Source organism: Haemaphysalis longicornis, unplaced genomic scaffold, assembly GCF_048455015.1.
Source record: "Haemaphysalis longicornis isolate Haplotype H1 unplaced genomic scaffold, Haemaphysalis longicornis Haplotype H1 scaffold_3, whole genome shotgun sequence".
Classification (NCBI taxonomy): Eukaryota; Metazoa; Arthropoda; class Arachnida; order Ixodida; family Ixodidae; genus Haemaphysalis; species Haemaphysalis longicornis.
This window is the reverse complement of record NW_027526335.1, coordinates 173200530-173261477: the sequence shown is the minus strand read 5'-3', so window position 1 is coordinate 173261477 and position 60948 is coordinate 173200530. Positions and strand designations below refer to the sequence as shown.

At 45.5% G+C, this 60948-nt stretch overlaps 1 protein-coding gene across 1 annotated transcript; it reads left to right on the top strand.

Annotated features, from left to right (window-relative positions):
- Nucleotides 1-799: 799 nt before the first annotated feature.
- Nucleotides 800-60367, top strand: LOC144175799 (cytochrome P450 4V2-like). Its single transcript, XM_077704802.1, has 11 exons — nt 800-1216; nt 26884-26996; nt 30469-30554; nt 33992-34179; nt 40242-40308; nt 40398-40524; nt 42528-42680; nt 46584-46757; nt 50782-50848; nt 58100-58273; nt 60092-60367. Exons 1-11 carry the CDS (start codon nt 964-966, stop codon nt 60265-60267), a joined length of 1578 nt encoding a protein of 525 aa, XP_077560928.1. The 5' UTR covers nt 800-963; the 3' UTR covers nt 60268-60367.
- Nucleotides 60368-60948: the final 581 nt, after the last annotated feature.

Here is a 60948-nt window from a genome sequence, read left to right as displayed (position 1 = left end):
TTTACAACGAGGTTCGACTGTATTGTGAAATAGGTGAACAATACCAATTGGAAAACTTTATATTCGTACACATTTTTCCAACAACAATGTAAGCTCCTTACCTATGTAATATCCTCTTTAGGGGTACTTTTGCGTTATTTTGAAATAAATGAACAATCGTGTTGGGGAAACAGAGTCTGCTTCGGCCTGCCGGGGACCGCATGAAATAAAAATAATAGAAAAATCAATGAACGAAAATATGTTTCAGTGGAAGCAATAACTATAAAAGACAGTGGGCCTGAGTTTGTGTGTAAGAAAAGCGCGACTCGACAACAAGCCTAGCAGTGAAGCCTCCACGAAGCACCGACAATGACGATATACTCTGTACGACGCAAAGGCTAAGTGCTGTCAGAAGGCTGGCAGGAAAGTGCTTGGTTTAGTACCAACGGCTGTGCCTAATAGGCTCCAAATCGGCCACCCCCCGTTATGTTAGTTTGTAACGACTCTTGGTAGACGGAAGTACGGGATAAGGAAGCCTCGTGCGAAAACAGCGGAGTAGCCGGAAGCTATTTTCGGCCTTTCTGTGCACCCCTGTTTTCCTTTAATCGTGAAAGGAACCTACGCAAATCCTATGCTGTGTGAGAGTGTGACATAAACGCTATCCGCTTACCCAACGCCCCTTGGCTGCACTCACAGCGCAGCTAAAGCAGCCAGCCCGAGGAAGTGGCAATCACTCTCTGAAAAGGTTACCGGGCTCCCCTCCTCCGTTCTGCCGCTCCGTGCCAGGGCTGTCTTATCCTGCACCTCTGTTTACGGCACGTGCGGATCGAAGCGTACTGAGCCCACATGCCCTCGGTCACGCTCTCCCAAAACAGGTGCGCGCGTGCCGCTACCGACCCTCTCTGGCCGGCGGCCCAAAAAGGATCGGAAGCTTATCCACCACCGTCAAATTGCTCCGGGAGGCGCGAGAGGCAGGCGTAAGAGATGATTTGTGCGTCGGCAGCGTTTGCGCATCTCGAGCGGACCACGGTCCTTTCTTACTGGACGTTGGTCGCCATCGCGTCGGCAATCACCGCGGTCATTGTGGTTCACGTAGCGCAGACTTTGTACGAATGGCTGCGCATGTGGTGGTACCTGCGCGACGTCCCCAAGGTCAAGCCCAAGAAATCGTTCTCGCTGATCATCGACATGTACAAGCAGATAGCAGCTATGGACCCGAGTCTCGACATGAAAGTCAGTGAGTACACCTCCAGCCCAAATTCAGTCAATGCTTTTGGAGAATGCCATTTAAGAATACTTCAGCTCGGTACCTGCGTTTGGCACTGGCGCACTGCAATCTCATAACAGCTCATCTGCCATTTAAAGAAATGTAAAAATTACAGGCAGCCGAACCCAACAAAACTTCCCACATGTGCAGCCTGCCTATGCGAGATCGCGTTTCAACGTTGGCTCTGTCATTTCTTTTCACTAGTAGGCTGGTATGTTCAAATGTTCGCTGAGGGAGGATAACTGCTAATGCCCTGAAATTCTATTCTTGGGTCAAAAACGAATGGACCAAGTCGGCCACATGACAGGCTGAGAACTTTCTATTTCACGCGCCTGGGTGACTCAGTGGCTATGTCATTTGCCGTTGATGACGAGGTAGCGCGTTCTATTTCGGCTGGGGCGACCGTCTTATGCAGACAAGAAGCAAAGACGCCATTGGTCAAGATTTAGGCGAAAATTAGAGATCTCGAGCTGGTACAATATCCCGTACACGTCCACTACACGGAGCACCACAGCGCATCTCAGGTACAACTTCGGTCAGTACATTCTCAGTTACCGAATCAGAAATTATCGTTTTACATCATTACTTTTCTGGCTCCCCCCTCGATCTTACATGGCGTGTAAATGCCAAACGAGGTGTCTACCCGCCAACTCGTTGTGGGTCATATCAATTAGCTATGTAGAACACAAACGCGTGTGATATAATCTGATGATATGCGTGTGGTGTGTTATCATGCTACACCCCACAGACTTACAACGTGCCCCAGCATGATACACATCTGCGGGACACTAACTGCCAGAGTTACAGCAGTCCTTTAGGGAGAGAGAGATAGACTGTTTATTAAAGAGGAAAACGCAGAGAGGTTTGCCGACATGAGTTAGCCGACATGCTACTCTCAAGTGAAAGGAGAAGGGGGAAAAAGGCAGAATGTGTAGTAAAGAACAGTAGCAAAAGAACAAAAAAATGAAAACAAAAACAGACCTCCTTCTTTATTCCTTAGGATGAAGCGAGAGAATATGTTCGTAATGCGCGACGTTCTGCTGCATTTATCTGATTAAACGCGATGGATGTAACAGGCAAAATTTATGCACCCCTCCTTCCAACGACGACGATGCTTGAACGCGAAGGTTTCTCGTGAGGGATTCACGGGTTACCGTCTGGTTTTGGAGTTCGACTCGCAGACGGTTTGGACTTTGACTCACTGACTTGGACTTTGACTTGCACACAGTTTGAATTTCTGATCACAGCGGCTTTGCTTTTGACCCTTCGCCACTTGATTTCGCGGGAAGAAAGGTTCACGTTCAACCATCGTCGTCGTTGGAAGGAGGGGTGCATATTTTTTTTAATTTTCCAGGTCCATGCCCCCAAATCCAAACTGCTTCAACCGCTTCTTTCATTCGTACACAGTAATATATCGTGCAAAGCATTGGCTCACAGTAAGGGTGTGCGACTCAGCGTGGCGCACCGTCATCCTCCATCTCCAAATGGCGCGCAATCCTAGAGTCATGGTGATGTCATATGACACAGTGTTTTCGCATGGTACGTAAATAAATCGTCCGCCCTGCGGTGAAACTGGAGGGTATATAAGTTTTTTTGTAACACGTACAAAAAAAAAACGCGGCGTCCTAACAATCCATGAAAAAGTGCTAAACAGGTTCCGATGTGTTGCAGAAAATGCAAGTTGTAGGAGCGGCAATAAACTCTATCCTGCACCTACGTCTTAACCAGCAGTGTACCGGTGTGTAGATTAAATAAAAAGGTTTTAACGTATAGTGGCATGACGATCTTCTTAGCAAGAGATAACTTGTCCTCGCCAGGAACAGGTCTACGCAATGATCGGTAACGTAACACGGGAAAATACATCTTTCATGACACAGTTGCGACCTACGTCTATGAAAACCTCACTGCTAGAAACCTGAATGAGTCCACTACATCTCAAATATTGCCTTTCTGGCTACTACAGCTGTCACTACAGCTTCCAAAAAAAAAAATTCCAGATGACGTATCGGATAGACGTCGGCTTCATAACGCGAGGGACCGAGGTTGGATTCCAACCACAGCAATCATTTTTTTCCTTCACCCACGACCATCATCGATGATGATGATGATGATTGCTATTGGTCTCCCCTTTGAAGCGGGGTGATGACATGTCGTCTTACCAAAAATGACTAATATAATCATGTTTTACACTTTTGGTTTAATACTAGCGCTGCTTAGGGCAGGCACTAAAGCTTATTAGGCCCGAAATACTTTTTTTCCCCTGTTACAGGTGGTAACTGTCCTAGGCAATATTCCCCTCTCTGGTTTTCGTCCACCAGCATTCTAATCTTTTCGTCCCCTCGACAGCCTCGAACTTAACTTCCTCTGTGATACCCTTAAATCATAGGGCTTCTGGAAGCCCAATATTCCCTTCATGTAGATTTGGATGAATACCCTCACAGTCTAACACTATGTGCCGCATATTTTCTGTTTCTTTTCCGCAGACAACGCATACCCCATCATTTTGTGAATACTTTCCCACAAAACTCTTAGTTCGCAGGCAACCTGCTCTATCCTCAAAAAGCAAAGCACTGCCCTGGGAATTATCGTAGAAATTTTCCTTTCTGATGTTCAATTTCTCAGCCCTGTACATCTCTAACGACGTTTTAGCTTCCATTTTTTCCCTCCATTTATTCGTTCCAATCTTCCTTGCCTCTTTTTTGGTTACCTTGGCTGTTTTGGATTCTCCACTGTTCTTTCCGTATTTCATCCTTAGCCTTCTAGTCTTTCTTAACCACTGCGTGTCCGCGCTTTTCAAGTATAGGTACCTAAAAACCTTAGCTGCCCACCTTCGTTGGTCCATTGCCCTCAACCTCATCTCAAAGCATATTTTACTCTCAGCTTCTCTAACTTCAAACGACGCCCAGCCCATATCTCCCTGAACTGCTTCGTTAGTTGTTTTTCCATGCGCGCCTAAGGCCAAACGTCCTACCGTTCTCTGGTTTACTTCAAGGCCTGATAGAACGTCTGATTTTAAGCAGAGTACAGCATTCGCAAATGTGAGACCCGGAACCATTACTCCTTTCCACATTCTTCTTACTACTTCATATTTGTTATACCCCACAGAGCTCTATGCTTCATTATAGCTGCGCTTCGCTTTCCCTTAACCTTAAGTTGCTCCTCGTGAGTTCTTAAGTAGTTATCCCCTTCGTTTATCCACACTCCCAAATTTTTATATTCCTTCACTCTAGGTAATTCGCCTTCCTGGATAGACACTACCTCAGTGGTAGCGTCATTGAAAAACATTATTCCTGATTTTTCTGCACTGAAATCTAACCCGAGGTCGGTGGCTTCCTGGCCGCTAATATTTATTAGCCGCTGCATATCGGTTTGGTTATCAGCTAAAAGAACAGTGTCGTCTGCGTATAACATACCCAGAATATGCTGTTGTACCACTTCGCCTTGCAGCATATGGGTTAGGCTAAACCCTACTTGACTTTCTTCCAGTTTCTTTTCTAACCCTGCCATGTAAAGCATAAACAGTATTGGGCTCAAATGGCATCCCTGTTTCAGTCCCCGATGGATGTTGACCTGCTGGGCGCATTTCTGTCCTTCCAAAGTAAGGTGCACTTTATTGTCTTTATAGATTGCTATAAGGAACTGTACTAACTCGTCATCTAATCCCTGGAGTTTCAGCGTTCTCCACAGCCGTTCTCTGTTTACGTTGTCATATGCCCCTTTAATGTCCAAGAACGTAATCCATAGTGGTCTATTCTGTGCTTTCGCAATTTCAATGTATTGCGTTATCACGAACAAATTGTCATCCAGTCGCCTGTCTTGTCTAAATCCATTCTGCAGTTCCCCAAGTATTTCATTTTCTTCTATCCATGATTGAATTTCTGATTTTATCGCCTGCATTACGAATCTATACACCACTGACGTTACTGTGAGTGGTCTGTATGAATCAATACTGGCTTTGTCTCCTCTTCCTTTATATATTAAATTCATCCTACTTTCTAACCAGTCCTCTGGTATTTGTTTGGTTTCTATCACCTTATCTCTTGCCCTCATAAACGATTCCTTACTTTTAGGTTCAAGCAGGTTTATCAGTTGCATTGGTATTCCGTCCGGGCCCACTGCTGCCTGGGGGGAAACATTTTGCTCTGCTTTTTTCCAATCAAGGTTGCTCAAACTTATTTCCCTTTCCGCGGTCTTCTGTGGCGCTGATATTATCGGTGCTGGTTTCCCTACCACTATTGTCCTAAACTTCTCACTAATCACTCGATGAATATGCGCCAACATGTGCTCTCCTTCTAAATGTTCCCCCTTTTCATGAATCAGGAATTTTTGATGGTTATCGTTTTTTGAGCTTAGTGATTTTACATGTACATCATCGTCAGAGAAAGTTGGCTTTCCTGCAGTGCGTTTCCGAAGCGACATACGCCATCAATGAGACATAGAAAGCTTAGCTATAAAAACTCTGACAATTGACTCCGGTGGCTGGGCTTTGACTCTCCCCTAGGATGTAAGCCGACCTAGGATCGAAATGACACGCTGCTCGGAAGCGAAGTGGCCATGACGTTTACGTCCACTGCAGCCTTCCGCAACTGACCCCCATAGAAAATTGCCTGCCTTGCATTAGCCGCTATATGGACAGGAAAGTGATCCGATGCTCCCCGATCTCGTCCAACGGTGGCCGATGCCCGGTCCGCCGTGGTTAGCGGTACCCATCGCTGCGAAGTAGGTGAAGGACTTCCCGGTCACGCAGGGAAGATTTGCACATGAAGCACGGCCGATTGCTTGTGACGTCTCGGTCAGCGAATGCTTGACGTGGCGTGTCGACGGTGGTACGAGGGAAATTTTAGACGCCGGAACCAAAGAACCCCCTGTATAAGGCGTCACACGAGGTTCCAAGTTCCTCGTCCGCGTGAGCGTTTCGCTCCCGATGATGGCCGATATCAGGGGGCTGTTCCAAATTGCGGATTTCCAAGCAGGCTATGCACCTTCGGCGGACGTGGAGTCAGTGCCCTCCCTGGTAATGTAGACGGTACCCTGGTAATGTAGTTAGGTATGGTTCCGCTCAACACGGCCTAGGGGCGACGGCTGGGTCTTAAGACACCTTGACCAAATTTGGCGCCTAGTGCGATGCCCTAGCAACAATGATGAGGTCGTAGGCAGTTTCTACGAGGACATTGAATCAGCAGTGAAGAAGGGAACCTACAAAGCTCACGATTGCAGACTTTACTGTGAAATTAGATGTGAAGAAAATACGAGAAAGGTCAGTGGGAAACCTTGGAATCGCCGATCGCCACACTCCAGGAGATACACTGGTAGGATTTGCGGAGATAAGCAACCTGAGAATAATCAACACATTCTCCTGCAAACGAAGGAGTAGGAAATTGACATTGACAGGCCGAAATGATGGAACACAAAAAAACGAACTACACTTCATTTTGTGTAAAAACCCTGGTATTGTGCAGGACGTAGAGCTGCTAAGCAAGGTTCGGATCAGTAATCATAGGATGGTTAGGTGCAAAGTCTGAATCTCAAAAGAGAAAGAAAGAACTTTGTGAAATAAACCCAGAATGGAGTCAGTCGGGGCCAAGAAGATGGATTGTAAAATAACCTTTCACAAGAAATTCCCGCTTTTAACAAAGAAAGAGGAGAATGGTGTACACATGCTAAATGACAACCTAACAACAGCAATCATAGAATCAGCAGCAGCTGAGGGAGAAGTATCCTGTGGGAAACAAACTGTAAAACTAACTCAGGAAACGAAGAAGCAAATTGCGAAGCAGAAAACGTGACACTCTCGAATGTCACGTTTTCTCCCGAGTGTCAACCCGGATCAGATTGAGTTAGCCGATCTGTCTAAATCGATTAACAGAAGTTAAACGAACGACTTTGGTGAGTAGAACATGGCAGTGATAGAACAAATACTCAGAATAATAAGAAGCTTAAGTGCAACTAAAAAGAATCTAGTTACAGAAACTAAAAAGCAGGATGCACGCACTCAGAGACCGGGAGAGTAACACTACGCACAACTTGGGCGAAATAATATTGGTAGCAGAACGATTTTACACGAGGCTGTAGGCAAGCGATGTTAGACCAGGCGAAAATACTAAGCGCACAGGCTTAGCTCGCGAAGTCCCACTACAAACCAATGACGAATTTGAGAAGGCTCTCAAAGGGGTCGAACGAGGAAACGCTACAAGTGACGGAAGCTAACTGGGGATTTCGTAAATGAGTGAGGCGATATTGCGCCAGAAAAGCTTGGTGGACTATTTTCGGAATGCTCTCAAGGGCATGAAACGAGGAAAAGCTGCAAGTGACGATGGGATAAGCGTGGATCTTTTGAAAGATGGAGGCGATATTGCACTGGAAGGCTTGCTGCACAATTAAAGGATTGCTTACAGAGTGTAAAAATACCCGTAGCCTGGAAAAATGCCAACATATATCTGATTTAAGAAGGGGGTCACGAAAGACCTTACGAACTACAGACCAGTGTTGCGGAGTTACAACTCCGGATTTGGAATCATTCCGGATTCATTCCACCTTTTTGAGGTGGCGGAATGGAATGGGAATGGAATGAGGACAATGGCTGAAGGAATGGAATGGTAATGGAATTAAGCGCTTTTCCCCCGGAATGGAATGGGAATGGAATAGGGATTTTTAGACGACGACGTCAACTTCGTTGGCGCCGTCCGGCAACTTAATTAGTTTGTGGCGACGACTGCGTCGGTATATCTCAAATGGAGCGCCGGCGACGAAAACGAGAACGTATACCCGGCATCTCGAGTAACCTAATCCGCGCAGCCTGTGGCAGCCCTGGTGTAACTGAACTTTGAGCAGCGCAAGCGCGTTTGGCCGCCGGGCCGGTGGCAGTGTTAGGTCGGCTGTTCGTGCGGAGGCAGGATTTTTGAGGCATAGCTTTCTCGGTACAACTAACTGCCCATGGCGCCGATGGCAGACCGGCGTGTCAGTTGCAGGCGTCATGTGCCCAGGCCAGCAGGCGGAGAATATCATCGAGAAGCAGGAGGTGGGGAACACGAACGGCCCGCATAAGAAGCCGCGGTATTTCTCACAGCAAGCTGATGCTGCGAAACCTTGCATGGAACTAGCGACATAAAGCATTCGCGCATGAAACATGGAACAACGAGTCTGCTTGGCGTTCTCAACCCAACCTCCGTGCCCGGCGCGGGATGAATAGCCTTGTAGCTTGTAATCCGACCTGGTAGGCATCTCCCGGGAATGGGGGGCCAACCTGTGGACCCGCATGTCCGTCTGTTCCAGTGGTGCACCGGGGCTCCAGCCACTCAAAAACAAGGCAGTAAAAATAAAATTGTGGGTGTGGGCCCTGCGTGCCCGGCACCCGCCATAGGCATAAGAAGCGAGCTTCGCATGTGTTACTGAGATTTCTACCTCCATACTGTGGTACGGTTGTGGGCAGGTGTGATATACAATTGCATAAGATAGATAATAAATACGACATTGCAAAATACTTAGCTGCCAAAGGGCGTTTGTTTCTAACAGTTCCGGCTCCAGCAGCGCCTTTGTTTGCGAGTGCTTTGACAGCTCTCTGCAGTGCGACACCGTGCTTTGCTTCCATCCGAAAGGGCGGCCTTCCTCTCCACTTGTTTCAAACTGGTTCCTGGTTTGGTTGCTGTGTTTCTGTGCATGGGGCCTTTGCGCCCGGAGTACAAACGTACCTGATTACTGAAGCCTTAGTCGTCGGCGTGAAATTTGTAGCATCGCCACTATTCCGGAAGGGAGGCCTCATTTCAAAGTTTTGTTCAGGTCCTCGTGCATATTGGAGGCGCCTTCACGAAAATAAACTGCCTGATCATTCTTCTTTATTTTTCCAGGGCTCTCGTCACGATATGGTTTTGTCACTTTAAATTAGGGGGTCATAAATATTGCCCTGTATTGAACGGATTGGGCTGAAGTAGTGCCAGGACAATAAACAAGTGAAATGCTGGTCAACGTGGAAGCGGTCGTGACTTTCCTACGGCGAATGCTAAACTGGTAACGGTGTTCCGTGACGCTGCCTTCTAGTCTCTCTTTGGTACAGTAGCATTAGTGCTCAATGCTGTAAATTCACTTAAAATCATTCAAGTAAGCATTTAAAATCCCTGTAAATGGGAGAAATCTCCGCGTTACATTCGTGCGAGTTATCCACAGCATACTAATTACGCTGGTATCACGGTACGTAAAGCAGATAGCACGACCGAACGCGACAGGCTGTGCAACGAAGCAGACATCAACGTAATAGATGCTTCACCTCGCATCGCGCAGAAACAAACCGTTAAAACAAGCTAACGTGCAAACACCAAAATGAGTAGTGCGATCCAGCTACTTATTATGTAAAAATTGGCAGTGTGACACTGCCCCCTTTCAGAGCGAAAGCCTTCTTAGTGGGACCAATCGCATTCTGTCAAAAGAAATTATTACATTTCGATATATACCGGTTGCGATACCGAAAAGCTCTGCTGACTGATATCTGTGGACGCACGGTGCGTGCGTGAAACCGGAGACCGCAAACAAGTCTTCCTATCTCGCTCTCTGAAACCGGGCTTTCATTGTGTCAAAAACGTTACTTGAAAATAGCGAAAAAGAACAGTTCTAAACAAAACTTCACACGCGTCGACCCTGACTACGAAGTGCAATAGTATATCTTTATCTCATAAACCACGTAATCGTGTACGTTTAGATCGTTCGTAGATGCGTTACTTGTGCGGGAGAAATCGTCGCATGGGTCTGTTGTTCGCTTGCGATTTGGGAGTTTGAATGTTTGGCGATCGGTTCGATGCACCTTCAGCGAAATTTGGACGACCTTTTAGCTTTCGCACTTCTCTCTACTTTCGTTAGGAAGGGATGGTAAATGTTTGCATTAGAAAGGTAGTTCTGCAAGAGATTTGCAACCAAGCTGCTACTGTCTCCCATATCGGTGACACGTGGCACATATTGCATACTTTTGCAGTCTTCAACGCGTATGATAACGTCAGATTCATGTTGCGTTCCTCGATAGCTCGATAGAGCGCCTGAGGCAGTTTTTAAGTTGAGGAATTGAACGAATGGAATTGACCTGCCCGTCCATTCCAGGAATGGGAATGGGCTAAATTCTGTAATTCCGAGGAATTGAAAGGAATGGAATCACCACAAGTTCTAATTCCTCGGAATGGAATTGGAATGGAATGGGCATGCCCATTCCGCAACACTGCTACAGACACATCAGCCTACTCTCAGTTGTATACAAGCTGTTGATCAAAGTAATAGTAAACGGAATAAGTAACACCTTGGATACACGTCAACCCAGTCAGTATGTCTTGTTTAGGAAAGAAATATTTATTTATTTATTTATTTATTTATTTATTTATTTATTTATTTATGGAAAACTAATAAAAAATGCTAAAGAAGTAAGGGGCCGAGAACACTGCTAATTTAACAAATCTTGTTGAGGGGCTAGTGGGTTCATGATTTTTAAAAATGTTTAGCGCAAAAAACCAAAAACGGTACACAAGAAAGGAGACAGGACAAGCGCTAAACATTTTTGTCTTTCCTGTCGTGTGCTGTCTCCCTTCTCGTGTACCGTCTTTGCTTTTTGGGCTAAACATTTTTAAGAAGCCGAAAACACTGCCTTATGGCACACCCGAAGTGGCGGAGGAAAGCGGCGAAGTATATCCGTTTCCTACCGTGAACTGTTCACGCAGAAAAAGAAAGTTGCGCAGCAAAGATAAGGCAAAAGAATCTAGTCCGAGGGCGGATAATTTTGAGATTGAATGGAAATGGGCTACACGATCGAAAGCTTTAAAAAACTCGGGAGAGATACAGTAAGTTTGCAAACTACTGTTCATGTTACTCTGCAAATTTATGGTAAATTCGAATAGCTACGCATCCCAAGAAAACCCTTTCACAAAGCCGTGCTGGTTAGCAAAGAAAAAGTTTTTGAGTTCGAGGTGAGAGTTATGTTGTAAAGCTTAATATCTTCAAGCATATTGCAGCGTATGTACGTGAACAAAACGTCGCAGCGGTAGTCGGGTGATTGCTTATTTCTAGATTTATATATTGACACAAATTTAGCTATTTTTCAGTCGCTAGGCAACTGTCCAGAGAATAAAGACTCTAAGAAGATGTGATATAAAAACTTGCTTCAAATTGATTTGGAATTTTTTAGTATTTTGGAATAAATATTATCTATTCATACGGAGGTGGACAGTTTAAGGTTATTTATCAGACTTTCAATGCCTTCGGCAGTTATGTAAATCGGCTGCATGTGTGGACAATCAAGGTCATCAGAACTATGAATGGTGGAAGAATCTTTCTTAGTGTATACTGACGAAAAATGCATTAAATACGGTGCGGCAGTCACTCTCAGTAATGAGAAGCTGATCTTTATCTCTTAATACAATCGTGTTAGTATCACGCCAGGGATTATTGCTTGTCATAACTCTCTCGTGTTAGTTTTCACGATGGGAAGCAGGTCTTGTGATAAGTACTTATTCTTAACACCACTTAAAGGTGACGTGTAATTTTCGGACACGCTTTGTACTTCGGCCATGCCTCCATATTACCCGAGCGCCTGGTGTTTTTGTACAAGCGTTTCTTCTTGTTTCTGTGTGTATGGAGAACCTGTTGAACCATAGGCTTGCTTTATTATTTGAGATGGAGGTGAGGGTTAAGTAGTTCTTGACCAAAGCAAATATTTTGTTTCTCAAAACCGAACAGTTAGCAGCAATAAAGCGACTTTCGAATGAGGGCATTAGCATTGAATTATAAAATATCTCCAGTTATTTGTTATTTTCATCATAGTTAGCCTTATAGTAGTCGCTCATTTTTTTTACATTCACACCGGCAGATGGTAATGGTAGGTTAGCTGTTATGATGAGCACATTATGATCACTCAGTCCATCCCGTTTGAAGGCATACTGAACAGTTTGGTAGCGTTCGTAAATATTAAATCCAAGATGAGAGAACCTCGGGTAGGTTCATCAACTGCTTGGAAGTGATTGAAATCTAATGTTGTGTTTATTAATTCTAAGGAAGCGTTACAAGCGATGATTAGTGATACGGAAAATTGAAATCTCCAAAGAGGGAAGTTTTATCTGCAGCATATAACTGGGTGACTTTGTAAACATGGTGCGCAAATTTGTCATACAAGAAAACGGCGAATTCGGAGGACGGTAACAAACACCTATTAGTATTTTATTGGGGCCCGTTGAGCGAGCACCATGTATACCTTCGACAGCAGGGCCCGATGCTATAAGGTATGACGAAAGGGTTTTCCTAATGGCCAAAACACTACCGCCTCTTTTGGAAGTCCTATCCTTTTGTTAGAATAGCCCTGACACCACCTTTAACGCAAACTTCACTCGACTAAGCGGGATGAGGAGGAAAAAAGAAAATCGGCTTGCGACACTCCAGCTACTTTTCGCACTGAAGTTACGTAGTATCATGGGCAGCTCGTCGCGAATGACTGAGGCGGACAAAATCTAACCCAGATTACACATGGGATATAGATATGGTTCTTAGTTCTCGGGTAAAATTTGATTCTACCGGATTTTTACCGCCTGAAGATGCTTCAGGAGAATCGGGTTGAACCCTATTTCTCACCGAATGGAATTAGCGGTCTGCGGAACAACAGGCTGGTGGTCCGACGTTCTCAATCAGTACTTGCTGGAAGCAATCCTCGCAAGCACAGCTTTCGTACTGATTGAGTTGGCATCACTCTACCGATCGCTACCCCAGGCTGGTAAATGCGCCACTGACATTGTTGTGCCTAGCCAATGGATTATGTGATGTCAAGAGAACTCTATCGCTGCTGAGATGCGTTCAACGATCGGACCGGTCTGGAATGAAGACCGATATGTTGCGCATGCAGAGGATAACGTATCTAAGCAATAATATGTAAAAAATGCGTGACAAGTTCTGGTGTACAAAATAATTGAGTTATTAGAAGTAATCAATGCTCTTTAGTGTAATTTTTATTATTCTATTGCCAAACAAACGCCCAATTTCGGAGAGTATTTGCTAGAATACCCTCATGTTCCCCCAATCCCCAGCTTGAAAACAAAAACTAATATTTTAATGCGTAAGGTTAAGAAGCTCATGATACCTTAACAAATTAACTGAGCTTATTCCTTAGTACACCTGTAGATTTACCAAAAAAAAAACAATTTTGAGAGTTTTTCACAAAAAACCTTTTTTTCCACGGCTATTTGTTTGAAAAATAGCACCCGATTTATAGCCCGCGATTTAAAGACAATAAAACCCGAAAATGAAAAACCCTATATATAAACTTGCCGAACAAGCTATTTGCGATAACATTTACTACCTTTCTTATAGCAGTAACAATGATGAGCTAAGCAATGAAAGTTACTAAAGCACGCGTAAACGAAGAACTAGTGTGTGATGTGCGCACTATGCCGGCGTTAGCTGCACTGTCCTCCGGCGCGTTGAGCATATACGTGCCATCTGGCATTAGCGAAATTGTCTTATGTGATGCTCTTTGTCGACCATACCCAAATCTTTTACGAAATGTTTGCTACCAGCCTTACCAAAAAGTAGCCCCGTACAAATCCGGTCACAAACTACGACACTGATCGGCACCGCTTTCCGCGAGTGCGGATACCGGTGCCAAGCAGTGTCGTAACGTCATCCACGAGTTCTTTTTTTCGTTTTTCAGTGGGGCGTGCACACGAACCCATCTGGGAGTGACCTCTTCTCCACAACACTATCGTACATGGGCAAGGGCCTAAACAGTTCACCTTCCCACAAAGGTTCAACAAAGAAAGGGCGAACTGAAATACCTTTACAGAAATAGCAAAACTACACTGCACATCCATCACACACTTACACGTGGAGGAAGCAAGCAAACTCATCACGGCGAACATATTTGACGCACCGAAAAATCCATTCCACCGGCCACCGTTGCGGCACGCAACCCAAGGAGGCCTTGGTAGAACAAGGACTATAGGAGAGCGACGGGCGCCCAGAACAAGACCTGGGATATCATTCATCATCATCATTTAATTACCCTTAAAGGCCCTGCTTGGGCATTACACAAGGGTGGTGGGGTAGAAAGGAGGGCTTGCGATGGTCATGATGAAATAAGGGGAAACACAGGAGCAATATCAAAGCCATGTAAACAAGACAACAGCAAGAACAAGACTACTACACAAACATGACAACAGGAATAACAGGAGGATTGTACAAATGGGGGAAAGCGAGAAACATGAAAGCGTATACATGTTCGGAGAAACAAAAGAAAAACAAGACAGGAGGAAAAACAAATGGAACACCGAAGAGAAAAATCGGCCAACATGTAAAGCAGGGAAAGACGTTTTTGGGGAGAAACAAGAAGGGACTCATCCCAGCAGCCGTTTGACTGCATGGGGTAACAAGGGCTTAAAAAAACCGAGGGAGAAAATACAACAGGTTAACATCATCCATGAAAAGCTGAGCCAGCAGTATGGAGGGTACACAAGCAAAGTTGGCGCACAACAGGGTTGTAGTGATCCCTTCACTAGTTTGAGCACATGTAGTCACAAGAGAAAATAAGGACACGACACATCGGGCGCCAATAGTAGGAGGATGTGTCAGCAACAATTAGATTAGCGCATGGGGTAACAGCGAATAAAAAGAGCAAGGAGAACATCAGCTAAGATACGTGGAAACTATACACTGACATCTGGGTTTGGTTGGACTACACGCTGTTCGGTCATGGGGTCTAGTTGTATACGTCTACTGTTAAGGACATCTAGAATTTATTAGGGTCGTGTTCAGTTGCTATAGATACAGGCAGGTTATTCCACTTCTCTATGGCAATAGCAAGAAAAGATTTGTTGAACGTATTTGTGGAGCCATGCAGGTGCTGCTTGCTCGTTGAGTTATGTAGGCGGCGTGAGGTGCGCAATGGGATAGCAATAATGAGGTGTGTATGTCGGGAAATGTATAATATAGTTTATGAAAAAGAGAGAGCCTTGCTATTTTCCGCTTAGAAACATGTGTGGGGAGACCGAAGGACGACTTTATAGCTGAGATGCTCGAAGGAAAGCCGTATGTTGAAGAAATAAAACGGGCTGCACGATTTTGAATAGACTCAAGAGAATTTATCAATTAAGTTTGATGGGGGTTCCAAATTGCTGAAGCGTAATCAAGTTTTGCGCGTACAAAGGGGGTATATGCCAGCTGGAGGACTCTAGCAGGTGAGCTTGATAGCGATCTTCGGATGTACCCGAGGATCTTAGAGGCATCGGCTGCAAGATTTTGGATGGGGTCAGACCAGGTTAGTTTGCTGTTTAAAAGGACGCCGAGGTACCGGTAGGTCTCCAACCGTGATAAGTCAGTTGAGGTAACCGAGTATGTAAAGCAAACGGGGGAGTGTTTGCGGGTGACGTGCATAAATTTACATTTCGAAACGTTTAGTTGCATCATCTATAGCAACCACGAGTTTTCTAAGTGGGATAGGCCGTTTTGGAGAAGGAGCTGATCATTTTTACAAGACATTTTTCTGTACAGAACACAGTCGTCTGCGAAAAGCCGAATGGAGGAGGAGATGCCTGACGGTAAATGATTAATGTGGACTAAAAATAAAAGAGGGCCGAGAACTGAGCCTTGCGGTACCCCAGACGTTACCGTGGTTGTGCGTGGCTAAAAACCGGCGACGGTGGTGAACTGGAAGCGATCTATTAAAACGCATCTAATCCACGATAATATCAGCGGGTGCAGGCAAAGTCACGAGAGTTTACTAATGAGTCTTTGGTGAGGGACACGGTTGAAAGCTTTGGAAAAATCAATAAAGATGCCATGCGTTTGAGAAAAAGAATCGAGATTGAGGTTAACGTCTGTAGTGATCTGGAAAAGCTGGGTTTCACATGAAAAACACCGGCGGAACCCGTGCTGGTTGTGAAAGAAGAAATTGTTATTGTCCAGGTGAGCAGCGGTATGGGAATAAATTATGTGCTCTAGTAGCTTGCACGCGATGCAGGTTAGCGCGATGGGGCGATAGTTGGATTGGTCCGATTTATGGCCGGATTTGAGGACTGATTGCCGTGTGCACGAAGCTTCTTCCGGGGTAGTCGTGTGCGTAAAGAAAAATCCTCGCGAATAGAGAACGAAGTACCCTTAATTTTTGGTCCAGCTGAAAGAATGTTTGAGTTGTCTTTGAAGTGCGTAGGTTTAATGATAATGGGTAGATTTTTGGGTAGAACGGCCTAGCCTGTGCGCGCGTTCAATATCACGGCTATTATTGTTCAGCGAAATATTTTTGGAACAAAATGAGACATTCTTGCCATCAGATTCGTCCCACGTTTCGCCGTCGGTGTCCCGTAATCCAAAAAATATCAGGTTAGAACGACGGAGGCGGTTCTCAGAGTCGTCGCATTTTTTAGTTAGTACCTCAAGTTTAGATGTTAGGTCCTTAAATAGTGTCGTTGGTGGTGGCAGAACTAGGCGAACCGCCCAACTGGTCAGTCCACGCGGAGAGAAAGGCGGGATACAGTATGTTGCAAGTTGGCTTGCACGGAACGAATGCATGCGAGCTCGGGAAGAACAGAGGTCTGGGACTGCTCTATGCGGGAGATGGCATCCACGCGAGGATCAAGCGTAACACTTTGGGGATCGGGGTTTATTTCAGAGTCTCCTGAGAGAATTATCAAGAAATTAACATTGAAGGCATTTGCAGTGACAGAGAACCGCAAACTGGGCAAGGATTTGCGAAATAACCCTTAATCTCTCAAACGGGCAAGGGTCTTGGGGAGTGTGTGCGCCGTGAGAAAAAAAAAGGAGTATTGGAGCTCCTTCCTGACACCAATAAATTTATACATAGACTCACAAGGTATGAACACGAATACCAAAACTCAAAACACAACGGACACAGAGCCTGCCCCTGGTTGGCACAGTAGGAGACACCCTTGAAGACCAGGGTAACACACTTGCACAGCACTTCGATCAAGTGTCCCGTTCTGCAAACTACAGACTTTCATACAAGGTAAAATGTGTTGTGAAAATAGTCCCTACACGAGAACTCGTCAAACTCCACTCACAACTCTGAATTCCTACTTCATCAGGTGAGGGCTGCCCTGGGCAGATATGTGTCCAGCTTCAAAGCAGACCAAATTACATACACAACGATACAACACTTACACGAAGGCACACTTCAAACACATTTCCACTTACACAACAAAATGTGGCTTGTGGGGCGCATTCCTAGGTCTTGGAGGGACGCTATCGTGATCGCTATCCTGAAGCAGGAGAAGGACTGATCCTCTTCGGTAAGTTATCGACCTACTGCGCTGACAAGCTGCATGAGGAAGCTTCTTGAACGGATAATTAACCGGAGGCGTGTACTTTTTAGACTACAAAGACCTTTTCGAGAGCTGCCAGGGAGGCTTCCGGGTGGGACAATTCACAAATGATAAACTTGTCGCCCCACAATAACACAATAAAGACGCTTTCATCCATAAACCATTATGCATGACCACGTTTTGATATACTAAAAGCTAATGATATGGCGTGGGGCTACCGCAATCTGAGATACCTAACATATTTCGGTACATCAGGTATCATGTTGAACACCCTTTTGAGTTACATGTCTGAACGAACATTTTGATCAGAGTCAAGTCAGCACTCTCAAAGATTCACGTGGAGGAAAATGGCGTTCCTGAAGGCGTACTTACGAGCTGAGCGTTGTTTATATAGTTAAGATGAATCCGCGTCTTAAAACATCGCCACCCTCAATCTCCTCTTAAATATATGAAGATAAGATACAGATATCCCTACAAATCAAGTAACACATCCATATGTGAAAGTCAAGTGCAGCTTGTAGTGAAAACCTTGCTCGCTGGGTACACAAAAATTAATTTAAACTTAATCCGGCAAATAGCAGTGTGATATTCTCTAAAAGGCGCAGAATCCAGTCCGATCTGGACAGTAAACTCAGTAGTTACTGTATTCCTGTAGAAAAGAACCGTAATTCTGAAGGTGTAGCTTTGCGCGAAAAACCCATTTTCATCCCTTTTATCACACAACTTAAACAAAAATTCCTAAAAACAATATACGTCCTGAAGGTCCAATAGCCCTAATCGTAAGCTAAAGACAAGCCGCTCCTCCCGCTGCTCTTTACAGCCTTGGAAGGGTCCCGGAGAGACAACACTAATGTTGTCTATGGCTCGGGAAAAAAAAAATTGCTAAAAATGCTCGACGCAGTGCTGCACTTGAGGCTTCGGCTTTCGTGTGCCGCTTTCCGTACCCGCCCCGTACAAAGCCCTAACGTGAAATGCGGCAAATGGCGCTTAGCGCATCAGCAAACTTATCTTGTCCGGTTATACGCCTTCAAAATTCCATCAATGAATAACCATTCCTACGCATATGTTTTTAAATATACGTCCACATTCAAGCTCTTTCTAAATGTCCATCCATTCGTGCTCTTTTCTCACGCAGAGTGAGAGAGGAGGCGTATTAGTGTGCTGCCTTTTTTTGACACCTGTAAAGCAATCAGTAGCCATCTTTTAAAGCCGTGGCAGCACCCCCCAGTGTCTGGTGACCTGTCATTTTCTAAGGTTGGGAAAAGGCGAGTATCAAGAAATGCAATTCTGCCACACTTTTTTGGCCGGAAAAATGTTGGTATGCATAAGTTTGCAGTGACGAGTTAAAAAGTGCCTCCACCGTGCTGCACAAGGTCCCAAATTTCATACGAATAGAAGCATGCATTTGTTTACCAGTAAGATATTTCAACGTCGAAGCTGTTAAGAAAATCTGATTATTCGTGTCCGCAGTTAAAAACACCGATAAATGGCCGAGCGTGCGCACGTGAGCATGGGCCTCGCGGGGACCGCCCAAAAACCTACAGAACGAAGAAAAGGCCGAGCGCTCGTGTGTGCGTGCCTCGCAGTGATCGCCCAGCGTCCCTGGCGCACGTTCATCAAGTTACAATACCCACTTAGGAAGGTTGAACAAGATTGGCCAAAAAAAAAAACTCCAGCGTTCACCGTAATCGTGGCAAAACTTGCTCGGAACAAGAAAGACACGTAATAGCGTACGTGCTTTCTAACTGACGCCCAGTGATTATCACTTTCCGAAAAATGAAAGAACTGCACACTTATAGCAACACTTATGGAGTAAATGTCGTTGCGGCAGCGAAGAAGAAGAAAATCGGCGGCTATCGTTTACTTAAACCTTCACCGTGGTCGTGAAGGTTGTGTACAGCTTTGCCACCTCCAGGTCTTACGCGTTAGTGTGAGCTTCCTTCATTTTTTTTTTTGTTCCAAGTCAAGTTGTTAAAGAACGTAACCTAACTCCGTCATTTATACATAATTTCTTAGTGTTGTGGATGCATAATCGTTAGCACAGTTTTCAAAAAAACACGTCATCGACGTTGTTTTTGAGATGCAGCCTCTCCACATATGCCTTGACCGTCGAACTAACTGTGTTTTCGGCACCAGGACACTGAGGGATCTTCGGAAATGAGGCTGGAGACCAAATGGCCGCTGCTGCTGCACTATAAATACAGTGAACCTACCAACAATTTTCTGCACCGACATGAAGTCATATATCAAAGAACACTATCGCAGAACATGACACGCAGACTGGAGTGAACAGACGACTATAAATTGCATGTATAAAACCTCACTTGGCACGATACACAACAGGCTCACACAAGCAGCACACGGAAGTTTCCGTAGCAAGGCTGCGGATTGGGCACACTTATTTAACGCACTAAGAACTGCTCTCTGGCTCTCCAAAACCCCTACGTAGGAGGTGTGGAGAATGGCATATCCATTGTCCTCATCCTCATCCAATGCAAGGTCGTCGACACAAAACGACAAAAACACTTCCCACAACACTACAGACAACATATCCCACTACATTCATCCCACGTTTCAACCGTGGACCCCGTGCTCTCCCTCATGCGAGTTTTTAAATATCTATCAAAAATCAAAATTTTACACATGGTTTCATACCAATCATAATAACAAAGTGGCCCTCTACACCAGCCATCTTTATTGCGTTCTTTTTCGTTTTACGCATTTGCGCTGATGGATTTGGTATTTATACGTTTTTCAGTAAATGACTATCTGTGCGCGTGCTAGCCCATAGTAAGCCTCGAGCCATGAAAATCCACTCATCATCACCATCATCATCATCATCATTTGGAGCAAAGTTTTTAGGCATTATTCAACTGCTGTGCAAAATCTCCTTCATGGAGTTTCTACACCATCCTCACAGTTTTCAAGTTGTAAATCAAAGTAGTAAATCAAAGTAGTAAATCAAAGTAGTGTAAATCAAAGTAGTATAAAGTAAAACGCATTTGTTCGAAACAGTTCTCTCCATTTACGCAATTGCGACGATTACAGGGATTACTTTAACCACATCTTAGTTTTTGTGGAAATGCAGGGCGTAACACAGTTCGCTCGATCTGCAATTTTTTATTCGTATTTATAACGTTTTTTTTTCTCGAGGACATTTTTCGTTTAATCTGCGGTTTTTGGGGGCTATTTATCAGACGCATATACTTTATTTCGTCAGATCAATTTTTTTCAGAGAATATTATTTTTGCTATTGTAGGTATTTTTTGGTTTTTCGAAATTCTGTCCCACTAATTGTCTCCACTTTCGCTAATATAACGATTAAAGGTGTTACTTACACCCGATCTGCATTTTTGTGGAAACGCAGTTCGTTACACGGTTCGCTCAATTCTGCTATTCTTTATTCCTATTTTGCACGATCTCTTGCGGGCTTCTTTCGATTTATTTTACGGTTTCTTTGGGAGATATACAAGGTGCATAATTTCGATTTGTCATATCATTGTTATGAAATTGTGTCTTTTTTCTACTTTGCTTATTTTTCTAGTTTTTCAAAATTCTGTTCCAGCAGTTATCTCCCTTCACTGTATCATAACGATTAAAGCTGTTACTTCAGCCGAATTCACATTTTTGTGAAAATGCAGGGTGTTACACGATCGTGGCTGCGGTGGTACTCGGCAAAGAATGCTACGTATTAATAAAATCCCCCTATCTCCACGAACTGAATGATGATGACTGGGGCGAAGCTAAAATGCTAATCGGTAAAACCGTGAAACATTCACCCATACATCATATAAAGACTCGACACGTTGTTATAGGTCTTCTTGACGGCGCGCACCATCTGAATGAGTGAAGGACATAACGTGCGTTCGTAGCCATGCTCGCGTTTCGGTTTGTAGCGCAGTGGTAAGAGCGCTACGTACCTCCCGTCGCGGCCAGAGAGTGGTGGGGTCGAAACCGGGCGTCGCCGCGTCAATGTCACTCGACACGTTGTATAGGCCTTCTTGACGGCGCGCACACTCTGAATGAGTGAAGGACATAACACGCGTTCGTAGCCATGCTTGCGTCTCGGTTTGTAGCGCAGTGGGAAGAGCGCTGTCACCAGAGCGCGTATCCTGCACTTTTCCCCATTCTCCTCGTTGTCGACGGCGCGCGGGCGTTCCCTCCAAAGATGCGTTCCCTCCGCCGTCAACAAGTATTGCCGGTTTCACCCTCCGCTGCCTGCACGTTGTGTTGGTTTCTATGGGTGGCATGTCAAAACAACAGTTCAAGGCGCTGGAGAACTCGTGATCACGAGTGCACCAACTAGGAATGCCTTACAAGCAACACGGGGAGGATCTTAGGAGTCTTGTTCGCTTTAGGAGGATTCACACTGAGGACAAAATCCATCCACTCCCTCTCCGCGCGTTGGATCACGTGACCTCACAGCACGCCTCCATGCGTATTGGCGGTGAACGCGAACACGGGCGGTGGCGCGAAGCGCGTCTTTGTGACGTCTCCTTAGGGATTCTCGCATTTGTCGTCTGCTTCACACGGTCTCGCTCTCCTTGCTATTTCTTAGCGCTCGGTTGATGTCTGATGCTTGTCCTCACCATATTTCGCGCGTGCGCAACTTTTCATTATAATAAAAAGCTTAAATGAGATGCCCTGGCTCAGAGTGTATTACAAGTATAGTTTTTGACACCTCTCCGGTTTAAACATTGCAGGCGTCGTCCCATTTCTTGCATCTTGCAGCTAGGCATCAGCTTCTGTATAAAGCAATCTTTAGAACAAAGGGAACAACAAGCTGATAATAAACAACAACAGCGAAAATGCAAGATGAAAACAAATTTCAGGTCTTCGGAGTAGTCTGCTCTGGCAGAAGTATTGCGATTCGCGGTAATCGTATGTAAAGAGATGTTGAAATAGTTTTTGCAACCTCGCCTAACGCTGGAAAATATTGCATCACATCATTTAACGTTCTCGTGGAATTAAAGTATGCCGACATGCAATATGGGCTGCAAAAAGTGTAGGTTAATTATAAATATCTTACTGCGTCTATAGGCACGTGCTGGTTTTATACCAGTCCTCTAACCAGTATGGAGGCCTACTGAGCAAAATGTTAGCAATTGAGCAAAATTCCAATAAGGTGGTTGGTTAAATCTCGGAGAATGATCGTATACCCGGCACGGCGCCATAACATCCACGAAGTAGTCGTGGTTTTAACCTCGTCGGATATTTGTAGGTGTAAACAAAATCATGGATACTTAGCAATAGCACGCGCATTTTTCATCACAGCGTTTCTGTTCTGAGCTAGTGCTGGTCGGTTTACGTCATTTCTGCGGTTGCGCCGACATGACATGTTTCTGCCATATCACACATGCAAGCAAACTCACACACACACGCACGAATGCGCACGCACACAAGCATGCTAATCACGTGTGCAGTAAAAATACAATGACACTGATTGTTCAGCCGTGGGAGGATGTTTACGGTACATTTCCCACAGCCATATCTTCGCCGTATTGAGATATGCGTTATAGTAAAACTGCACTCAAGCGGAGGAAAACGAGGAGAAGAAAAGTTTATTTAACAGTAAAATTTAGCTATGTAGTGGGTGGGGTACTCAGTCCAGGACAAGAGAGCAAGACTAATTTTCTTCAATTCATGGAACGCTATCCCGAGTATGTCCGGATTTGTTCTTTATGCGGGAAAGTGTTGGAAAACAATGGAGAACTTTTTGGACATATTCATAGGCTTCGATTTTTGTTATACTGGAAACGGGCTCGTAAACTATTTTTTTGTGTTCGTTAGCCAGCATATCAAGCCTTCAAATGCGTAATTATATCATAACCGTATTGTTCAAGAGTCAGTTCGCTATGATAACGATGCATGGTTACGAAGAAATTCGGGGCCCAAAATCCACCCTCGAGTACTCTGTACAACGTTGTCTGCACTTTTTGAGGTGGCGTAGCATAAGCCTTCTCATTGTATTTGCATGTGAATAAACAACACACGCTGCGGATATGCACCTTCTTGTACGCAGCCGTAAAGAAAGCCAATTTGTGAGAAAGGGAATGTGTGCCATAGGCCTGAAGAAAATATGCACACCAGCTTTGTGAGCCTCCCTAACATCCCCAAACCTCGTAACAAGACGATTCTGGCGGTTCAGAAATAATGCGCTGGGCACAGAAAAAACAAACATTCATCTGATACAAGTGAGCAACAACGAAAGAAATAAAGGCCAGCCTTTTTATTCCCTGCTGTGCGATGCGCGCGTAGGGACCCGCTGCTCGGTGCGTAGCATTAGACTGTCGAGTCTTTATAAGAGCATCTCAAAAATACTGTAGGGAAGAGTACGCATTTTGAATACTTCTCGAGGAGCTCTGAGCACTGAACATCGCTAATAAGTTCGGACGGGTTACAGAAGATCTTATGACCTATGCTCTAAAGAAAGTTGCTCTCTCTCCCCTCGTGTGTTGCAAATTCGTGCGGAGTACAACTTGAAATTGTTCAGACATGTCATGAGCGGCTTGTCCAAGCTGTACAGAGCCTCTCCGCCTTGCCAGCGAATCCTCCGCTGTCGGCGGAATGCTTCTGGCCCGACATGCAGCTCTGCTTCCCTTGCTTTTTGTGCCTCGCTCTTATCTGAGTTGCTGCTCATGACGGATGCGCTGTTCTCCAGGCCAAAGTTTCTGGCTAGCAAGTGGTGGCAATTGCGGAAGCGCATAGTCGTTCTATAGCCAATCAACAGCGGTTGGAAACATAACAGAATGGTCATCAAAGCACCCAAAGAGTGATCCTTGCCCATGAAGCTGAATAATTTCGCCAAGGGCGAAGAAATCTCCGCCAACGGCGCCCCTGACCCCGGCGGCTCCGCTCCCGAGGGCTTACTTTCTGCGCCCCCAGCGAGTGTGCTGGCTGCCCCTCAGAACAGAGGCGTGACATGCGGTCACGTGATACGCGGCACGGAGATGGAGGGGATTGATTTTATCCTCCGTCGGGTTCCCCCTTTCAACGCAGAGCGCGCACTGTTTATCCGAAAAGCGCCGTGTACCATGTCGGGGTCTTGTTATACACGGTCAGGAAAACTCCTGCCGGCGGCATGTCAAACACTTTAGAGCGTCAGAGAAGCCGTGCGTGAAACGCTTCGGTTCGGTCCACTTTATTAGTCACGATCGACCGCCTTCCTGGCAATGCACAGAGCGAACCAGCGACGCACTCAAGAAAAGTGCACGCGTGTTTTCCGAGCTGCAGCCCGAATACCAAATGTAATTATGAACGAACACAAAGCAAGGAAGCGTGCCGGAACAAGCGCTGATTTTATAAAAGAGTCGCCGCAACCCGCCGACGCTAAGCAGACGACGCGTTTCTTCGTCGGAGGTGCGAGAACAAGCCGTCCAATAGCAGGATTTCTGCTTCGTGACGCACATGGGGCAAACAATGACGTGCATGCGTTTAAATGGCGGTGTCCAAAAACCGGCAGAAAATGGTCAGAAAGGCTGTGACAAACTTCGTAACGATAGCGCGAGCTTTCCGCGGCACGTAAAAAAGTTACACTTGGCACAGATGACGTTGACTGCGCGTATTTATTTACTGTGCAGTAAAAGCCTCCCAGGACCCGTTTAAGGTTAGGAATAAAATACGGCTATTTCGTTGTGCACTACCCTGAGGACTGATCTTACGAACTGTTGGTGGAGTTTCCTTGGCTGGGAAGCTCGTCCTGCTTTCGGAGAGCCCTACGGCCTCCAAGAGCATCATCATAAACAAAAACCTTCCCATTGATACTGATTTTATTGTGAACTAACACTATGTTTTTTTCCCGCAGATTGGTCTACTTCCACATTTGCCTTGCGTAGTTTCTACTTCCGGAGTGTGCCCGTGCAGTAGTCATTTTCAATAAATATTGCCGTCTTTTTTAGTTGTGAAACGTTTTATAAAAAGCCTGCTTTTCTCCAAAATCGTGAAAGCGCCGAATATTCGGCCGCTGCGTAAAGCGCGCTCCCAAACGGTGAGTTCTGTCCATTGAATACCAGTGCACACCCAATTTTGAGGAACGAAGTTATTAATTATCTTTCACGTAAAACCATTTTAGTTTGGTTCAGCTCTTCCGGTGCGCCAAACGCGAGAAGGTTTGATGTCCGACTGTGGCCTTTTATACTGGCATGCTTTGCTGCCTGAACCTTCATTTTGTCCTGAATGATATCTACAACCAACTTCAGATTCGCGGTGTCACCGACACTATTTTGTAGTTTTAACACACCGTTTTCTAACTTCCGCAGGCGTGGGCTAAAGGTTTTGTGCGCCTCATTGGTTCTCTGAAGGCGATTTTTGATAGTGACAACGTTTGATTGAATGGCCTGTTGCCGATCTAACCTTTTTTTGAACATTTCTACGGTCCACCCAGGGTGTTCCTCCATTTCCTCATTAAGAAGCAGAGCACGGACAAACACGTGGTCGTAAACAATACTCAGCCACATTCCTGGGTGCGGCAGAACAACTGCAAAATATGTTCTGTGCAAAAACACCATCCTGGAACAGAAATAAGAAATGCATGGTGAAAGGCCTGCACCCAGCGCCTACGCCGTGAGGACTAATACTGTCTACCTGCGGTCACTCTCCTGTACCTGGTGCTGTTTGTTGATGTTACAAAGCGAAAAGTACAGAAGGGTTCAAAATTGGCGGCAACGCTCTCCTCTTTCCCTCTGGCGAGTCCTATCGATGCTTGGACCGTCCCGGCTGCGCGGGGTGAAGCTGTTTTGTTTTGGGTAGCAGCAGTAGCGCCTGTACAAGAAATCACATGAATGGCGAAAGGCCTGCACCAAGCGCTCGCTCCGTACTCACTGATGTCCTTGTTCGCGTTTTGAGGCCTTTCCTTTGAACATACAGCTATCGAACATAATAATAATGTCGTCGGAGCGCCGACCGGCGGGTGGGTCAGTGCCTTATCAAGGTGGAACGCGGCCTAAGAAACCAGTCCACTAGGCATGCGCAGAACATTTCCGCCTGTGCAACTGTCGTCTGCTAGGCTGTTCGCGCGAGCATGACACAACCCCTTTCCCTTGTAATCACCCAGCTATCTTGATTGTGGGGCGGTGCCCGCGATTTGGCGTGTGCCTTGTTCACGACAAGGCAGCTTACAGCCATCACAAAGGGGTTGCGTAGTGGTTGCAGGAACAGTCTAGCAGACGACGGTTGCACTGGCGGGTTATTCCTGCGCATGAGAATTCTGCGAACTACCCTCAACTGTTTCGCCCCTGTGTAGTAGGATAAGGCGTTGAACCAGTCCCCGGTCGACGCTGCCGCGATATTATTGAAAATTCGGTGGCTGTAGAGCTGCATTCTTAGCGTGATTTCTTGTCTCGTCTCTTTCAACAGGGTGCTTCAACTACCTGCGGGGCATGTTCAAGTCGATTGCCGACCAAGACGTGACTGTTGCATATTACGGACCCTACCCATTTCTGGTGGCTTGTACCCCGGAAACCGTTGAGGTGAATTACGGAGGCTCATCAAGGAGTCTTCAATATTTCCCGCCTTTCTCGAACTACCAGCACCCCCACTTACAGCCAGCTTGGGTAACATCGAACTAGTATCACTAGATAAGATACAGAGTGCCGTCACTGAGGCACGCAAGTGAGCAACGGCGGCCATTTTGTTCTTTAGCGTTGCCATATATCCGCTTTTGCAGCTTCACCGCTTACTTTGATCAAGCCGTTTTGTAAAAAACACTGCCGAACACGCAGCAACACGGAATCTTTGGACACACTTCTACAGCTGAAGTTCTGCGAAGCGCGTTATCGTTCGGAACGACGCCATTTGCGCGCAGCCGCAGAAAAGGAAGGACAAGCGGACACTACCACAGTTGACCGACAGGAAACGCATAAACAACAAAACGGCGGTGCCCGTGACCCGCCGCAGCGTAAACAAATGTCACGTGATGCGGTCTGACCAATGATCACGGCGTCGTCTCGGAACATTCGGAGAAAAGAGTGCCAATATTTTGTAACCTTATATAATGATGTAATAGAAAATATAACAATATTACGGAAAATGGCGAAACCTACAACGCCCTGCATTTCCACAGTAATGCACACTTCGCGGAAGTTGCACCTGTAATCACTATAATAGCGTAAATGAAGACAATTGGTCGAACGAAATTTTGAAAAACTGAAAAATCAGAAAAGCAAACAAATTACGGAAAATGGCGGTCCGTGTACTTCCAAAATAATGCGGTTCTCGCGGAAGTTCTATCTGTAATCGTAGTAATAGCGTAAATGGAGATAATTTGTCGGACAGGGTTTAGAAAAAACCAAAATTCCGCTGCGAAAAACTCACAGTAAAGACAAACGGTGTAACAATGCTACGCATTCGGAGATAATTCTCTTAATTTCTGCAGATTTTTTTTTGTGTGTAATACAGTCTCTCAGTTTTCCTTCGAAATCCGTGACTACAGATGTTAAAAGGCTTTACTTGCTTCTGCTGGCGTTTCTACGCACGGTAGTTATGTGATTGAAAAAAGCTCCTTCCAAGGTAGGTTGCTCTAGTCACCACATATGTTACAGTGATTTGCCATGCTTCCCCTTGGCGCTTTGCGGACCTTGGGTAGAATTTCATTTCGGAATCTTTTCGGTTAGTTGATCACAAAAAAGTTACATGGTTCTGGGGAGCTGGCGTGAGAAGGCCAGCTGTGACATATCGTTGCCAGTTTCTTGGGAACTCAAGAAATACTTGCCCTGCGGCAAACATGACACTGAGAAATGCAGAGCCAGTTCGTTCAATACAACTTGTTCATTCAACCGCGTGTCCTAGTGGAATATCTGTTCCGCTTCAGCGAAGATTCCTTCAGAAAGAAAAATAGCAAGCCCGGGGGCCGAAAAGTTACAGTGTCGATGGCCTCTCACATGTTGTAAAGGGTTTTGCAGAAACTTCGAAGCCACGACACTAGTGTGTTTTTTTTAGCCGAACGAGATGTTAACCATGGATCAGAACTTGCGTTCCTTATTTTACACTAGAAACCAATTAGAAAACCGATAGAATAATTTGCTTTTTTTTATAGTGGCTCGTTGTTTATAAAAAACTCCGAGACCTTTCATTTCTTCTGTACTCAAACTGCATATTGGCACTGACACTTTAAATTTTTACTAGTTTCACGCTGACTAGTGCATGCATTGTAGGGACAGGGCGAGAGAAGTGTCTACGTGGGGCTGGCTCCTTACGCGGCGTCGTTGCACGCGTGCCTTCCGAACGCCGCTGGCGATGCACGGACACTACTGGACGGCCGCTTGCGCGGTGCAGTGCTGCGCATGGCTACCCGATGAGGTTGCCGTTTGGCCCTCTCCTCCTTTTTGACCCTTGCAGTGGAAAGAGGCGGAGTCTCGAACCGGTGGTGAACGAAGGACTTCATTTAGAACCAAAGCGTAAAGCGCTTTCCATTCAAAAAAAAAAAAAAAAAGAACTTGCGGATGATGCCGTACGCTGCCCAACTCTTCTGCTATTGAGTTCACTATGCGATATTCCGTTTGCAAGTCCATACAGGCGGGACACTTTCTGTTGCACCCACCATTGTCTAGTGGTTAGTTTTGATATCTGCCGCAACCTTGTCAATCTATTGCTGAAACGAGCTTTCTGGTGCGCCTCTGTGGCCTGGCGGGTAGCGTCGCGGCTGCTAACGCTTACATCATGGGTTCGAGCCCCAGCAATTCTATTTTTTCGTGATTATTTCGTTGAGTATAATGAGCCCTTATAGATCAGTAGTGCGCATTATTTTCTCAAATCGTGGTGGTTTAGTAATTTTTATGTCTGTTTTGTGCGAAGAGGTGCCTATCAGCACGCTTACTTCAACTGATGCCCACTGGAAGTTCCCGGCCTGTGCTGACTTCGAAACGGAACGCCGTTATTGTCTCTCCCGCCCTCCCCCCCCTCCCACTGGAATGGCGAAATCGTTCATTGTTTATGTGAGAGCGTAGTACATGAGAAGTGTATGTGGTTGGCGCGTCACTGGCGAAGCAAAAAAAGTTATCCCGGCTTCACTGACTTTACTTCGCGACCGCTGATGACAAGAGCCAAGCTGCCAGGCATTTCCTTATCGCAAGGCTAAGCTTCATAGAGCTGCTCGAAACCAGCAGAGCAATCCCCGTTTACAAAACATAATTTTGGCCGTGTTCCACTGTTCCCACCATCTATTAGAACCTTTTGTTATACTTAAATTTAGAACAGTGCCTCGAGGGAGCGCCGCAAGCGTTTTTTTGTTTTTCACGGGGTATTTTTTTATTTTTTGTCGCAAAAATCAAGCAGGCGTGTGTTTTCAATTAAAGTAGAAATGCAAGAATCATCTGTGAATTGAGGACTTGTCTGAAATAAGCTTAAAGTTTTCTTTTTGTCCCACATTGTTGGCAAGTACAAATGTTGCCACCACAATTAGCAGCTTGGCCTATTTGAACGTCTCGTTCAGGAATTCTTTTAGCTTGCTGCATGTGTTCTAGGCGCTTTCTCTATTCCTGGCAGGACTGTGCCACCTCCACCTCGCTGCGACCACGTTACCACTTATGGACCCATGAAAGCCTCGCCCAAAAACAGCTGCGCTGTTAAAGTAATTGCCGATAGGAATTATTTCGTAAGAGACAGAGTTTGTTACCTAGTTCCCCTGCTTCCATATCCTCGAGGCGAATATTTCGGGGACGGCAGGCAGCCCCTTAGCCTCCTTTACACTGCATACGCCAGAGCATTGAAGCCAGTTACGAAGGTAATGGAGCAATAGAACGCATCCGAGATACAGCACCTCTGTAGCTCACGACACCGCAGTGTGTTGCTGGCACTCGTCACCACGCATCGCGTTTGCTTTCTCCTCGAGTTCGGGCCGGCAACACCGCAAGGATAGAAATGAAAGCGAAATTGCGTGCACCTTTTAATAGTGAGATAGATGCCTATACTCACCAACAATAAAGATTTCTGTTGCATGCGCAGAGCGTGCTCACCAACCCGGAGAACGTGGACCGGTCTTTCTTTTACTCCATGTTGAAGCCCTGGGTAGGAGGAGGCATGCTTACACTGTGAGTATTTCTTTGTGTGCCGCAATGTGTAGGAGTTCTTACGCGGAGCGTTAGCGCGCCTTGCTAATTCTTTCCCATTGTACATTATTGTGGAAGAACGTGCCTTCCCTCGGCTTTACTGAGCACTGCAAAGAATAAAATCTTAAAGAATAGGTAATTCGGAGCACTAAACCAACCTAATTATCATCCTCAGCAGCAGCCTGGTTGATTTCACTGCAGGACGAAGGCCTTTCCCAAAGATTTCCGGTCCCGGCTGCAGTGTGCTATTGCTGAGTCCACTCTTTCCCCAAAAATTTTCGAACCCCTTCCCTCCATCGAGTCTTTGGCCGACCCCTCTTCCGTTTGCAGTAAAGTGTCAGCCACACCCTCAATCGCATGGCGTGACCCGCCCATGTCAATTGTATTGGCTTAATTTGAACCAGAATGTCTTCCACACTAGTTGGCGACCTGAGTTTGTGTGGAGATACTCGTATCTATGCTAGAGCATGCACAAAATCACAGATACGAGGAAAACAATTGGGCAGGTGTGCAATAACTTATTCGTAGCAAGTTAGCCCTGAGGTATTTAGGTCCCACTTACATTTCAGCCACTCGTATATAACTCTTCTTAAACGTATTCTGTAAAGCCGGCTATGCGCCTTCGTCTTTGCGGACAAACTGTACACAATATATAGGCTGGTAACAGGCACCCCGCGATTTGTTGCTAGAGGATCTTCACATGGGCGCCGCATGCGAAACGACAGTAAACTCGCATTTTTAGGCAATTGGTCGAGGAGAGGGAACATTCAAAAGCGTAATAGGAGCGCAGGTAAGTGGGTACGGCTAAACCCACAATGCAGTTTTCGCGCAATATAGGTAGCGCTGCTCGAAATAAGAGCACCAGATAAGTTCTCTGCATTCCGCCGTCCACGCGGCTCACCAACGTGGCAGCTACCTTGAAGTCAGTGCAAGTTATGTATATGCCACGTTGGGAGCTGTTGACACTGCGTGGCGAATCAAACGGCGGTTGCAGTTTCGCTCTATTTCCAATGCATCATTGCAGGATTCTACCTGGAACCAAATGGCTGTTGAAAGATCATCTCCTGAAATGTAATCTTCGGGTTCCAAGTGATGTTTTCCTGCAATCACAATGCATTTCCAACTCAACTGCGTCCAATGACCTTACAACATTACCATGGCTCTGGCTAAGGATCAGTGCGACCGTGTTTTGAGATGCCACAAAGCATTGTTAGAAATTTCAAGTATCAGTAGATTTAACTTATCCTGTAGCCCGCTGCCAACAGCCCTTGAAGTTTCGCCAGCTCTGCGCTGTCGCTTCACGGCTGACACTGCGCCTGTGTTAGTAATTTTCTTAATATTTTCACTAGAGTTCACCGCTTAGTTAACGTACCTCATTTGTGGCATGCGGCGTACACGTTAACAGATTGTCCAACAGCAATGAGCGTATTGGTAAAACCGAGTAAGCAATCACACATACTTTGCATACGACCTTTGTCGGTTTGTTTCGGCATAAGCTTTGGCCCAGCAGGGTATAAATATGCAGTACCCCCGAGCGTTTGTGTTGTAGAACCCCACCCCCGAGCGCTTCGTGGTAGTACCTGGGACCAACCTGTTATTAGCTGACAATTTTTATTTACAGCAGGCCCGTCTCTGCCACAAACAGGAAGGCCCCCTTCGTTTAGCTTGGCTGAGTGGCAAAATAACACGAGGTAATGAGCACAAGACAAGGAAGTTTGGCTGTAACTGCATAGAGTAGGCTCGCCATAATTTAAACTCCGACAATTTCAACTCTCGTTTATTTGAAACATGCTTGAAGATCTCATTGGCCCGCTATGTTTTCAATGTATTTGAAAGCCACCTATTTCATACTGGTCTATTGCGTAATTTCGGTCAATTCGTACTTTTTGCTTGTCCCTGCCGGAAAATATTTGGTGCATTTGACCTTCCAGCTGCACATTATCGTCCTCCTGTCACTAATTACGTGCATACACGTGTCAAAGCGGAACCGCGCGCCAGCAACCGCGTATAGAATGAGGAAGAGAGAACGAAAACAAGACGGCTGGCAACCTTGTGCGTGCTCACACCATGAAGTGGCCACCCTTGCTGGCATCGAAAACTTTGGTCTTAGCTTTCACGCAAAGAGATACCTCAGCCATGTATTTGTGGTTTTTTTTAAGTGTGATTTGCACCGGAGTATTGCGACTGAAAATTGTATTATTAAATATATGTGAAAGTTCCGTTAGAACACAAATTGGCACGTTACCCCGAGTCATACTTATCAGAAATTCTGATAATTCAAACTTCTCATAATTCAAACAAAATCCGCTGGTCTCTCCAAGCTCAAATTATGGCGTCTACTGTTGGTAGTTTGTATATAAAGTACAACTTAGAATAGGTAATTTTGAAGTTTCAGCTTCTTTTGCAGTGTAGTCATGATCATGTTGAAAACGGGGATATAAGTAAGGGCAAGATGCAACTACAGTGGAGAAAGCTCATCATCAATATGCGTGCATCTCGTACTGTCAGAGAGGCGATACGTTTACTATTTGTGGACGCCGATGGCGCGCTTCCCGTTCAAATATGAGCGGGTGAATGAAAAACATTCCAACTAATTTTCAATTAGACAGATTTATGCTGACGTCCTCGGCACTTAAACCGCTTCAGTATTGATATTTGCTACTACGCCGTCATGGTGGGGACAATAAAGTAGAGCTTACGCTGAGTAGAATTTATTCTTTCAAGCACAGTAAGGTTAGACCAGCACCCATGGTGTAGGTATGAGCCTCCAAGAGGGTGCTTTTGTGTGATGCTCTTTGGTACGCAGGAAGGTTCGGCTAATGCGCTGGTACAAAAAATTGGGGCTAGTTCCCCAAGGGGCAAACTTTGGCTGTGGCCTACCCAACGTAAAACACCGCACCTTACAGAAACATTGAATGAATTAATTGACAAGGAAGAAGGAAAGGAAGGTCCACCAGAAGGCGTAATATCTCAATCCTAGAGATGGACGCCGCAACGCCTGCTGGTGTGGGGGTGTGGGAAGGGAATGTCAGACAGATGGATAGAAGAAGCAAAGGAGAGATAGACTACAAGATAATAGTAATGAAAACACACACCCACGCACACAGTCACGCACACACACGCATGCATACACGTACGCACACGCACACGCACTTAAAGAGTCAACAAAAAGAGGAAGGTCGCTGGGGCTCCACTAAGAGTCATCTGTGTCTAGTCACTGAGCCAGGAAGCGGAGTGCATGGACGGACAGAAAGCGCTTACTCTGTTATGATGAATTGCACCATCAAGATGCTTATGATTCTACCAGTATTTTTGCTTGCCAAAAAAGGTGACCAGAATATACTTGTGTAACGGTGTCCACCTGTCCATACCATGTAAACGCATTACTAAGCTCATGCGGTGTCGCATTTGTCCCGCAGGAGCGGCGAGGCCTGGAGAAGTCGTCGGAAGGTGGTGAAGCCCGGCTACCACTTCCGCATTCTCGAGGGCTACATCCCCATTTTGAACAAGAGAGGAGAGCGGTTGATGAAAAAAGTGGCCAGCATGGGTGACGAGTTTTTCAACATGATCCCCATTGCTCGTGCGGCCTCCCTCGGTGTGTTGCTTGGTAAGTGGCGTCGCAAGAAATGTGAGCAAATGCCTGCGCTCACATGGCCACAGGCCGACATGAGTAAAGAACCTACAGCTGCATTTTAGGCAGATAGCCACATACTTCTCTCTGCGCACTACTAAAAAAGACTATCCGAGTCGATATGGGGTGCAAGGCTAAAGGCTGCCTAGTGCAGCTTGAGACGCTTACGCCCCACATAAGATAATGGCAGTGATCTATAGCACGCGAAAACGGAACAGCCCAACTAATTCAACATCGTTACACACTAGGACCGGTAGTATCAACACTGTACAGCATACAAAAAAAGAAGCAGTTGAACGAGAAGAGCAGTTATGAAAAGCAGACCTCGTAAACCGGAAATGGGGTAAATAAAAAGTACATGGGATTGGGAATCTTAAAAAAACTCGGCCAGAGTCGCAATTGAGATACGAAGACTGCGTAAACATAGTAGCTTGCGGTCTTCACCAGCTTTGAATTGGCTTTTCTTACGACTGTCCCTTTCTTAAGAGAAAGATGTTTAAAAAGCAGCGCTTTCTCTGTGCAAACTGAGGTAATTCAAAGGCCAAAATCAGGCCTCTTAAAGTCTAAATTCATACTTGCAAAGTCCGAAACCAAAGTCCATTTCAACTCCACCAAAGTACAAAGTCAATGCCCTCACTATGAACCAAAATGAGATGCTTCGCGTCAAGTACGCGATGATACCGCAATTGGATAGGTGCCGGTTTTATAACGCGATGAACCCATGTTCGATTCCGACCCCGGGAAGCGTTTTCTTCTTGAGGCGCGCAATCCCAACACCTGCTCGCGGGCTCCGTGCCTCCTCGCCACTTTCTCTCACACTCCATGGCCTAGCATTTCCCTCCTCTCTACTTCGTCGAGCGGGATTCCCTGTTGACGATCCGCACGGGCACAACAAAGGTTAAGCAGCTCCACTGTTAAAATATAAACCCAGTGATAAAGGTTTAATAAGGAACGTCCGTTCACTAAACTTTTTTTAACCGGGAAGCTGTTTATCAAATAGTAATTTTTCCTGTACGCAGTTAAAAACACCAAGAAAATGCCGAGCGCTTGAGTTTGCGTGCCTCGCGACAATCGCCGGGTGTCCCTGGCGCACTTTTGTCAAGCCTGGCGTACACACTTAAGGATATTGGCCAAGCTTGGCCAAAAAAAAAAAAACTCCAACTTTAGCCGTAATCGTGGCAAGACTTTCTCGGTACGAGAAAGACACGCCATAGCGTACACATCTCCAAGGGGATGTTCAATTATTATCACTTCGAAAAATATGAAGGAATTCTCACACTTGTGACAGCAGTGATGGATTAAAGGTCGTTGATGCCGCGAAGAAGAAGCAAATCTGCTGCCATCGTGGACTTACACCATCGTTATGGTCGTGAAGGTAGCGTACAGCATCGCTACCTTCAAGTCTTAAGTGTTAGTGTGAGCTCCATTGGATTTTTTGGAATTCTTATAGAAACATTATTATCGTCCAGTGTCTTCAAAAGTCTAGTTAAGCAGTGCAAAACAGATTACAACAATAACTGCTGCGAAAAAGCCTTCAATGATCCAGAAACAGAACAACGTATACACACCTCGTTGATATCGAACACGCTGAAACACTAACAATATTTCAATTTAATTGGCGACTGTGTCAGTTTTGTAAATTGAAACTACTCTTAATGCGTACGTTGAAGCCACTGTAAGAACATTAGATCCAGAGATATTTTAGAGCAATACATAACTCGCTTTAAAAAACGCTTCCAGAAAGAATGGGTAGGGCACTATTGCTACTCGCGTCTATCCGAAGCAAGAGTGTCTGCAGTTTCGCGCTGCAAACAGCGATTTTACTGAAAATGCATAAACATTTTCCCTGAATGTTTCAAATTCTTCATGGAGCCCGGAAAAAGTACTCAGAAGTGTTCAACGTTCGCAAGGCGCTCCACGGTATCGGTTGATACGGGTGGAGCGACCACATCCGAATCAACGTAGGCGCATCTGAGAGGCACCTCGGCCGAGATTGTGTAGCTCAGTTGAGTTCTTTTGACCAAATAAGTAGGTTCACGGTCATCCAAAACAGGCTGGATTGGCGAAGCGCTAGACAGATGTTTGACAGCAGAAAACGGCAAAGCGTGCTCTCAAATGCCGCAACTTCTAAGAAGCTTTCCTTCATTGCTCTTACTGGTTTGACGCCTCTTGCCAATTGCGGTGGCGACTGGTGTAATGGCCGTACCGTGTGCATGCACCTCCATTCCCGTAATGCTGATGCTTAGAGCCGAATAATTCAACAAGGCGTCGAAAAGCACCCGTCAGAGCTTGCCCCCTAAAAGTGGCAGACGTGGTGATGCCTGCCCTACTGTTTCGGTCGCTCGTATACCTGGAATAGTGCCCGTCATAGTGGCGTTTCGGCGGATTTAGTCGTACACTGTTTCAAAGAGGTGAAGTACCGTCGTGGCGTGGTGAAAACGCATCATGTGGAACATCTAAGCTGTCAGGCATGGAGAGTGCGCACTGAAAGCATTATTGTGTAGCGTTCTTAGTTTTTAGGCTGTGTACACGAACGTCGATTTAGGACGTGAATGACGTCTATTTGAGACGTAAATGGTTGGGTTTGTCATGCTCCGCAGGAAGTACACCTATTACGCCTCATTCCAGATTCCTGGCCATTACGAAGTATTTGCCCCTCTAAGCGCTCCATATGTTTGACCTGATGGCTCCACATTTCATGAGGTTTTCGTAATGCGCGACGGGTATTGTGTTTACGTAATCTTAAATGACAGCTACGTACCGGAGATCAGCCCCTCTTGCTTAATTGCGAAATATCAGAGGCCTAAATCATGATGAGCTTGTTTGTGTCCACTGCAGGACGCAAGCCTCTCCCAATGATTTCCAGCCACGCCTATCGAGTGCCAGCTTAGTACATGTCTTCCCCCCACATTTTCGCAGCTCATCTCGCCAACGAGTTCTCGGCCGAGCGTTTACGGTCTATTGGCCTACATATACCTGCGCTCTACATATAATCGCCAAATAATTTGTTTTGCAGTATTATGGCTTTCCGTTTTGATATAATCTGGCTGAAGGAGACGTGGCCCTGGCAAGGTTCATGCGACTGCCAGTTTCTCTAACAATGTTGTTTGGGATTTATAATTTCCCGCCAACGTGTTCACGAGGATTTAGGCGCCGACAACGAAGTGGTACGTAAACGCGAATGGGAATTGTGGCAGGCCTGCGCACCAGTTTTGAACGCTGGCGCTTGCACCACCCTGCTCGGGGTATCATTCATCGCTGCCTGGGTGTAAATGCGTGCCAGTAGAAGGGTTACCTCTTCAGACAACACACGTCGACAACTAAGGCACACGTCAACATTTAGGACAACGAGAAATGGGAAGATCCATGGCCAATATGCTTTAGCTGCCCCAATTTAGAAAGCGAAACCCACCGAGACCCATTTGGAAGGAAATGTACCTATGTCAACAGAGGTAATGATGCAAGAAATCCCTGTACAGCTGGAGAAACGTACGACGCGTAAGCGGATGCACCGCAAATATTTGCACAAGTCCGACACCTAGCTCGGAGAAGAGTGTGGCAAATACGGGACATGGCTGTTTGAAACATAAAAACTCCTCGCGAAATGAAGTCGCCGTCCTGTTGTCACCAACTGTTCTTAAAACCCAGATTTTTCTGCGTTCCACATTCATAACTGTAGCGATACAGAGTATGGTTCAGGCATGAGGATTGTAGTGGCGTCTACCATGAAAAACAAATTAGAATAGAGGAAAAAACGGCAGTCCAAAGTTTCCTGTTCAAAGGCACCATGAAAAGGGTTCCAAGGATCGTGATTTCACGCGCGCAGTCGCTAGAGTACTTGTTCTCGACTACATACCGTACTTACCCGATTCTAACGGGCACCTTTTTTCCGCAAGAATACCTCGAAAAATCGCATGCGCGTTAGAATCGGATACGAAACTGAAACTGCCGAAACAGCGGAAATTTCGTTCAAGCCATCGCCATCACCATCTCAAGATGGCGCCAAAGCTTTTAGCAACAATTTTTGGATCTAGGCGCCTAGGCTTTTCTTTCGGCGTTCACACAAATCGTCAAATTATTCCACCGGCGTGCTTGATAACAGCAATGGCAGCAGCGGCAACGAAGGTGCGCCGCTTCCGCGGCTTACGAGCGGATCCCACGCGTTCACAACTTGCGGTTGGCTGAAGCGTATGCCTCTGGAGAAGCTCGCGGGATGGGCGTGCGAGGCGTGGGCCACGATCCCATCGAACATGGTTGAACGTTCGTTCAGAAGTGTGGCATCGCGAACGCGCTTGACGGCACCAATGACGAGATGTTGCGGTCAGCTTAAGGCGACAAGGAGCTCTCGGAGAGTGACGAGGAGTGAGATGAGTCAGATTACTTCGGGGAATAAATCGCCCGTTTCTCTCGCGTCCGATTTTCTTGCTCACAAAGTTCCTTGCTCGTTAAAAACGGAGGTGCAAGTTTTTTCAGTTTTTTGCCTGGAAAATCGGGTGCGCGTTAGAATCGGGGGCGCGTAAGAATCGGGTAATTACGGTACACCCAATATTACACCTCTGCTTAATGCAAGGGCTCTACAAACAAGGCAAAAGATCGTTATTTGTTTCCTTGCTTACCTGTGATTCACCGTCACAGTTTGAATGAGCTGATGTTGGTGTACCTCAGTGACGCGGTCTCTACGACACAGCTGCCGCTGAAGAGTATACGGCTCATAATTCAAACAGCGCAAGAACGACGGACTTGTACAAGGTGAGATACATGACCAGCGCTCACTAGCAACTGAAATATCAATCTACAGGAGAACAATATATACAAATGGTGCGTGTTATGTTTCACACCTTGTCTGGTTACGTCGTTTTTGTGCTGTTTTCATCGCGAATCAGTACCAATTTGCCTAATGGACAGTCCTTCTCAAGACTACGGCACCGCTTTTGGCCGGTTTTCGGCTTTTAGAGAACGCTGGTGGCTTGGGTGGTTGGGACGGTCTTCTGTGCGTGCTGCGAGCGATTCCAGCCTGACGTATTTTCGTTGGACGAATATCGATCGGCACCATCCTTCGCACCAGCTGAGCTGTGTTTGTAGACGCTGCGTCGTTTGCAAGATATGGATAATGTACGGACGCTGAAAAGCACGAAGCGTCTCCTGCAGCTGGAAACGCTTCCCACGTGACCGTGCACGTGACCGACGCAAGTATCTTCATGCACGATGAGCGACGCGAGATAAGCTGTGGCGTTTGGGATGACCGTCAGCGCGGCTTCAGGAAACGGTGACAGAATACCTGAGTCGGTGCCTTAACCTTCTCCTCCCGAAGCGGCCATTGAAGAACCTGCTCGGCGCGAAAGCGCCGCATTTATAAGAAACGGAAGATGGCCGTTAGTTGTTAGTAGACATGATAAAAAATTGCCCTGAGCGAGCGCGTTGTGATAAGGGCCCCATGTGTAGAACTCAAACGCCCAGTTCCCACTAATGCGTGGATGCTGGCACGACGGACGCGAGGAGCAATGCGACCGGCGGCGCCCGCTCGAAACCACTAGTAGGCAGAGCATGCGCGTCGGCTGCTAAAGAACAGCGTGACCTACCGCTGAGAAAACCCAGTAGCGGCGCGTTTCACGGAGCACAAGGGCCTTGACAGGCGTCTCTCGGTGGTCTTGCTCGGGGCTCGTAAGCCCTTTTTTTTGAACGATACCTTGGTCAATATTAAACATTTTCAAATTTATTTGCGGGAGGACCTTCTCGGACGGTGCTCCAACGATTGCGCGCGCGAAAATTGCAACCTTCGGAACCCGATTTAGGACCCCTTTAAGAGCGCATTGGCCCGAAGATAACTCAATGAACAGTGGTTTGCTTAAAGTTTCTTTGGATCTGTGATCTGGTTGATAGGCGTAGTCTGGTTCAAGAACCGAAGCAGCCTAGCTTTGCCAGATAACGTTATGACCAGATGAAACTACAAATCACATAACTCGCTCAATATTCGCAGGAACGGTGAGTGTGATACAGATTAAAGCTTTCTTGTTATTTTCATCATTAACCGTATGCAGAAACCACGATGGGCGTCGACTATGACGATGAAATTGAGCGAGTAGAATACCTCAAGACTCATGATGCGTAAGTGAACTGCTTTTTTCTGTTTATACGAGAACAATCGTTCGCCGACAATGCTTGATGACTGACGTAGTTTTGTTTTGCCATTACAGAATTTCTGACTCCGTCACGAAACGCGCTGCCAAATTCCACTACTGGTTTGACAGCATCTACGCCTTTACCGCCGAGTGCAAGGAAATGAAGCGACACATCGAAAAAGCAAACAACTTCATTGATACTGTAAGCTTTCCCGAGGCATTCGCTATTACGCGAAGTTATCCCGAGATTCCTACCAATGACGTTCCTTTTAAGGAAGGAACAGACGACACAAGCGCTGACGAACAACTCTGTATCTTTATTTCGCCGGAAAATATACATGAAAAACAAAGAGAAGAGAAGAAGCTGTTTTTAAACGATATAATGTACCAACAAGCCCTTCAGTAGACGCTTTCGCAATTTGTTCCAGTTAAGTTGTATGGATTTTCCTGGTGATCCACCTTGCTCATAGATTCGCACGCTAACCTAGCGCAACTTCATATAGAAGACTGCGTTTGGCTGCAATGCGGTACTTACATGCATCTTTAGAGGCGCGTGCTTCAACGGGGTCGCTCGCACACGGCTGTCTTACAAGGCCTGTAAGAAAAACTAAATGTTGTCGTGAGCAGCTGGTTTTATGACGTGTGTGGACACGTCTTAAGCTACGCGTTTTTGGTAAGACTCGTGAAAAGTGTACTGTGCTTGAGTTCAGTTTAAGATACACGGCGCACGTGCCGTTCTCTTTCATCTCACCGTTTTACGGAGTGTAACTAGTTGGAAATCAGCTCTAAAAAACCGGTGTCTCAAAGGCCAATTGCACTGAAATTTCGCCTCAACGAAACCTATTTTAAGCGTACAGTACGTACCAACAAACAAACATGGATATGAATCGTAGCCCCTTGAATCTCTTTATTAATCAGCCAGAAACGATTAAAATAGCCTCGTAGCAGACAATGCGGCACTTGCCGGAGAATCACGAAAACGCCCTTGATTCTCAAGCGACATTCCGGCCTAGTGGGTGCCTGGCCCGCCGGCCAGCCAGGAGAACAGCTCGAGCTTCGCTTGGTGTGCTTCTCCTGGGGCTGTGGCGTGCGCGAAGCGGTTGCGAGTAGGTTTTCTCCGGCCGGCGAGCCGCTGGCTCGCCAGATGCATCGTCACTTCATCCAGGCTGTAATGGTCCCGCTCTTTTCTATAATGGTTTTAAAAGCGTTAATTGTTGCTAGTGGTTGGCACCCTGCATGCACGCATTTCATCTGCCATATTTCGTATGTTGCAGTGTATAGGTTATACGGAAACAATGCTTTGAAGATTTCGAGATTTTCATTGCAGTTGACCCCTAAAACATTGCTATGTTGTCCTTGCACGCCTCGTATTGAAGACAAAATGCAGGAACCACTGAAACAGCATGAGGGAAAGCGCTGTCAGAAAACTTCAACGTTGCCCTTTCCGTCCGATGCGTTGGAACAGGGGAGACAATGCTGCTCGTGTACGCGTACAAAACCACTATATTCTTGTGGTGGCTATTCGTGAGCTTTCAGGGGAATGGATTCTAGGGAAAAGATCACCCTATCGGTTATCAATCCCCTAAGCGACTGTATATACTGCACGTCGTTGTGTAAAGGCAGGGCTGGAATAAGGGGCGATCGCAATCCTGAGGTTTAGCTAGTGGGAAACACCTCAGCGTCCCTCACCGAGAGCTCTCCCGCAACCTTCTTCAACAGCTCACCAGCCTATTGCCAGTGGCTAGGCCACCGCCGCAAACGCACTGCCCGGCGTACCCCGAGAGAAGCCTAGTCGCCAAAGGTACGAGGGTGTGCGGATCAGCGGTATGAAGGGGGTACTTTGCATGACCATTGCACTGGCGCTTGGACACTAGGACGACAGAAGTGAGCTGATGGGCAGTCGTGCTTTGTTGTTCGCGAGGACGGGCGATGGTGAAATCGGTCGATGTTCTCGGGTGAGTACTGCCGTGGCCGTGGGTAAAGGAGTTATCTACAACCAACTTTTTTACCACCACAGGGCGCCTCAGTTCTTCGGCCTGCCGTAGAGGGCAATTCCACTAGCTTCCGATTTGTGGCTATGAGGCATTAAAGTTTTCGAAGCCGTAGAGCCAAAACAAATGCTTTCCCAAAAATCGTACTGGGCGCGGCGACGGTGACATTGAAGCTGTGCATTCACGTTTCTAACCGTAGGTAATATATTTGCAGATACTGGAAAAGAGACTGGCCGACTACAAGAAGGGCATAAGAGATCCCATTTCGAGTAACGTATTTCTCGAAATCCTTCTGCGAATGTGGGCCGAAGAAGGGACGTTGACCAAGATCGACGTCCGCGACGAGTGCACGGCTATGCTCATTGGGGTAAGAAACGCCGCTGCCAACTTCCACATCTCAAAAGGTATCTGGTGAACTGTGTGGGCTTCTGAATGTGTTATCGCAGAAGTGACATAGTTGCCTCAATTTCTACATTGAATACTTTCGATACATATTAGACATACAGAAACAAATTGGTTGAAGCTGTATCTTGCCAACCAGTGGGTAACGCAGATATATCACCAAGGGGCGTTGTTTCCAATTCAATTCAATTATTTTATTTCACGCATTTGTACAGACGAAACAATGGGGCCAAAAACAATGGGGCCCTTAGCAAAGCTGCGAGCATTGGGCCCGTGCAAGTCGTAAATACACTAACACCGACTCAGGCTATAGGACGTAAATTAAATGTGCGTAATTCCCTTCATAATCTGCGCGTACAGCTAAAGGTGGAAACTAATTTGGTCTCCACTAAAGTTATGTGATTTAGGTTATTTATGTCGATTACAAAGGAGAGAATGGACGAAAACGGCTGGAAAATTTGCAGTTGATGAATTGTAGATTTACAATAGGTAGTGGTTAATAGTCCCCGATTCGGTTTTCAACGCAAAACTGATATAAGTGCTCTACTTTAAAATGGTCTTGGAGGACATTCCACATTATCGCTCCATATAGTTATTTCTGTATATTATATAAATTGCCAACCGGTAGAATGTTTACGTTTTTTTTGTTTTTTCGGTCTGTGGGCTATAAGTAACTTGTTTGTGAGAGGGGGATCATTCAGTATTTCGTAGGCAATACAGGCGGTACCGTAGTTTCTGGCGACTAAGAACGGCGTAGTACCTAGGTTTTTAAAGATTGGAGCAGAGTGATGCGTACGATTGAAAGTGTGATAATTCTGGCAGCTCATTTTTTCAGTGTTATGACGGAGTCCATATAAGTTAAATCGGCATATACCCCCCCCCCCCCCCCGGCCACCTGATGGCATAGAATACGTTAGGTGATAGTGAAATATTCCGAAATGCAGCATTCGAAAATTTGTAAGGGGAAATGCTGTCGTGCCTGATATAAGGTAAGACATGATTTTCTAAGCTAGAGCAGAAATATGGGCTTCATAATGTATTCCTTTTCTAACGTTCCACCAGTATAACAGTAGGGTTAACTTCTGAAACTGTAGATGTTGCTAACTTCAGGTTTATTTTCGTAATGACCCCACTTCCAAACAGCCCCCCCCCCTCTTCTTAGGCCACTGGCCACCCCTTTTCGTAATAGAGATTTATGGATAAATACATTTTCGTAATGTCTTGGTTTTCGAATAAATATTATGACTTTAGTTTTCGATAGGTGTAATGATTTTCAATAATCAGGAAATAATTATTCTGCGTTACTCAGTACCTTATTTGCCGAGGGTTGTATTTGCTTAATTTCCTTGTCTGAAATTACTGACACTGTCTCGTCAGCGTAGACTATTGTTCGCGTGTTACTAATAAATTTTCAACATCATTCATTTACAGTCAAAATAAAATAGGTCCCAATTCAGAGCCCTGTGGGACGCCGTGGGTCATGGGAAGTAGGTCGAAACACTGTGTGTCAACCTGTACACACTGCGGACGGGATTGCCGATAGATTCAAAGGAAGGTTAGCGTATTTTTACAGAACGCATTGCGTTCGAGACTGCGTATTAGTATTTCATGATATACAGCATAAAACGGTAGTTTTATATCTAAGAAAATACCGATAATGCTCATTCAAGCAGTTGCTAATATTATTTGCAACGCAAATCACCGCTGTGATAGTCCATGTTTTCAGGCGAAGGCCCTGTTGGCTTTTCGTTAAAGGTCATATTTTATTACATACTAAGTATTTCGCGTTGATAATAGTTTTTGAAAACACAAGTTTGTTATAGTAAGCACTGAGATTTGTCTAAAGTTTCTGAACTGATCCTGCTTGCCACTCATAAATTCGTGTAATTCTGGCTATTTTTAGTGAATCTGGGAATTTACCGGAGTGCTAAGCAGTATTTTTATGAGCTAAATCAGGGCAAATAATGTATGTTTAATTATATCGTATAGAAACTGTCACCTCACTTGTTGGTAATCTCACGCTTACATCGCTTACTTTTTCAGGGGTAATATCAAAAAATGCAAAAGAGTGCAGTGGGTGTGCCGGCAGGGTGACATTACAACGGAAGTGTAAATGAAGCGCCGAATTCCTAGCAATGCTGCGGAAACGTTCATAAAACTTGCCTCCAGAATTGAATTGCAGCCTTCATATGGGGAAATATCTGGAAACTTTGGGACATCAGTTTTTGCCATTCCAAACGGAACTAATGAATTCCCAAAATTTTCTCGATGTCAGATTATCTACTATGATGCGAGCATGATACTCTTTTTTGATCAACGTATCTACGCCAAATATTTATTTTTATAGCACGCGTATATATACATTCCTTTAGCATTGCACGTGTGTTATTTATACTTATGACAGCAATATTATTTCTTGTAAGAAAGCTCTAGGGCGCTACCTGTAATCGACGGATGGACTGTTGTTTCGTAGCTTCTCTTAGTACGTGAAGGTGTTACAGCTATACACTGTACAATCGCGCCATAAAATTGCTCATATAATTCTTGGGGGCCATTGCGAGATATCGCAGGATCTCTTATCGCTAACAAATTTTTGAGTATTTGGTTCTCATCAAGTCATGTCGAGGTCTACATAGCATGCATGAAGTACCGCTAGAAAGTGCAACAAAGCGATGAGCCGGAAAAGTGCCCTGATGTGACAGGATAGCGTTAGAACGGTGGTTTGGGCTAGTTGGTGGTGCATACTGAAATTGCAAACAGCGCGAAAACACGGGACAAGGAAACGACGACACACTTTTCTGGGTATATTTTGCAACCCCCGCAATAAACCAACCAGTTGTTAGAAAACAGCGCCTTGTGTCGTCGTTTCCTTGTCCCGTCTTGTCGCGCTGTTTCCAATTTCAGTGTCAGGATAGTTTACCGCAGGCAGTCCTTTATCAGAGCTAAGGTGTATTAACAAGTGATCTATGAGTGTGCTAGAATTGCTGCCTATTCGCTTCGGGGATTTTATGGTGTTGCAGAAGCCATACGATTCAGACAACGTTTCGTATGCAAGGCGAGTGTTAGCTATTGGGTTTAGGATAATATCACCCCACAAAATGCACTTTTTTTTACTTACCGCGAGTGGTTAGAAAAGGACGGATAAAACAACCCTTGCACGCAGAAGGATCTGCCTTGAAAAGTAATTCCGTTCGCACTTCAAACCGTGCAAAATACGACGGAAGAAGAAACGGGAAAGTTCGCAGGATTAGCACTGTGGCTTCCAGTTGCGGCGGGGAAAGAGATTTTTCATAGTCCTGAGGCACGCGGATGACTGGCCGCACTTCTCATGCGCACAACTAATAGGCCCGAGCCCGGCTCGCTCCCGCATCAAAAGGCCTGAGTCCGGCCCTGGCTCGCGCCCAAAAAGCCATGTCTGGCCCGTTCCCGGCCCGAGGTGGTAAAGAACTGCCTTACTTGGTCGGGCCGGAGCTGGGCTTTCCGGTAGGCCCGGTCCCGGACAGTTGTCTAAACCAACGTACTCACGTCCGCTCGCGTGGCTGCCTCAATCCAGAGAGTGCCTCCCTTCGCCCGCGCAGCAGGACCAGCCTGCCGGTCCTCCGATCAGTGACGTGGGAGGGTGCGTCGTGACCATGACCGTGACACACCTGCCTCATGGCAGGAGCAGTGGGCGCTGTATGGGAGATGGGGATCCCCGCTCACGCCTCCGAGGTTCACCGGGAGGAGTAGGAAACATGGCGGATCCCCGCAGTTCCCACAGCCTGAAGCTTGCGATTTCGCTCCGTGTGCAGGCGGCGCTTTGGCGAAGAGCCCGTCTCGAATGCCCCATAAAATGCCGGCCTTGAAGTTCATCATTATCCATTCGCAGGGGTTTGACCCGACTGCAAACAAGATCGCGCACACCCTCCACCTGCTCGGCCTCCATCCAGAAGCTCAGGCTAAGGTGCACGGCGAAATAGACTTGGTCTGCGGAGAGGGCTGGGACACTCCAATCACAAACGAGGAGCTGAAGGATCTTACGTACATGGACTGTGTATTAAAGGTGAGTGACTGTACTACCCCGAGCACTATTCGTGCTTTTGGCCAGCCTCCCGATTAACATGCGGCGGACATTGCGTAAAAGTTAGCCTGTCGCGCATTTAACGTGTCAACTGCAACATGCACGCATGTTGATAGGTTCACTTCCTGGAGCCGTTCTTCGGGGCTGGGTGCGATATCGAAATACGGGCCTTGCGAAATATTTGACTCGGCCAGCAGAGAAAGGAACCTGCAGCGTTGCGGAATAATTGCCGTGATTCCATACAAACTCAATTACGGAGAATTAGTATTCGCCGCAATCTCATTCTTTTCCATTCCTTCGAATGCGACAACTTAGCAAATCCTCACTGCGTAAATACTGAAGTTCAAGGACACAAAATAGTGCCTTGTACAGGACGAACAAATGCATTACCCACACACAGCACTATGTCACTGTGTAGCATCTTCGCGCAGTTCTGAGCACTGTTTGGTTCCTTGATATAAACCAGCAAGTACACACACTTCCCTTGCTACCAGTTCTCTTCCATTTCTCTGGTTCTTCATTGCAGAAACGTCCGGTTTTCGCTGCATACTCTTACGGACTAATTCAGCAAAGGCTGATCTCACAGGCAGTCTGCAACCGTTAAAACGCACAAACACGTCACAAAAGCCAAAGCATGGCAGCAGTTTGGCGACATATATCGTACAGAACTACCCCCCTTTTAATTACATAATGGGCAGTGTTCTCGCTAATTAATATAGTTTTGCACTGGCAGCGTGTGGGTTTGATGACTCGCTCTTTCGCGGCGATGAAGGAAGCTGTGGGTGCATTGTTGTCACATTGTTCCGTTTCGTTGCGCAGCTTACAGCGAGATATATTGCTGTCCTGTTTGCGAATCACAACACCAGTTCAATTGTTCTGCTGTAGCTAGCTCACACGCATGTCGTTTTTATATCCCTTACCGCAACGTGCACTACAAATAATTAACATTGCAAAAAAATGTCGCCATACTGATGCGATGGATAGGGGGCCGCCATTAGTTATAGGGTAAATAGTTTTCGTTGCACTGTACAAAAATGAATACCTCTGTTACAATGCGCTCATTTCCACCATTATTTTCCTGGCATTGCCTTACGTGACACTGAAGTGATATGTAAGCACAGTAAAAATACTGGCGCAGACAACCTTAGGCCATGTTGCGACCACTCTAAATGCGTTTACGTGAATTTCTTTAGTAGAAAAACTAATTTGAATGGCTGCTGTCATTTATTTGTCTTCGTAGCCGATTTGCTTTGACGTTTCCTATTACGTGAACTGATCCGTATTGGCTAGTCTGCGCTGCTGGTGCCGATGGAATCGGTCGGCCAAATCGCGCGCTGAGCCTGACAAGTGTGGCGTTACTTTTAGAGTTGGTATAATGTGTCAAGGTTAGAAAGGTGTATGATGTGAAAATAACTCCACAGTACCTCAAATGAAACACAGTAATCTCTCGATAACTCAAACTGCGATATCTCGAAATATCGGTTCGCTGAAATGTTTTTTACCGCACATTTACCTTCCATAGGCGCTATGTATTTGCCCCCTTTATCCCAAAACGTTTTTTGGGGGACCACGGATATGTCGAAATGTTGACAGAGAGTACACAAGGCAGTTTTCTACAGGCAGCTGGTAAGCTCTCCGCGTAGTTCCCTTAAGGCCTAGCTCCCACCACGCGCCGAACGCGGTTGCGAACGGCAAATTTACATGGAGTATGCACTGTACGAGAACGATGTCCCCAATACCGGAATGCTGTCCAACGCCTGCGTCATTGAGATAGCTGTTGATGGCGCAGCTGATCATGCGGATGATGAGGAGCAGTGAATAGTGCGTACAATGGCCGAAACAAGAAGCGTGCTGTGCGTGCTTCGGAACATGGAAAACGTAGCATTGGTCACAAACAATTGGTGCGATGCATTGAGCAGCTTGAGAACGCTTTTCTGGGACCAGATGCGAACGTGAAATAGGCGAGCATCACGCAGTTCTTTCTTCTCCACTGATAAAAATTAATTTTGCCTGCAAATTGCTTTGCCTTTAATACGAAAGCTTCCCTTTGCCGTGGAGCTTTCTTTACCAGCATGGTAGCTGTTCTTTTAATGATCTGGCCAAAAATTTTCAGCATTTCACTTAACTAGAAATTCCTCTTATCTCGAAATTTTTAGTGGATTTTTTTACTACGAGTTAAGGAGAGATTACTGTATGTAGAATGCTCACGACGCTCAGACGACTTCGCTCCGCTGGTGTTGTAAGCTGCATATGCGTGTACAACTAGTACACGTGTAGCAAACCTAAGGCCAATTAAAGGCAGAAGAACAGTCGGAGAAATTATTCTAGGTAACAGAAAAGGAAAATCAGCCGAATCTTTCATCGTAAAGCGTGAAGCTATGGTACGGGAGCCCTCTTTGCGCTAGCTGACGGGCGTGCAGCGGGATCAAACAGTTGCGATGGGTTTTCTTTGTTTGAACGCAATCGCTGGTGATCGGATATTCGCGAGGGCTAGAGGAACGCTTACTGCATAGCGCTATCGAAAAAAAAAATGCTCAGATTAGCAGCTCGCAGTGCTGCAATTCGACAAGCAAATATGAATGTACGACTGGTGGTGGGTAAACAATGTTAAAATTGGAAATGACATTTTTTTTTAGTTTCTATTCTGCTCGTTTACCCCAAGAGGGATTACCTGCCTTCCAGATTTCAAAAAAAAAATTGATAGATTTCTGAAGAAAATAGCTCACTTTGTTTTTGTCACAGTACTTCGTGAAGAGCCTGGTGTCTGGGGTTTTTCTGGCGCTTTATGCAATTTAGGAGCAAGATCACGCAGCATGTTTGTGCAGGTAACGCAGGTACAAATGGGTACAAAAACCTACACAAAACTTAAAAAATAGAGGCGTTTTAAGAGGCATCTCAACTTAAAGTTTTTTTTTTGTTCTGAATTATGCGCTCATTCCTTCTTAACGGTACGTCAAATATTTTATTCAGAGCCCTCGTTTACCCTTGTACGAAGAATCATTGGCTAAAACGTTAACTTTTAACCCCAGTAGTTTCCGTTGTATCTGCCTACAAAGTCCGGAAAAATATTTGCATCTAAGCTAGACTTGACATGATTTTAAGTACATGCCATTGGTGCACCCTACTGCGACAACAAAAACGTTGATTTGTTTTCTATTGTATTATATTAAGTGATTTCTACGCAGCAAATTTTTATTGCAATTGAGCAGCATGTCTACATCAGCATAAATATTACTAATCGTTTCAGATCATTATATTCCTAGATATACGCCCATAAAATTGGCCGAGGCACAGGAAGGTAGCGATCGCGGTACCCCTTGCTGGGTTCCACGTTTTCTCGCAGTCAGCCAATTTAATTTATAGTGAGAAAATTTGTGAATCTGGACATTACAATAACTAGGCAATGATACCAAAAACCTCGGGTAAATTTAGCATACCTGCAAAGTGTCATATTAAAGTACATTACCAAAACTTTGGCCATTAAGATTTATCACTGGTGCGAAAATTTATTACTTAAGGGGTACTCACCTGTTAACATTCGTGTGGGGCTTGAAAACTATCGTTTACCAATACGAAAAGCTTTACAAATACATATTAATATTCACAACGGTTAGTTTGCTTATTTTTGAGATATGTCACTTCTGTGCTGAAATAAAAAATAAAACCCTTGCTTTCCACACAGCTAGTGCCATCTAGTGAAAACTGCGCAAACCAAACTGCGTTTTTTATTTTCTATTTCAGTAAAGAAGTGATATATTTATAAACCAGGCGAACTGTGCCGTTGGGGACATTTCAAGGGATATTTTTTTTCGTGTTTTTCGTGTTTTCTTTCGCGTTTTTTTCATGTTTTCGTGATGAAGTTTTTCGTGTGGGTACACGATGCTTTTTAAACCCGTGGGTCACGAATTAGTAAGTTCCACTGGAATGGGATCAGGTGAGTCCCCTTCAAAGTCGACGGCTTAAGTGCTTAGCAGCCATTATGCTCCGCTTTCTCCCTGTTTCGCAGGAAGCTCTCCGACTGTATCCTCCGGTGCCAGTTGTAAGCCGGACGCTAAGGAAAGACATTTCAATCGGTAAGTCCTTTTTTGTTGTTCATTTGCGGAACAATAAGACAAAAAAACACACAATAACTCAAGAAGTTAAGCGGTAGTTGAAGAGTCCAGTGACAATAGGGGTCAACAAATTAGACTAAAAAAGACACGTCAGTGTACGCATATGGCACACACCTGGCCGTAAGCAGCTGTTGAAACAGGTTGCACGTGATTAAAGGATGAGAGAGTCGTATATTTTGGTTGTGGTGGTGGGAGGGAACGGAGGTGCACATGAAGCAACAAATTAATGGCCAGAATTCTGGCTTACGGGCATACCTTAAAGGTATACTTACATTACATCGCAGTTTCTTGCAGGGCATACAACCAGTAGTTTGCGGTCCGCTGATGCTTCATTTAGAGAGAAAGTTCTCCAGATTCTTGATTGATTGATTGGAGGGTTGAACGCGCCGACGCAACGAAGGCGATGAGGCGCGCCGTAGTGGAGGGCTCCGGATTAATTTTGACCACCTGGGGATCTTTAACGTCCCCCAGATTCTTACTCCGCCTCTAAACAACGCTTGGCAGCCCGGGAAATATGCCTTTTGGGAATTCATTTTGAACAAGGATATTGTTATGGTTTCTGAGAAGGTATGTATCCAACTTTCGGGACGGAGGCTGAATGACTCACAATGACGTTGTTTACGGATTATGGTTTGGAGCTGCTTCACGGAGAATTTCGGTGCGGTTCAATTGGTTACTTCGCGTAATCGCGTCGTCAATTACCTGCTCTGAGTATTTTTTATTAAAGCGCCCGGTTTTTAGTTTTCGGCAATTGTAATCGAAATCCTTTTGGCCCGCGCAGATTCACCTACAATAGTTAGCGTGGCTATAAGGTATTGTGGTCTTGTAGTGCATGACGTGGCCGGGAAGCAGGGAAGAAAGATAGCGAGAAAGTGGACAAAAACATGTCCGCCAGGTGGGATCCCATCCCACGACCTTCATATTTCAGGGTTCGAATCCCACCCGGCGGGCACGTTTTTCTCCACTTTTTTCTATCTTTCAAACATTTCAAAAACTGTATTTGTTTAAATAAATCAATCAATGAGTGAATGAATGAATGAATCAATCAATCAATCACTTTTATTCCCGCTTCAAAAACTACAGCGAAAAGGAGTGGCCGGAGAAAGCGACGTTCATTTGCGGGGGCGTCCCACTTCACCCCCAGACAATTCGTAATAAGGCCTTTTGGAATGGGGTAATTCGTCGCCGGACAATTGGTTACGGGGGGCAGTTCATCGTAGGGCTATTGGACCCGCTGCGGTGGCTCAGTAGCTATGGCGTTGTGCAGCTGAGCCTGAGGGCTCGGGTTCCATTCCCGGCCGCGGTGGCCGCTTTTCTAATGAAGACAAAAAGCAAAAAGCCCAGTTTGTATTTCGCGCGTTCGGACTACGACTACGGACGTCAACGCGGGTGACATCGTGAGTTACTGAAATGCTCTGCATTTAAAAAATGCCCGTGTGTACGAGATTTCGGCGCACGTTAAAGATCCCCAGGTGGTCAAAATCAATCCGGAGCCCCCCACTACGGCGCGCCTCATCGCCTGTGTAGCGTCGGCGCGTTAAACCACAGAATAAAATCAAATCAAATCAAATCATAGGGCTATTATAGAAAAAAGATCTGTCCATTAACTTTAAATCGCGACGGGCTATTCCAAAAAAAGTGAATTGAATGTGTAGAAGATACAAGTTCAGAGACTTGCTAAGAAAAAAATAATCCACCACTGCTCGGGGGGGGGGGGGGGTGCATTTTGACCTGGCCAATCTTACCAAAGTGAAGCTTTAGTGGTCTCACTGATGGCGTCTGTAAAGCGAAAACACTGACCAGAAAGGCCAACGTTCACAGACGATCATGAATGATCGTGGGTAAAGTATCAGAAACAAACGCTTCCTGGCCGGAATCGAATGCGGGTTCCTCGTGTTATGAAGCTGGCGTATGTCCGACTGCTCCATTTTGACATGATAAAAAGTCCGTCCAAACTCAGACGACAACCAAAGAAACCGCCACGAGAAAGCTTCGTGTTCAACCATTGTCATCGTTAGAAAGAGGGGCGCATGATTTTCAGTCTAGGCCGAAATTTACTGGTTCAGTGAGCCTGCAGCGTCCCGAACGAACTGCAGCTTCCAGAACGAACCAACAAGATAAAGTTCTCCAGCCAAATGCCATAAAATAACTGGCGTAAGCGTTTCATCCCAGTCCCTATGGACGTCATCTGGACTGAAAGAGGCGGGGAAATGCTGGTTCGAGAAGGATTTTATATACCTTGAACCGAAAGACGGAGCAAAGCATCTGGATATGTCGAAGGAGAGGGACCTGCGAAGCGAACATGGGACTGACGTCTGTAATATGCGCGTTTTTAAAGTCACAGATAACCACAGTCATGCTCCAGACCCAGCCGTGGTTCGCTCTCTGAAAATCTGTCTGAGGTGGGAAGGCATGAATTTTCGTGCATGTGTTTGTCACGAGAGCACTATTGGCGGTGAGCGCGAACACGGGCGGCGCTGCGACGCGCGCCTCTGTGACGTCAGCTTAGGGATTCTCGCATTTGTCGTCTGCTTCACTCAAGCTCGCTCTCCCTGCTGTTTCTTTGCGCTCAGTCAACGTCTGATGCTTGTCCGCACCAGAATTGGCGTTTGGGTAAATTTTATCATATTAATAGGCTTAAAATCGCATACACGAGCTCATGGTGTGAGGTAAAGTTTAGTGTTGGATACCGCTACGGAAGAAACATTGCCGGCGTCGTCCCCTTCCTTGCGAAGCCTGTCCAGTGCGAAGCGCGAAGAGTCCGAACTAGGCGTAAGCTTCTGTATTAAGCAATCTTTCGAACAAAGGGAACAGTCAGCTGCTCATGACCGACAACAGAAAAAATGGAAGACCAAAACGAAATCTAGGCCTTTAGCACTGTTGGCTTTGGCAGAAAGCATTACGATTCCCGGTAATCATATGTTAGGTAAAACTGTTTTCGAAACCTTGCCGAACGCTCCAAAGTATTGTATCGCATCGCTTTACGTTGTCATGGCATGAAAGTATGCCGACATTCACTATGGGCTAAAAAACTGTAGGTTATTGAGTTCCAAATAACCCATAGTTTTATACCAGGCTCCTAACCAGTAGCAGGTTTATTGAGCGAAACGAGTCACGTCTACGTTAAAGATACAATAACACTATGTCTGTTCAGACCTGAAGGGATATTTGGGTACAGTTTCCAAAGCCATATATCTTCCCGATATTCGGATATGCGTTATAGAAAAACTGTACTCAAGAGGATCCGGAGGAGGAGTAGGGGGAGGAGTAGAAAACTTTATTAAACAATGAAATCGAGCTGGTTAGTGGGCCAGGTCCTCAGACCAAGACACAAGAGTAAAAGTAATTTTCTTCAATTGATAGAACGTCATCCTAAGTGGAATAGGATTTGTTCTTTGCGCCTGAAAGGGTTGGAAAGCAATAAAGACCTGCTTGGAAATATTCATTGGTTTAGATTCTTGTAATATGTGCAGGTGTACTATTTATTACGTTAGTTAGCGAGTATTTCAGGCCTTCAACACCGTAATCATGTCATCATTGTTCGGGTTGATAGTCAGTTCGTTATGACAACGATGGTTACGATAGAAATTCGGAGCACAAAAGCCGCCTTCGAGTACTGCGGACAACGTTGTTTGGGGCGCGATCGCGGTGGCGTAGCACAAACCTTCTCATTGTATTTGCATGTGAATAAACAAAGCACGCTGCGGTTATGCACCTTCTTGCACGCAGCCGTAATGAAAGCCACTTTGTGAAGAAGGGAATGTATGCCATACAACCTGAACAAAATATCCACAATGTGAGACTCCCAAACACCCCCAAACCTCCTAATAAGACGTTTGTGACGGTGCAGAAAAATTACTTCGTTGGGAAGAAAAAAACAAACCAGAAACATTCATCTGATACAAGACACAACGAAAGAAATAGAAGACTGCCGTTTTATTTCCTGCTGTGCGATGTGCGCGTGGGCTCGCTGCTTGGTACGTAGCATTAGACTGTTGAGTCTTCATAAGAACATCTCAAAAATACTGCAGGAAAGCCTACAGATTTTGGATACTTATCGAGGAGCTCTGAGCGCTGATCCTTGTGCGAATAAGCTAGACAGGACGAGTTACACACGATCTTCTGACCGATGCTCCGAAGAAAGTTGTTCTCTATCTCGTCGTGTGTTGCAAACTAGTGGGGGACACAGCTTCAAATTATTCAGATGCGTCAGAAGCTGGCAAAACAACTGACTCACTACAACTACGCTTTTTAAGGCACTACACCAACAAAGCGGGCGATTTCTAGCATAGACACTGCTACCACTCACAAGCGGAGTGTAGCAGACGACAGCGGCGCGAGTCCCTAAGCCGACGTCAGAGCCAGGGGGCGCCACTCAAACATCTCACCGCCAATAGATAAATGTATGCAGAGGGAACGTCGTGGCATTCAATTCACCGATGAAAGCCTTGGACATCACTGTTTACTTCTTCGATGCTTGTGTGTGCTTTGAGGTTTTCCGGAACACATGTTCGCTCCAATAAACTTTGTTCCTGGAAGATCCCTGCGTTGTCCCATCTTGATAACAGCTATCTCGATAACAGCGAGATTTAATTTTTGATTACAGATGTTAGAGCACCTAGTGAAGTACTTTCGTCGAAGCATGGTGAATGTCATTTGCGTCAATTCTCACGTTGATTAAAACGCACGACGCGTTCGTTCTGTGAAGGAGCGAGGTATCTGCCTTTTATAGATTACTTGCTTCCTCAATAAAATTGTGTTGTTTGTCTGCACTGTGCCCGTGTGGTGTCTTTGCCTCAGACTGTTGTTTCCACAGTAGTAGAATGAACCAGTGCCAACTAGCCCAGTTCACAGTATTTTGAGCAAATTAGTGGAAGCTACGAACCAGCATGTACTAAAACAAATATCAAAATAAATATTGAAATCAAAAGTATGTATCATTACGTAAACTCTAAAAAACGGAGACAGAAATAAAAAAAGCCCAGAAGGAAAGAAAGAAACTCGAATCAAAATTTCTGTATACACACCAACCCTTACAATGAATTCCACTTGCCACAAAAAACATGTTCTGAATGTAATGTAATTGCGTGTTTCTATGCTGTTGAATGTTCTATCGTTTGAATTTTTCATTGGTACATAATTCTGAAATGTGCGAGATGTTTTTGCTTTGATTGTGTAGCACTAGGAGTGTCCCGTGCTGTTGCATTTTCCATCTTCATTACGAGGGTAAAATTATTATTCTTTTTTCTTCGATGGTGATGCTTATTAAGGCGTAAAAACAAATTTTGGAATTGCTTCCTAGCTTCCACATCGGTCGTAAAAGACGTTGGGTCCTCGCCAAGCTACCTGCGGGTAGCTTTCTTGCATTTCTGCATTTTCTTTTCGTTAATGGCATAAAAGAAAGGCCAAAATGAGCTGAGAATAAATTCCTCTTATCCCTGCCCTAGTCTCCCTTAAGCCATTTTAATTATTCTTAAGCCACGGTACATTATGTTAATTCATCTCAGTACCTTTTTACTAATCCTCACTACAATTCCCCAATTGCTCATTACAAGGAAGCTCTCTTGATGTCAAAGCTGGCTGCGTCGGAACCAAAACGCACTGAAGGAAAGCCAAATTTGCACAATGGAAGGGCACACGATGATAATGATCACTAGATCATGGTCGAAATTTAACCTGGTTTCCTCTCGTTACAAACCTGACGTCTATCCGATTGCGCGATTATCGCATTTGGGTCGCTCAGAATTTCCTTTAGGTTCATCGCGCGGGGTAGGCTTACGACGTTGGCTGAGTTGAACGGGACTTAGCCAAAATCTAAAGCCAAAGTTGTTTAGCTTCGGGCTTTCGCAGGAGGAACAACGGCTCTGTAACGAGTACGATGGGTTTTGGGGGGCGTCGGAGCTCAGCTTTACGCGAGGGAAAAGTTTGCGGTTTTCTCAGTTTGTAATTTAACTCTCAGGCAGTTCTCACTTTGATTGTTCCCGGTTGCACTTTGATTCTGAGTCGCTTTGCACTGTGATCATTGCAGCTTTGACTTTGATTGCAACAGCTTTGACTGTGGCACTTCGCCATTTGATTCTCGCATGGAAGAGAGCTTCACCTTTCAACCATCATTGTCATTAGACGAACTTTTGTTACCTTTGAGCGTCATTATCATCAGATTCAAGGTTGGAAGCCAAGCCTTGGTTTGTTCTGAGCCTTCCTTGGAAAGTGGTGTATTGCTTCGTTCTTCTTCACGATGTCGTTATTGGAGGTGGACCTTTCAGTAAGACCTATAAGGTTTACCTTTAAAATCTTAAGCGCATGTAACTGGCTCTTGCGTAAACTGCGCAGGCAGTAGGTAGCATACAAGCTGTAGCATTTACCAGCATACAGGCTTGATGGCGCGTGCACACCGTAGCGAACCGTTGGAGCGAAATTGAAAATAAAACAAATCCTTTTTGGGGGATATTCACGCAGCCTGTTATAAGTTTTCCTTCTGAGGCTAACGCTTTTTCCAAGCCAATGCTCTGCAGAAATTGCCTGGTACGTTAACTCCACCTTTTGATTACTGCACCATAATTGCTTTGCCGACATTCACCACTGCCGGGTTACCATATGTGATTTCTGCCGTTACAGAAAGTTAGGCGGAAGATTGCCTCGGTGCCGATAACCATTCCCACTCGTACGATATTTTTAGCCTTATTGCTGCTGCCCTGCAGGCGACTTGCACTAATTTTGGGCACTTGACCCAATCGAAAGACTGTTTTTGCTTGTACACCTCAGCTTCCATTTATTTTTCTAAAAGCACAAGTACGTGTGTTTACCCGATGTTTTCTAAAAGCCTCGTGCACTTTTAGTTGAAGAACTCTTAAATCACTGAGATTTCCTTTACCTATAATTATCGAACCAGTGGCGTGTTGGTGCATCCAACGCGTTGCTCTTGAACATATCTCGCTTAGCGTAATTGTACCTCAAAGGGCAAAAGCTGGTCCCAATGTCCAAGTTCGTACATTTTGCTGGAAACCTACGCGCCCTAATTGGCAAAATGACGACGCAAAGCTGCTCCTTTCGTAGAAAGTAAGAGGAGTGCACGAACCTCGTTTTTCGTAGAATTCAAAGCAATAGCTACGATAATTTAGGACGCATAAAGTTGATGAACATTGATGGCGAGGATGCAATGCATGGTGCCTCTCTAAAGACTTACGGAATGACTTTCTTTTATATTTGCAGGGAAGTACACCATTCCTCGGGGCAGTGTGGGCTTCGTGGCTCTCTACTTTCTCCAGAGAAACCCGAGGTTTTACGAAGACCCTGATGCTTTCAAACCCGAGAGATTTATGGATCCGAAATTGGCCCACACCTTCGCTTTTGCCCCCTTCTCGGGCGGTGCTAGAAGTTGTCTCGGTAAGTGGCTGCTCAGCGCCGTCGTTAGCTTGTCCGCGGTAACACGTAGCTAAGAAGGCTGCATTTGCTGCGTATCTATAACAAAGAGAGAAAAAAACAGCTGGCTACATTATCTAGTGTTACTGAGAAGCCCTGGAGGGGCTAAAATGCGCAGCCTATATTGAATCCCCCAAACATCGCTATGGTCACTTGGAGGCGAAAAACTACGCGTGTTTTTTTGCACTCTTGATTATGCAGTTCTGGTAGCTTTTCTCGGCAATTTCGAGGTTGTTGAGGAATCGTTGAATGCAATTGAGAAAGGTGTTTATCCTTCAAATTTAGGCTACTATGCGTTTCGATAAAAACTAGATCTGGGTGTCGCTTCGGGATGCCAGAAAAACGGTGAGCAAATTCGAAATGATATAAAGTTATCTTGCACGAAGAAAGACGGAGCCTGCTGAAGTTCTCAAGCATACAACGTTTAGGCAGGCAAGCCATATGTGACAATGAGTGATGGTGGCCGTGACCGCTGCGTGCTGTACTTTGGCAGAACTGGGTGTTTTTTAATGCGTAGCATTCTTTGTTGAGTGCCCCCCTCCCTTAGCCAGGACCGTGTAACGCCCTGCATTTCAACGATATTGCAGATTTCGCGGAAGTTGCGCCTTTACTCGTTATAATAGCGTAAATGGAGATGTTTGGACGAGCAGAATGAAAAAAGCGAAAAATAGAAAATATATAAATAAATGCAAAAAAGCTCACACTCACGCGTAAGACTTGAAGGTAGCGGAGCTTTACGCAACCTTCACGACCAGCACGACAGTTTAAGTCCACCATTGCAGCCGATTTGGTTCTTCTTCGCTGCTTCAACGACCTTTACTCGATCATTGTTGCGATAAGTGTGAGCTACATTTACTTTTTTGGAAGTGACAATCATAGGACATAACCCTGGAGGCACGTACGCTATGACGTGTCTTTCCCGTTCCGAGCAAGTGTTTCCAGGATTACAGTGAACGATCAAGTCTTTATAGTTCCGAGAAAGTGTTGCCACGATTACGTAGAACGCGGGAGTTTTTTTTTTTCTGCCAATCTGGGCTAATGACCCTACGTAGGTGTGCTTGGTTTGACAAAACTTGCGTCGAGAATGGTAGGCGGCTGTCGGGAAGCACGCGCTCCAGTTCGCACGCTCAACATTTTCATGGTATTTTTGTTGTGGACAGGAGAACTTCCGATCTGTGAAAAAGCTTCGCTGTTAAAAATAGTGCAAATGGCGAACCGTGTAACGCCTTGAGAGTGGACAAAAATGCAAATTTCAGTAAAGTTTTACCTTTAACCCTTATAATTGCGAGAATGGAGATAGGTTTTAATTTGTCAAAGCCAAACGATATTGAAAATATGAAGATACTGCTGAAAATGGCGAATTGTGTACCGCCCCGCATTTCCCCGAAAACAAGATTTCACGGAAATGCCGCCTTCAATCGTTATAATAACGTAAATGGAGATAATTGGTCGAACAAAATCTTGAAAAACAAAAAAGTGACAATTATAGAAAAATACTGAAAATGGCGAAGCGTGTAACGCCCTGCATTTTCACAAAGAAATGCAGATATGTCGGAAGTAACACTGTAGGCGTTATAATAGCGTTAATGCGAATGGTTGGTCGCAGAGAACGTAGAAAAACAAAAAAAATGGGTGCAAAGAACTCACATCCCAGACAAGCCGCATAATAATACTATGCATTACTAGACATTTCTTTTTATTTCTGCAGACTTAAACTTGGATTGCAAGTTACCTATGGGGGGAAAACGTTTTTTCAATGTTTTTTTTTGTTAATTCTTTCAGGTCAAAAGTTCTCAATGATGCAAGCCAAGATTCTCTTGACCCATATTTTACGCCGCTTCGAAGTCACCTCTAAAATTCCAATGAACGATCTTGTTATGACCTCCGACTTTATTTTAAAGCCTGTCCAGGGCCTTGAAATCAAGCTCACTCCGAGAAGGCATCCTGCCGCCAGTTGAGATCATGGAACCAAAGAAAACGCAAGTTGTTCGCAGAACCAAGACTTAATTTTTTGTGCGTATTTTTCTTATATGAAATAAACCATTGTTTTCACGTGTTTCTGTAGCCCTTTTACTGCAAATGTCTCAGAAAAAGTCTAATAGTACACCTACCATGACTTACAAAATATTTTCGCAAAAGTGCAATATGGCGCTTTTCGTGATAACCCGTTGAGGCGCCGAGACTACATGGTGTTGCAAATTGATAGTGCAAAACATTCGTGTGTCTGCAACCGGGAATATGCGGCGGCCTGACGGCCTTTTTTCTATATGCGACGACACGACGTTCCTCCGAACCGGAGTCGTTCAGTCGTTATACCTTCCACGAAACTTAGGCTCCAGCTTCATTATAAATACAGTGCGCGCCGCTGCATGCGCCACAGATGCTAAAGTCGCATCCAGTGGCCACGCGTGGTGGAAGCCATATGTTCCATACTATAGACTAGAAGGGACACTGGCGCTGCAGTCGTCCAACCAGCTAGCAACCAATTGGGTGACGTAGACCTGTGATTGTCTAACTTGGCGTAACTTGGTGCCTAATGGTGGTCATGTGCACCTGTCTTCGAATTTTTCTTCGCCGTTTGTTTCGGCTTCGGCGTCGAAAGCTTGGACGGGTCGTTCCGGGGCAAAATTTCTGGGAGC

Bases quoted from the DNA above. Each gene is read 5' to 3' on its own strand.
- LOC144175799 (XM_077704802.1), top strand. From the start codon at position 964: ATGATTTGTGCGTCGGCAGCGTTTGCGCATCTCGAGCGGACCACGGTC. The intron at 46,758-50,781 runs GTGAGTGACTGT...CCTGTTTCGCAG, and splicing joins ACATGGACTGTGTATTAAAG to GAAGCTCTCCGACTGTATCC. The intron at 50,849-58,099 runs GTAAGTCCTTTT...TTATATTTGCAG, and splicing joins AAGGAAAGACATTTCAATCG to GGAAGTACACCATTCCTCGG.